Raw genomic sequence first — 72,089 nt, 5'->3', positions numbered from 1 at the left:
AAATTCTCTGATAAAAAATCATAAAAAATCTGTGTTTTTCTGTGCTTAAAATGAAACGCTGAACTTTAGTTTCCCCAGCCACAATATATATATCAGTTGAACATAATGTTTTATTGATATAGTTAAAATTTTTAAGCAAGTTCTAAGCCTACCAGTTCCATCAATCATTATAATAATATAAAATTAATAGAATTGCAATTTGTACTTCTTACATCTACCAAACCCTTCCATGTCTGTATTCTGTATTTTTAGAAAATTGGTTTTTTTAAATAGACAAAACCACACAGTAAACACAGATCCTATAGGCTGGAATATGTTTGCATATAATATTTAAGCATTAAAAATTAACAAATTAATAATCAAAGAGTGTGTGTAACTAACAGACAGAAAAAGCCAGCTTTACATCAGTGGGAAGGGAAAAAGCCTTCATACGGTTTCGCAATAGAAGAACAGTCTGTGAGACACCAATAATGATATTCTAAGGACAGTATGCCACATGAATAAAAGATTCTCATAGTAGGCTTAAGCAGATTTAGGATAAACCTTACAAAAGTGCCTGAGTGACTTGGGAGCCTGGAAACATATTTCAGCCTACCAGTTAGAATATATAAATGTGTGCACTGTGTGCATTTGCTACTAGTTATTACCACTGTATAGTCTGATTGCTGACCAGCAGGGATCTTAGTTTTCCATGATAAAAAACCCAAAATTATCCTATAAAAACATAAAAATCCACATTTTTCAGCTATTAAAATGAAACACTGAACTTTGGTTCCCCTAGCCACAAAATATGTAGGTATCAGTAGAACACAATGCTTTATCGATATATTTACGTTGTAAAATGCTGGAATGATCTAGTCACAATGCATTGTTTCTTTGCTGTTATCGATGGCCCTGCTGTTTCAGACTCTTGTTTTCGTTTCTTGTCATTCAGCTTATGTTTAGCACTTTCCATGTGTTCTACAATTATCTGCCTTCGAACATAACCTACAGCCTTGCTGCATACAGTATAGAACAGCACATTACCATCAATGTGAAGTTTGTCCTTGCCAAACTCAGTGACACGGTCTTTAGGGGTGATTTTTAGTTTTCAGCATCTTTTCATAACTTTAATTACTCATGTCTGGAGGCTGAAGTGAAATTTGAGATGCATTAAAACACGAACCCCTATACGCCATTGAGTAACCTCTATACGTTGGAAGCAGTTTATTGGAGAATGTTTAACTACGCACATTTACAGCGCATTCAAAAACCAACCACAAGAAGGGGAGGTTGCGCGCATTGAATAAATAACACTGGTACTTTCAGTAAAATGTAGTTCATAGTTAACGTGTGTTTTTATTTTTTCATAAAATGTAAAAACTAAAGATTCTCAGTAAAAATGCAAATTCTAAATTTTTCTGTGTTTTTCCGTGGCAAATGGATTTCTAGGATCCGTGGTGATCTGTGTGCCCCCTATTTCCCCACCACTACATGCTCTATGGGGTCTTCCAATTTCCCCCCATGTCTCCATTCCAGGGTCCCCCCTTCCTCGCACCCAGTATTCTATGTGCCCCCCATCTCAGGGGCTCTGTGTGCCCCCCATTTCCCCTCTTCTCCTCCAATCTTCCTCCCCTCCAGTATGGGAGAGAAATTATTCAGAGTGTCAACATTTTTAAACAGTATTGGGAGGATGGGCAGGACTGGGATGGCGTATTATTAGGCTGGAAGATGCTGTTGACTGATTCTTCGATCTATAGTGAATTTCAGAGCTGGATAAAACCGATGTGTGCGCTAACAAGATGCCAGGGACTCTGAGGGTCCCCCATTTCCCTCTTCTAATTTTCTGAATTTTATCAAAATCAATAGGGTTCTGACAGGAGCGCCGCCAGCTTTTTTGCCACCCTAGGCGGCGGAAGGTCCCGCCCCAAAATGCCGCCCCCCACAGAGGCGGCGGAAGGTCCCGCCACCAAAATACCGCCGCGGTTGCCGCCCCCCAAATTGTAGTGCCCTAGGCGACCGCCTAGGTCGCCTAATGGGTTGCGCCGGCCCTGGGTTCTGACCAGTCATGCCTAAAATATTTCTTGACTTTTTGGAATTGGTTGGATGCGGCGTTCAAAGTTATCACATTACAACAATAAATGCTGTCAAGTTGAGTGTAAGGCCTTGCAAGCTCAGCCAATGATGTTAAAATGAGCCTCTATGCAAGACCTTACAGACTTTGTCCATCTGATTGTTTCTGCCATTCTCCTAGTCTGAGTCACTCTTACATATGCTAGGTATGTGCAAGTGAAACCTTCCTGCCCCAGTAGGCGCTGCTGTGCCCTGGAGGACACCCACAAGGAAAGAGAATAAACACAATGGTTGGTACCACTGCCCCCCAGCTGGGAGAGGGCAGGTATAGACCATGGTTGAGGTTTCACAGCAGCCAGCTGGCAGAAACTCCCAAAAGAATGAACTGAATCAGCACATTCCCCACCTCCCTTACTCATGCTTCCTCCACAGCCAGTGCCACCAACTGCTTTGACAGGCTGTGTGCTCCTCTAGCGAAGGGAAAGGAGATGTGTTGTGTTGTCACTATCTCCCCACCTCCCAGTGCCTAGGCAGGTTTTCTTCTACTGGGGATTCTTCACCCTTGGTAACAAGAGCCGGCAGCTGAGTATCTCAAGGGATAATGTAGCCCCTTCTTTGTATCTGAATAAGTAGTCAGATACGAGCGTAGCTTTGTTTGTTTTGTGGTGTTCTGGGTGAAGAACTGTTTGAGAAAAAAATCTTCAGCTTCAGATTCTTTTCAGTGCAGGGTTAGTAGCAGCTGTGATAATTGCCCGCTATTCTGGGAACCTCCCATTTGTCATATTATCTCCATGTGACCACTTCCTACAACTGGAGCCCAATCCTGGGCTCTTTGTGTACCCAAAGCTCCCATGAAAGTCAGTGGGTGCTCAGGGGTTGCAGGAGCAGGTGTCAAGCTGTTAAATATTTCTGTACTTCACCTAGTTAATGCAGTGGGTAAAAGCCTAACAAGTTGAAGTCAATGGGAGTTTTATCTGAGTAAGAACTAAGAGCTACAAGATCTGAACTCTAAAAAGAAAAATATTTGCCAAATAGGTTCACACTGACCGCTATTATGTGATCTTATAATAAAGAGACCCTAGCTTAGGGCCTATGCTTTTGTTCAATCAATGGGAGTTTTACCCTAACTAGGATCAAGATTAAACCTATATCATATACACACAGAGGAGAGGAGTGGGGTGTCAAGTTAAGGGCTACATGAACCATGACTCTGAAAGTCATGACTTCTGGAGGCTTAAGATATTAATATTAGTGCATCATAGTTTTATTGCACTTAATATATAAAAATAAATATTTCTTTTTGTGTCAGTCCACAGATGTATAGCTGCAAAAAGCTAGGTTTAAATAGTGCCCAAATGGTGACATGTCAGGAAATGTAAATGTTTAACTTGATACTTAAACATTAACTCATGAATCTGACCGTGTTTGTTATTCTTCACAAAAGTCAGGAAATAAGACGAGTGTTAGACTTAATTCTGAATATCCTGGCCCTGGCCGTGTGGTGTCTCAGAGATAACATTCTCTAAACATTGTGTCTTTAAAAATTTAATTTCCTTCTTATTTCCATGTTCCTGTTGCTTTGACTGTCAAGCTTCTCTTATGTGTATTCTCTTGCATCTCAGGCTGCTTGCTATTCAGTCTCTCTCTCACCTACGTTCTCTGATTATTTACACTATGAATTTACAATTCTTCCTTTTTAACTTTTTTTTCCAGTGAAAGGTCTCAATTCCCACACATATGGCTAGCTTGAACCACTTGTTTGAAAGCAGAGACGTGAGGATATACTAGGTACCCTTGAAAAATCTGTATTTTTCCTTATGCCCTTCCTTATCCCCAGCCTACTGAAGCTTTCCACTTCCCAACAGGACACATCAGCATACCTCCGGTAGGAGCATCTCTGATTCCTCTGCCCAATACACCCTGAAACAGAGAAGAGAAGCCCTCTGCACAGAAGCAACAATTAAGACCTCTTTGCACAGTGTCATTACCCTCTCAGACCAACATGGCCCAACACAAGCCCTTTGCTGCGGCCTTGACAAGATTACCTCTGAGGTTTCCAGCTTCTACTTTATCAAAGACTCCAGTTTTGCTGTTCTTCCTTCCTATGCATAAGAGTTAGGCCCCAATCTTATGATGAGTTGTGTGACTGGAGAACTGTGCCCACAAGCAGTCCCACTAACTTCAATGGGGCTCCGCACCGGAGCATGGTTTGCCCACACAGAGTTCATTGCAGGATCAAGAACTTAGTCCTTAAATAGTTAACATGTGGTGTCATGGATGACAATGCTTTTGTTGTCTTTGGGAGTTTGGGTCACACATCATGACAGAAACATATTCACACCATAGTTGTTTATTAGGTTGCTTCCTTGAACACATCTTCAATGTAATCTGTGCATTATTCTTCATTATTGGAGTTTTTTATGTACAAGCCCTTTTTAGTTACGCAAATATGACATCACTTGCTCTCCTCACATGGTCTACATAGTCATATTCCTTATAGAATCAAATAAAATTGCATTTTACAACAAAAGTGTTTCGATTAATTTTCAACCATGTTTACCCCCTTCCACTGAAATCAAAAACAAAATAAGGTAAGTGACTCAGTATGTGTTGAAATTATTTTCTAATAATGGGTAGATATTCTTGTTTATTATTTATGTGCATATAATTCAGAGAGAGCAATTAACATCTTAATGAAATCTTTACATAGAATAATAGCGGTTTTTATGAAAATGGGATTGTGAGCATGATTTGTTGCTTCTAGCAAACAAAACATAATCAGATTCTGTTTAACAATGTACAAACCTATTAACATATGAAGAATGCACTCAGATAACGTTAGCATTATAACACAAGATAAGAACAAGCTTAACTCAGTCCCTTTTCTCATGGTGTTGCAGCACAGATGAGACCAAACTCCCGCTGTCATTTACACCACTACAATCTCATTGGTGAGGTGCTCAGCAGTTTATTTGCTGAGGGTTAGTGATTTGTCAACCTTTATTTGGTTTTAGTCCCCATAGGTTTTCACCCCTCAATCTTACTTGCAAGTTTAGATTAAAAGAAACCTGAAACTTAACAAGGAATTAAGGCCTTGTCTACACTGGGGATTTGGCTGGATTATAGTCATTGGTGACAGCCATCAATGTAGATGCACTGGCACCAAATCCCAGTGTAGGCAAACAAAGCTGATATTTGCATTGGTGGAGATTATCCTGGTTTCAAGCAGAAGTAAATTGCAATAATGCAAATCATAGCAAGTAGTGCCAGTCTACCTATAACTAGGGGTTAGCCCAAGGCACCTATGCTGATGGCTGGAATTGGGGCAGATCCCCACTGTAGACAAGACCTAGAACTGAAACCAAAGGTTGGAGTTCACTTGGTTTCCAATCCCTTCCTAAGAACACATGGGGAGGGAACAAAAGGTTTGCTTGAAACTTGGCCAAGGTTCACTTAAATCAGACGTAGGTCAACTGGAACATGGCCCATACTCACTCTAGATGTACAGGAGCCACGGAAGTCCTTTGAGGATGTGTCCACACTGCAATTAAATATTTTGTCTTCCAGGCCATACTAAATGTTTACACATAAGACCAAATCCAGCCTACTCAGTGCAATGATGTGAAAATGATACAGTGAGGTGATGCCACTGCCAAAGGAATTCTGCTAGCCAAAGTAGCATCCCACAGGATGGGCTGGCTGTGGCACAAAAAGATCACTTCATTGCTTCTTTGAGCAGGAGTATTGTGCACACCCTTGGTCTACTGGCTAGTGTGTGCCATTGGTGGCTGTATAAGTGCCAGTTGGTTGGGGGATCTGGACTCACCCGAAGCTGCAGAACAAAACTCCCATAGGGATGCTGTCAGCAGGATGCCATATTAGTTGGACTCACCTAGTGCACTTCTGCTGCTTGTGTGAAAAGAGAAAGCTTCTTCTACTCCCTTTGTGCAGCATGGCAGGAACTGAGCCAATTTCTATATAAATGGGTCTATCATATCAGCAGTGTCTCTTTCTTTCCTCCCCCAATATCTTTTCCTCCAGCAACTTACAATTACAGTATTCTTTCCATTACCATTAAATTTAATATAATCCATCAAGTAGTCCCACAGGGGATATCTTTCACTTTGGATTTATCTGCTAATAGACACAGGGTAGCAGATGATGGCTCTATTTTCAGTAAGATTATTAATTAAAAAAGCACTTTTATCACACAAGTCTGACAGTCTCCAAACATACATTTATATTTCCCAATTCCATTTGAACATCTTCACTGTAAATTACTGCCTTATGGTCCCAGTTTCTACAGGCATTCGGTCTTCCAATAGAATCTATGAGAAAAGAAATGGCTAATTTGATACATTTCTTCTTACTGACTAGCTTCTGACTCATCACTTAATCCAATTGTCTTCTGAACATTTACATACCAAGTCTTCTCAGCTTTATAGCAGTTAAAATGGAGGCTGGATCTAGGTCTACCCTCTATTACATATTCCCAGCTCCCATTTAGTTGAATAGTTTCATAACGTTAAGGCCAGAAGGAACCATTAGATCATCTAGACTTACCTCCTAATGTCACAGGCCATTAAGTTTTATCCAGTTACCCCATGGTAAGCCTAATAATTTGTGATTAACGTGAGCATGGCATCTAGAAATACATCCAGTCTTGATGTGAAGCCATCAAGCGACAGAATCTACCACTTCCTTTGGTATTTTGTTCCAAATGGTTAACTCACACGCGCTGTTAAAAATGTGTGCCTTATTTCTAATTAGAATTTGTCTGACTTCAGAGTCCAGCCATTGGTGCTTGTTATGCTTTTCTCTGCTAGATTAAAGAGCCTTTAATACTCAGTATTTTCTCCCTGTGAACGTACACATGCTTTAATCAAGTCACCTCTCGGTCTTCCTTTTGATAAGCTAAACATATGGCACTCTTAAGGAGGCATTTTCTCCAGCTTCCAAATCATGATTGTAGTTCTTTTCTGCATCCTATCCAATGTTTTACCAATGGGGTTCACATGCATGCATCTGAAGGCAAGAGTCAATGCTTTATTGTTACATATATGGGGAAGCCTAATCTTGCAAATACCTAATTTTGATTTTTTTTAAAATACCTCCTTCCACCTTACCTGTTTATTAACTAGCCCAAATATCAGAGAAACCAGTGATGCTTTCTACCAGTATGCTTCATAATACCATGCTATGGGCACAGCTCTGCAGGATGATGAACACTGGGGCCCAATCCAGCAAAGCACTTAAGTCCCCAGTGGGCCTCATGAACTTAAAGTGAAGCCTTTTCTTGCTGGAATGGGCCACAGTGCTCAGAACCTTGCAGGATCAAGGCCCTATCTGCTGTCATTGTTCCATACATAGAGCTCCCATTGAAGTCAATGGGAGTTTTTCATAAAAATGCTAGGATATGTTCCCATGTTTGACAAAACACGGCAGAATGGAAACTACATATCTAAGTTGTGAAAAAAGTTGCAGCACACATTCTACATGGCATGATATGCTCCAGTCCTTTGATACTTTCTTTCAGAAGCTAACTTCTTAGTGACACAAAACATGACTTGATAGAAAGTCCAGCCTATGAGCTGTATAGCCTTATTGTGAGATGGTGTATGTTGATGCTCCATCCTGGATCCACCACTGAGAAACTGTTCTTTCCATAGAAAGATAACTGTACTTCAAACAACGTTATTTACAGAAACAAGGTTGGGGAGGGAGCTGATGCGATAGAAAATCCAGACTGATATTTGAAAGGAAGAATAATGCCTATTGCATGGCAAGTGCTTTCAGGGAATCATGCAGGAGCAAAATCTAAGGCACCCAGGGTACACATCCTCTAGCGACAACACAGCTGCATTGGGATGCATTGATGATTTGACCACTTGCAGAACCCAGAGGTAGAGAGAAGGTTGGAAGCATCTTGTCCTACCAGTGGGCTGTGCAATACCTTGGCCCTGCTCCAGAGTCTTCAACAGCTTCTGCTGGGGCAGAACATAAAGGGAATGAGACTCCAGGCAGGTTTGCCCTGTGCAGGCACCTACTGGCCATGCCCCTATATGTACACCCTCCCTCCACGGTGCCTTGTGGAGTTCTGTTCTGCCATGAACTCAATCGCCATTCCTTTGGCAACCAACCCAGTGAAAATGCATTGAATCTGCTGTTCGAGCTTCATGCACCCATATAAGCAGGCTCAGCACACACGACCCCCAAAAGACAGTAGATTAAATTCAAACTTTCAGTTCATCTCTCTGCAAGATTGGATGCTGCAATGTGCACTGCCAGGAAATGCATCCTGAGACACTCGGAAACTGAAGATGCTGCAAAATAAGGCAGCTCCTTTGCTAATTGGAGCACCATTTTAGCAATATGCCCTGGCTACTGGTGAATTTACAGATTGAATTCTAGGGAGTGGTTTTAACCTTTAGGCCTCTTAGCGGTTTGGGACCCAGTTACCTGCCTCTCTCCGCATGCCATCCTACTGCTGCTGAACTCAGTTGAGATGCTGGTGCAGCAACACCCTCACTACAGATGGTAGGAAGCTGCTGGAAAGAGGATCTTCATGAAAGCCCTCATCTCTGGAGGTTGATTCCCACTGGGGTTGCCAGAATCTGGATTTGTTAGCCTTCTGGTCATGCTACATGATCACTTTGCCCAGAAATGTTGAGCAGGGAGAGGCAAGGTAAGGGAAGAGCTTTATTTACTGTTGAAACATTGAGTGGGGAGAAAGGGTCAATTACTTTTGCTGGAATTAGCAGTCTGTTATTTGTTTTAGTGGTTACATTATTTGAGAGGGTTAATTTTAATTGGTCAGCTTGCCGAGGGTACAGGATGGGCTCCTGTTAGTTGGAGCAATATCTTTTCTACAGCTTGAAAAAATAACATAAATAAAGTCAGTGCACCAACTGCACTGTAGTATGCTCCCCAGTGCAAAGGGCCTGTAGAATATATACCCTTTAGGCCTTAATGGGCCCCAATTAAATCCCTTGATAAGGGCTTAGCTAGCGAATAGGGCCTTGGGTGGTCCCTCAGCTCGGGGTTGAATTTCACACTAATGGAATATAGACTGTGACATGGGTTGACTCACAATACAAAGGAGACCCTGGAACTCATAGGCAGTGCTAGTGTTTCTCATAAGAGCAGTTTGGGGAAGTCTGTTTATTTTTTTGTGCGACTACTAACCTCTTTTAGCAGCACTGCCAGACGCTCCCAGCAATATGTACAGCAAGGCCACAAACACAGTGATCTGAGAGGAAGACTATATGGTACCCAGTCAACTTTGGTCATAGAAAATGTCGGAGATCCACAAATGAGCTGGTGGTGTCTCCTGCTCCTGGGCTCTGGTTTGGTTCTGAGCATAGTTTACAGCATCTTAAGTCAACAAGGAAGTCTCCTATTGACTTTAAGGGGCTTTGGAGTAATCCCTTACCACGAAGACTATTCATCTGGGCTTCCCAATCATTGCCATCAGATGGAGAGGAATTTTAAAGAATGCCCCATCTTAAGGATTTATGGGTTAGATTTGAACAGATTTGCCAGAAGTGCATCTACAGGAAGGAACCACTGACCACAGCTTACTTCACAAAGGCATTTCCAGGAAAGCCAGCCTACTCCTCAACCGCCCCCCCAGATGTGCTATAAAATTCTGCTGCTACAAGCCAAGAACATGGCTCAACATTTGTCACTTGTTGTTATTTTTCCCTTCAGAGGAAAAAAACGGTACTTAAATAGGATTACAGGCCAAGTTAAATCTGTGCAGGAAACACGTTTGTCATTGATGCAATTAAAATGTGACTGGGTGGGCTGAGCTAGCTCACGAGTCTGCTTGTAAACGTGGTGGAGTTGTTCTAATTCACAAGCGCTTCCCTGTCAGATTTATTTACCAAGTCTGGTAACCAGGGAACATGGATTTTGATACAGGACTAGGTATGGAAGAAACATGTTTTCTTTTTTTTAACTATATGTGCCCCGAGTGCCTCCAAACATTTGTTTTAAAATCAGAGTTTTCGAAGAGTGCTCATTTTTCCAATTCTCATGTTATTGGAGATAGGGATTTTAATAGGATTTGAGAAGATAAGAATCACTGAGGGCTTTTGGTACCTAGGGCACTTTGATGGCTGCTGTTTGACCATGGTGCCCTAGGTGCAGCAGGAATTTGATATTCCTCTGGCTTTGCTGCTCTGATATCCCTATTGGCCATGCCAGTTCCTCCTCCAAAACACATCCAGTTCTGTCTGCAGTATGTGAAACCAGACCCTGTAAATCCCCAGAACCCTTGAGTCAGCTGTGGCAGTATCCAAGAAGGAACTGCTGCAGCCAGTGCAAAGGAGTCTGGAGGTATATCTAAACTGCAGTTACCTGTGACTGCCAGTGCAGGTAGAGAGACCCGCTAGCTCTGCTTGAGCTATCATACTAAATATAGCAGCGTGGATGTTGCACCATGGTGGCAGCTTGGGTGATTAGTCCAAGCCTGCTTGTAGTCCTGGGTCTGGGCTTGGGTGGCTAGACCATGAGGCTACCCGTGTCTCAATATCCACACTACTGTATAAAGTGCATTAGCTCAGGCTGCGCTAGCACCAATCTGTCTGCCCATACTAGGAATCACACCTCCCAGCTGCAGTGTAGTCATATCCTGGGTTGGATCTGTGACTCAGAGGTGCTGTCCTGACACAGCTGAGCAGAGCCAGGGATGCCCTTTAGCAGGGCAATGAGGGGAGCAGATAGGAAAGAACTCCAAACGCGGAGACAAAGCGCAGTTTGTGGTTGTTCTGTTGATGGATACCATCACCCTAGTTCAGTTCTGGTACCGAACACAGAATGTGATCATATTAACTGACCTACTGCAGCACTCATTTCAACAAAGCCCCTGGGAGTGCCCAGCTTCAGTTCTTCCTAGGGTCTTGCCATCCGTTCCCCATGATAAGTATTTTACTATTTAATCATGCTCTCATATTCTGCTTTCTGAAATAGAGATGTTTGTTTCCTTTTTGGGACAAGGTCCCAACAGTAGGGAATATACCGGGTCAGCAAAGGTATTTCCAGTGACTTGAACCTATAATTTCACAGTCAGCAGGAAGGCTAAAGTTTTAAGCAGAGGCCAGCTAATTTATAGTCTAAGATTAGATATCACAAGCAACTACATAAAAACCTCTTGTAATCAGCAAGATAGGGCAGATTGGGAATTAGGAAGAACAACATATGAGTCTGCACTGAATGTGAAAGCTGATTCTGCCCTTTCTTATTATAATCAGAGGTTTTATCATGCATGGAATAAATAAGGAGACACTGTTACTCTGGTTCATAGGGAGAAGAAACTGCAGCAGTATTTTACATGCGGTTAAGAACAAACAAAGGCCCAGTCTTGCCAAGTGCCAAGACCCTCAGTTCAAGTCATTCCCCACCATCTTGAAGGATAGAACCCAAAAGGATTTACTGTGTAATGCATGAAGCAATTTAGGCACCTAAACTCCAGAGTTTGGAGCCTAAGCAGGGGTGGAGGTAGCCTCCCGATCCAATGGGAGGACTATACTAAACTTGACAGTTATGGAAAGTATTTCCCCCCCCAATTCCAGGCTATCAAAGCTCACACCCATACGATCATAACAGGAAGTTGCACACATGCATACCTAGCAATGAAGTCTCAAAAAAAAATCAGTTTCATTATTTCTGTCAGTGCTGGATTAAAGAATTTGGGGGCCAGTGCACTATGGAAATTGGGTGCCCCGCACCTTCCTTAAACTAGACAGAGAGAGCCCAAGCCTGTGGGGTTGCTGTCCTCCTTGGGAATGGGGATGGAGGTCACAGGCTCCAGGCCTGTGGAATTGCTGCCTTCTGCTTAGGGATTAGGGGATTTGCCCTACATATGGACAGGGCCCTGCTCTCAGTCCTGCTTCTCCCTGAGCGCCAGGCCCAGCTGCCAGTGGAAGTGATATCCCTGACACCCAACCCTACGCCTACTTCTGGGCTCTTGGCCTGGTGGGTCACCTCAGGCCTGACATGCTGATGACTGCAGTGGCACTGGTATGTTCTGGGCCTAGTCAGGATGGTAAGTTGCTACCCATAATATCAATGGCAGGTATCAAACCTGAATGGCACCAGGGTGCAATGCCACTCACTCAGATGTGGGCTGTTTGCCCATTCCCCCACTCCCACCATGACTGTTCTACTGTGGATAAATACTTCAACAGTAATTGGGCCAGAGAGCGAGAGAATGATTCTGCAGCCTAATGCTTGGGAGACCCTCCAGGTCTAGTCCCCCTGCTCCAACTACTCTTTCATTATTTATCCATGGTGGAACAGGTTCAACAGGAAAGGCCCACATCAGAATAGCCCATAGCTCAGTGTTTGGAGCACTCTACTAACAGGTGGAAGATCCTTTTTCAAATCCTTTCCCCCCCATTCTGGCAGAGAGTGGGAGATTGAACCTGGGTTTCCCACCTCCCAGGCAAGTGCTCAGACTAAAAGTGATAAGGTGGATGGCAGTAGCAGCACCACCTCCTCCTCTGGCTGTTTTGGCTGGCGCAAGGCAGGCACCTAACTCATTCCCACAAGCAGCAGCTTAGGTGCCTAAGGCACTTGACTCCAGGCAGCGAAGTCCCATTTGTGGATCACAAGCAGCAATAGGCACCTCACTGCAGCCCAGACTTTGGCACCTATCTCTGTGAGAGGGGCAAGGCTCAGCACACCCCCCCTCACCTCAGCATCTCCCATTGGCTAGTTTAGGCCCACCTTGCATGCTGGATTTTGTGGACTGCAGTCTAAGGTGCGTCTCTATCCCCTTTCACTATACCAGGAGTTCTAACATAAAAGCTGTCATTCTGTCAGACCATGGTTCTGCTTGCCCAGTATCCTGTCTCTGACAGTGGCCCATACCAGAGCTTCAGGGAGAATCTACAGAACAAAGTAGTTATGGAGTGATCCACCCGTTTTCTGCTTCTGATAGAAGTTTAGGGTCACCCTGAGCATGGGTCTTTGTGAATCGCAGTGCTGTTCCTGTGATTGGATCTTTTCTAAAAGATGTGCTTTAGGAGTAGGGTGTCTAGATGTCCCGATTTTATAGGGACAGTCCCGATTTTTGCGTCTTTTTCTTATCTAGGCTCCGATTACCCCTCACCCCCTGTCCTGATTTTTCACATTTGCTGTCTGGTCACCCTATTTAGGAGTTATTTTGGGGAAGTTCTATGGCCAGTGCTAGACAGGAAGTCAGTCTAGATGATCACATTGCTCCCTTTTAGCCTTAGAATCTGTGAATCCAGGTGCTGTGATGCTCAGCTCATGGGTCCCACCCTTTGTGTTTTTGTTTGTTTGTTTTTTAAAGGAGGCACCTATAGGGGTCTGTGGCAGTAACTTACCTCTCCAGCACCAAGTGCAGTCGTTGCCTCCATTTCCCTCTTCTTACTAGGGTAATTTAGCCCTCCAGCTAAACTCAAAGATTCCTCCCCTTCCCAGGGGCCAGGAAAGTCAAACAAAACATTCCAAATCTTCCCTCCTCAGTCCTCCTTTCATAGAAATCATAGAATCATAGAACTGGAAGGGACCTCGGGAGGTCATCTAGTCCAGTCCCTTGCACTCAAAGCAGGACTAAGTATTATCTAGACCATCCCTGACAGGTGTTTGTCCAACCTGCTCTTAAAAATCCCCAATGATGGAGATTCCACCACCTCCCTAGGCAATTTATTCCAGTGCTTAACCACTCAGACAGTTAGGAAGTTTTTCCTAATGTCCAACCTAAACTGCCCTTGCTGCAATTTAAGCCCATTGCTTCTTGTCCCCTCCTCAGAGGTTAAGAACAATTTTTTCTCCCTCCTCCTTGTAAAAACCTTTTATGTACTTGAAAACTGTTATCATGTCCCCCCTCAGTCTTCTCTTCTCCAGATTAAACATACCCAATTTTTTCAATCTTCCCTCATAGGTCATGTTTTTTAATCATTTTGGTTGCTCTTCTCTGGACTTTCTCCAATTTGTCCACATCCTTCGTGAAATGTGGCACCCAGAACTGGACACAATACGCCAGTTGAGGCCTAATCTCTCCTTTAGTCCAGGACTCATAAGCCATCCTTTTGCACTGGGACTCTTCCACAGCCTTTTGGCAGAGACTCTCTTCAGGTCTCCTCTAGGCTCTGGCCCAACCACCACCCTTTCCTCAGCCTCTTGGTTATTTCTCTAGGACTCTTCCAAAACTCCCGTTGAGATACCCAACACCAGTTTCTCACTGCTCTCAGGGAAAGCTGCTTCTGCCCCCCTGGTAACTAACTTTCCCAGCATACCTTGCTGTGTCTACAGTTCTCTTAAATGGCCAGCACATGCTCCTATTATTGTAACCTCTGATTGTGGCCACTGTCATTATAGGGCTTGAACTAGAGCCCTCCATAGTTAAGAGGATGAGTTGCTACAGCATGAGCTAAAGACCTAGGCTTGCAAGGTATAAATGACCTAGATCCTCTGTAGATCAGACACAGAGGGACAGATAACACAAATCAAGGAGTGGATTACATGAGCACTACACAGTCCTGAATGTATTTAACCTCACACCATGTCCGTGACGTAGGGAAATACTATGATCCCCATATTATAGATGGGGAACTGAGGCATAGAGAGGCTAAGTGACTTGCCAAATGGTGCACAGAAAGTCTATGGCAGATCTCACCCCAGGTTTCCTGAGTCCTCGGCTAGTGCCCTAACCACAGGAGAATCCTTCCCCTCTTGAATGTGCCTTCCAAGCACAGAGTCAACCGACGGATGTCCACTCATCTCTTTCCCTTTCATCATTCAACTCCCCCTCTCTTTCACCCCAGACTTTTCATGTCTTTTTTTACCCCCCTTACCGCTCCTTCTCTCCTTGACTCCTCCTCACTAGGGTGGGGACTTTGTCTTCTGGTCAGCCTGCCTCCATCTCCTCACTACTTACAGAGATGGATTTTCTGACTAGATGTCTTCTTCCTGTAGTGGAATTCCTCCCAGAGTCAAGATGTCCCAGACCTCCTTTCCCAAAACTGGCAATGAAGGCAGACACCAATCCAACCTATGTCTTGGCTGTGCTTAGCTGAGAGGCAGCATGGTCAAACTGGAATGCAAATCAGGAGAGCCAATTTCTTTTTTTCCAGCTCTATTATTAACCTGCTGTTTAAACTTGTGCCAGTCACTTCACTTGCATTTCTTAATATGTGTTTGTGTGGGGTCTAGCACAATCAGGCTGTGGTCTTTGGTGAGGTCTCCCCAAGGCACGATAATAATAATCCTTCTTTGAAAAAAATAGTCGTCCTCTTTCCCAGAGTCCTTTCCCACTCCCTGGGTTGAATTCTGTCAGCATCTTTTGAAAGCACTAAAATAATGCAAAATAAATATGAAAACAGGAGGAGGCAGATCATTGTAATGCTCATAGGCTGACTGTGTTACTCAAGCTACATATTAAAATTCCGGTTAAAGCTTTAAAGATTTAGAGAAAATGCCTCTATTATTAGTTGTTGCCTGATCAAACTGGATTTGTAGCAGGTAGGTGTTACGTATATAATGTGACAATTATGGCATATTAGATTATGTGCTATGAGCTCTGGAGGCAATGACTGCATTGCTTCTTGGACTGATGATGAGGCATTTTATAGGATCAGATTGTCAATTTTATTGTTTGAGAAGGTTTGGTCTGGAAGAAGTATTTGCTGAGTGGATAACCCTGTATGATTCTCTATGTGCCTCTGTTATTAATAGTACACCCTAATCCTCATTCTTTAAGATAGAAAACAGGACACATCAAGGATGTTCACAGGCTCCATTTTGCTTTGCTTTTTTAATTGCTATCCTTAGCTAAAGTACTGAGGGACCACTGGGATTTTTCTGGAATTACACTGGGGTCTATTATTGTTATTAAAACAGTATTATACAGAAACTGTCTGCTATGTTTTATATCTTAACCCAAGGCTCTGTCCCTTTAATAACTTTGATTCTATATTAATTTGCTTCTTTTTAGACAGAATTCAGTATTAATTTAGTAAAATCCCAGTGTTTACTTAATCCTTTCAGTTTTTCTAGTAAGTGCTTCCTGGACTTTCCTGTGGAAGAAGGAGGGCAACAAGGTTGTACCTACTGGATATTTAGTTTATCCCCCTGTGCTTAGAGGTCCCATAAAGGTCTCCTTTAACCCCACTAATTGGAGAATATTGTGGGGTTGTTGGAGGTGGGCCATTTATTTTCTGTTGTTATTTGTATGGTTTTCTGTGCAAAATAATCCCTTTGCCCAGATTTCTGTAAATTAAAGACTGCACGAGGTTGAGATTTTTGTTGCTATTCACTTAGTAGAAAGCCTAAAAACAAAGTGGGCTAAACTAAAAATAAAAAAGGTTGCACAGAGGATGGACTGGCATTTCCTGATTTGACTACATATAATATGGTGTGTGAGTTAATGCATCCTTCTCTATATGTGTCTGATTAGACTGAATTGATACTCACTAATCCTATTCTGCTAGGCATTTTTAGATAAAATTATGATTTTAAGCCCTTGCCCTGACTAGTGCTTAATAGTTTGGAATTGTTCCATGGCATGAAAGTCATGTATAGTGTTACTCCAGTAATGCACCAGAGGCTCGGCGTGTGTAAATTGGCATAGTTCCATTGATTTCAGTGGCGGTGTCCTGATTTACACCAGCTAAGGATCTGGGTCAATATCTTTTATTGACAATCCTTTTTTTCTCCCTATAAGGGTATGCTGGAAATGTGTTTTTTTTTTTTTTAAATATTAGGGTTGGAAGGGACCTTAGGAGGTCATCTAGTCCAATCCCCTGCTCAAAGCAGGACCAATCCCCAACTATTTTTTTTGCCCTTGATCCCTAAATGGCCCCCTCAAGGATTGAACACACAACCCTGGGTTTAGCAGGCCAATGCTCAAACCACTGAGCTATCACTCCTCCTTCTTAGAGTGTTGGTCAGACAAGAAAATACACATTCCTTTGTCTAGGGCAGGCTAGGCTTTATGTGCTGTTTGCCAAATTTGATTGCAGAGGACAATGAAAAGTACAACAAAGCCATCAAGCTAGCAAGTAGAAGAGATGCCCACTTAACGATCACAATGGGGAATAAAGTCTGCATTGTCCCCCTCCCCCACGGAAGCCTTCCTGACTCCTGAAACAGCAACAATGAACTTTGAGATAATATAAGGGGGGAAAAGAGACATTGTAGTCAACCATCACCCAGGAGACAAAGGGGTACAGCACCCTTTGAGTTCATGAAAAGTGGATCCTCTTGACCTGGGAGGCAAGAGTACCTGGAAACTGACTATAGGTGCGAAAGCTGCTTAGACAAAGATTGTAACTTGCTGAAATTACATTTTAGTTGCTAGGACGCGCTTTGTTTTGTTTTACTCCGCCATACCCATCTCTTTCATTCGTACTTATTCTCACTTAAGTCTCTGTTCTTTGTTAATAAACATATTCATGTTTTATTACAAAGCCATCTCAGTGCTGCGTATTAAACTGGCAAGCGAGTCCTGAGCTAACCCAACAGGCTGTGGTGCATACTGTCTCTTTGGAGGTAGCAAACTTCATAACTTCTGTGAGTGTCCAGTGAGAGGGACTGGATACTGCAGAGCGAGGTCTTTGAGGAATTGGGGTTCACTGGTTGTTGCCTGGAAGGCAAGGTTTGGTCTGGCAGAGTCCTGTCGAATTTGCTGACAAGGCAGAGAAGTTGATGTGACAGGGAGCTGACATATAGCTTAGCGGCAGCAAAACTCGCACTTGCTGAGGCTGAGAGGGGTAACACAGTGGCTCACAGTTCTGGGTATCCCAAGAGAAGCATCACGATAAAAGATAATGAATTTATTCCAGATTAAGGTTGGTAAAATCCCATTAAAGAACAACCACCTATTGCCATACCCAGCTCTGCTGTTTTAAGTAGACCTTTTATGTCCATTTCTGAAAGAGGTTGAGGTATGCTAGCAATGTGGAGGTGGAAAGGTATTCTAACATCTGAAGGGAAAAATCCATTTTTTTTACTGGGCCAAGTCTTATTTAATTATGCTGGAAAAGATATTTTTTGTTTCTGCACTTATCGTTCTTTCATTGGGTATCAAGACTTCAGCACTTAATCTGGTCAAATTCTGTTTTCACTGGAGATGAAAAATATGTATTATTGTGAGTGGGATGATGCTGTGACTTGTTAAAAAGAACATCAGAAGAATAGGAATGATGATGGGTTTGATGTTAACTTGAATGGCCCAAATGATGATGGTATATCTGACTGCATATTTCCTGAATAAGAATAGTTTGGAAATACAGTTGCTTGGGTATTTGTCATTATTTCCTCTTGTTTTGTTAAAAACAGACATACAATTTGGTTATGTAGTATTTTCAAGAGGAAATGTTGTTGATTTGTGGCAGTATGGCTAGTATTTACCAATGAAACATTATAAGGCATGCTAACAAAATGTGAATATTTTCCTAGTTGTCTTGATAGTGACAGTTTTTGCCTGAGATGCTCAGATTTTGATCTTAATTTTTCTTTGCTTTCATGTTGTCAATTATTTCTCAATGATTAATGATCTAATATTTTCTAAAATATAAATAATTTGTCAAAGCAACAACAACAAATCAACAACAAGTCCCTGTCCCCTGCTCAGTCCAGGGGTGACCTCAATATGAAGATCTTAGTAGCCTTGGAAGCTTAAAGGTGGAAAGAGAAAGTTGCTCAACTTCCTTGGATCTAAGATATACTACCAGTTCCTATAGAGACCTAATCCTAAGGTGACTGAAGTCAATGGGATTCTTTGGATCAGACCTTTGTGGAATTATAAACAACAGAGATTAGATTAGATAAACAAGACTTGTCTTATCTGGTAATGGAAAGGATGTAAGCATAAATGGAGGTTTATTTATCACTATGGAACCCATTTATTTGGTCAAATAATATATCAGCTCCTACCATGAACTTTCCCAATGTGACTGATTTCCCCCTAACAGAAGACACTGGACCAGGAGATCAGGGTTCTACTCTTGGTTCTGCCACTGTTTTGCTGGGTGACTTTGGACAAGTCACTTTAACGCTCTGCGCCACATTTCCCCATCTGTAAAATAGGGATAATCATACTGACCACCTTTGTAAAAGTGCTTAGTACCAAGTACTATTAATGGCTTTGTATCAAACTTTAGTCAAGTTTCACTCCACTGTGGCTGCACTTCATTAAGATGCTTGGGTCCCACTGGTATTTTGGGTATTCAACTGAAAAGTGGAAAACATCTGTGAATAAATCTAGTCTAAACAAGTGGGATAGCTTTCAAGTTCTCCTTGTTGCCATTTTACAAGGTTACAATTTTACTTAAATGCCATTGAGAATATTTCATCATGTAGGTTCCTAACCTGCACATTCTTAAATAGTCCCATTGGAGTTAATGAGTTTACACACGGGAGTGAGGGTGTGGGAGACTAGGCCCTACTTCAGTGTGAATACCACAGTTAGTGGGTTAGGTCACCCTGAATGGTGCAGAGAGACACAAATTGCGTTTTTCTTATGCCAGCCAGCAATATTTCTCTTGTGCCCTAAGAGGAATTTCATCCTCATCAGGTGTTAGGGCAGGAGTTTTAGTTTTTGCTGGAAGCACCATAAAAAAGCCCCACTTCTAGTGTGTGCTTCAGGATATTTTTTATCAGCATGTCTTCTAAACGTCCTGTCTATACTTCTTCACTGATAAGCACTAGCCACTTTTTGGGTTGCACTAGCTCCTGTGAGTCCTGAGCAGCAAATAGGTTGCCACAGCCTTGTGCCATTACACCCTCTCCTTTTATAGAGTTTCCTCCTCTAATGGCCCTTTGTACTAGTTAATAGTGGCCAAACCTGGGGACAGTCTAACCCATCATGTTTAACTCACTGCTCTTATTATTTTTATACTTACCAGTAACTAATTCAGGGCTTTGTTTTTTGATGCACTTGGCAGATGAGACATATTTATTCCCCTCTTCTGACCTTTTATTTTTTGTTTATCTTTATTGTATGGTACAGTTTCTTTCTTAATATGATTACATCTTCATGCATACATAAGCTTCTGACAGAAGCAAAAAATTAAAACTAATAATAGTATTTCATAACTTCCTTGTGCTGGAGCTTGGCTGGCAACTAAATACTTAGGGGGGAAAATCCTTAAAACAAAATTATTCTTTTCTGAAAAGAACAAACATTAGTAAGGCTGGAAATTCTAAGTCAAAGTTACACTCAAAAGAAAACATAGGAAAATTAATTAGAAAGTACAAAGCCTTCATCTGATTTGCAACACACTTTTCAGAAAAAGTCTGCCTCAGGCGTAAGATAATGCTAGTGAAATTTCAAAGGTTGTGTGTTGGTATCAAAGTTGATTTTCATCCTTAACCTCATCTTAATCAATTTTCTTGTATAAGAATTTCCTTGGATTTTAAATAACTCTTGGAAATGCTGTGTCTGATTTCCCTCAAACTTTCCAGAAAAACTCCACTTTGAGAGAGTCTTCTGAATATTGGCATTCCAGGTTCCTTAGTTATGCTTTTGCAGTTCGAGGAAGGGAAACATTTGGCTATATAATGACATAAGGGATTCAGTCTTATCCATGTCATCACACCTTTGTCTCCATCACAGTATATATATATATATATATATATCTACCCTCGACCCTCAAAGAAATGCAAATACAGTGAAGACCCATGAAACTTGATAACTGTTGATATAACCAGTTGTTTACACATTTGACAAGGGAAAAAAAACCCTTATAGATAAAATCTACAGCCCCAGATTGTGGGATGAAGTGGCATCTTCTGGAATACACTCAGTAACTTTGACTTTTGGAAAACAAACATAATGGAATACTTTCTCTTTGAATAAATAACAGTTTAATTACATTATAGAAATAAAATATGGCATGGTAGTAATACATTGGAAATATTACAGAAATACTATTCTGCTATAGGTAGTTAAATGGTCGAAGCTACTGTTAATGACAATCTTACCAGTACTTGTGTACAAAGTATCATACAGGTTGCTAACAGAAAGATATTGCAGCAGTTGCAAGGATGTTACCAGCTCAAACAAACATCTAACAATACAATATTCTTCTAAGAGGAAGTAATAATGTTAGATTTACAGACAATAAAGAGTTATGTGCTCCACTTTGAAACATTGGAAATAAAAGCTCTGGTAATCCAATTTCTCTAAGTCATATTGTCACAAAGAAAGACTTTCCTTTCTCTATGACACTGCATCCCAAGAGGCCATGTAAATAATTTATTCATAGGTAGCTTTTCAGATGTCACAGCAACTTCAATAATTGTCCTATCCTAAAATTACAGACTTTTTAGGCCACTGCTTGTACAGATGACTTTATTTACATACATTCAGCCCAATAACAGCAGGTAAAATGTTCTGCTTATCTTACAATAGGCATCTTAACATTTTCATCAGAAGGCCAGTGCAAAAAAATGTTGACAGTGATTGCACAGCATCGAGGAGATACAATATTATACAAATATACAATTAGATTGTTGAGAATCTAACTTTGCACATGATACAGATGGTCTCTTTTATAGATATACAACACTTAAAGTTGATAAATACACTGAACTGTAACTACAGAGTTATTCATTTTATGAGAGTGGGGGTGGTTGTGGAATGCTATTTAGGTTAGTTGTGCCATCACCAAAGGAAGGTGGGCAATTGCAAAATAGGATTACCTCAAGCAGAAGTTTAAATTCAGCTAATCTAGGAACAGGAATTGATTTTCTAATTAAATAATAATTATTTAGTTTACATTTTGTAGGGACTTTTTTGCCACCTCAGTTGAGAAATGATGTTAAGATGAAATATAATCCACAAACCTTTTTAAAAACTCATATGTAAATGAAGATCTTGATATATGAATATTTCACAGGATGTGATTTCTTATATCAATAAGCACCAAGTTTAGTGCCAAGACAGCCCCATTGTCCCATGATTTATCACATAAAATTTAGAACTTGAATCCACAACAACAACAAATCTATAAAATTTGCATTGAATTCACAAGAAGACAGTTTCAAAAAATGGCTCTTAAAATATCTTTTCATTTGACACTGTGTTCTTTCCTCCCAGACTGCTGCATGAAAAACAATGTATATTTGAAAGGAAAGAAAGCTCTTTCATTGTTAGATTTCACCAGCAGTAGAGCAATACTCTGAGAAACCTCATCCTTTACTCATCCCATGGGCCTACTCTTACAAGGTACAGTGTACCTCCTCGCAGGGTTCTAGGCACCCTGCCCTCCCACCCAGGTAAGCATGAGTGGCAGGAACTCAGTATCTGTCAGGAATTACTCAGAACCTTGCAGGACTGGGCTCTTACAAAGCACCGTGCTATGACCAGTCTTTAGGCAATGGACCTGAATCTTCACTGCTTTGTATCTTGTGAAATCATTTACACCAGTGCACAGTAGCAGTAAAATGCAGCTGCTCTGATTTGGACTCAGATAGCACAGATGTAAATGACTAAACATGGAGCTAGATCCTCAGCTCCAGTCAAGTTCTGCTCAGCACAGTACCCTAGATAGGGTGGGGAGCAAAGATGACTATATGACACTCCTTTGCTCCCTCCCCCCAATCCTGGGGCTGTCTGGTGTTTGGTGCTACTGGCTGCTCTGACTTGTGAGCAGCTACCACAGTGCCCAAGAGGTCATTCTGGTAGCCATGGATCATCAGTGATCCAGCCATGCTTCCTTTCCCTAAGCCACTCCCCATAGAGCATGAAGAGGTGGTGTCGAGTTGGCTACACAAGCCCTATGCCACTGAGGGATTCCCCTGTCTTGGGGGAATCCTTGGATAGCTAGTTGGCTAGCTTGGCTTTGAAGCTGCTTTAGCATAAAGCAGCCAGAGCAGGAGACAGAATATAACCTAATGTACCAGGCAGTGGAGAATAAGGCTCAATGGCTCTTATTCAGAATGAGATTTAGAGAATATCCATGTCAGGAAGGCGATTTAATTACATTCTTTACTAAAAAAAAACCCAAGGTTTTAAAAATTTCCATTATAAAATGGAATGGCACCTTTGGATCTAAAAACTCTTTCTTTGCCTTAATTATGATGGTTTCTGGTTTCTATCATCATTGATACCCTGTTTTTACAGTGAGACACATCTGATTTCAAGCAAATAGATTTAATACTCAAGGACTTTTTTTGGGGGAAAAAAAGTCTTATCTCCAACATTCTCAATTTTTTTAACACTGTAAATACTGATTTTCTGTTGTCTATTTTTGTTCACAGCATATTTTGCCTCCTGCCCTTTCCTCCTGATTGTTTTTTTGCCTTGTTCTCAAGTAAAACTAAAAGGTTAGTTTCTCTAATACATGGATAAGTCTCTCAGTGTGGATCTACAAGTATGTTCTGAATCTTACAATTAGTATGTTCATCACGTCAGCTGGAAGAACTCAATTTTAGGAACAGAATTCATGTGCAAAGAGTGCAACAGGAAATAGTTTGCATTTGGTCACAGTTTCCTATCTTAGTAATACTACTGTGACCCATGTTTACTTAGTATACGTACACACACGCGTGAGCACACACACACACAGATATTTATTTATATACACGCTCAAACATAAAAAATATCTAATTTTAACAATACTTGCTCCTTGTTTAGTGAAGACTGGAGTTTGGCATCTCAGGCTTTAAATCTGTTTAATCCTGGGATATAGGAATGCAGCACAGTTCAAGTATATATCAACGCACAGTGATAACATTATACACTGAATCTGACACATGCTGTTTTCAGAGGTCCAGTGCTAGCAGTTGCCAATTAAAGAAGCCAGTATCCAGTACCTTTTCTTTTTACTGTTCATATTTACATAATGCCCACCAGAAAGGCATAGTCCGTAAGGCAATAAATGTCCTTATGTATAAACGCAGTGGTATTTAAAAGTCTGAACCAATGCATTCCTTTCTCTGCAGTGCTAGTCTATATTCCCTTGTTGCTGTTATTCTTGTACACAGATGAAAGTTAAAATTAATGGGGATTTCAAATGTCAAATAATTTTAGTTGAAGAAATACAATGCCTTTCCTCTAAATCCACAGAAGCCTACTAAACGTGTAAAATTTCCAAAATAGCTCATAGGAGTTCTTCAAATACAGAAGGTATTTTCAGTGGGGTTTACATAACACATATTTCACATTATTTCCACACAAGTTTACGTTATCACTTGGTTTAGTTAGACAAATATCAGTAACAAGTAATAAAACAGTATACATTTCACAGGACACAACACATTTTACAGAACCTCTAAAACTTAGTACTGCCGCTTTTTGGAAAGAAATGAAAACTTCTATGACTTATAGACATTTAATACATTTCACAATGGAATGAACATTATGATTACAAGGCTTTCTTATTTGATGACATGGCTTTATGATGTTTTAGTTTTCAATTAGGTTTCACAAGTTTTCAGATTCCCCTCCACTCCATCCCCAGTAACTTCTGAAGGAATTGTTGCTAGTTTGACATTTTCTGTACATTCTGCCAGAGTTTTATACTTTATTATTCAATGAGCACTTTCTTTAATTGAAAACTTTTCTTTTTTAAAATAGTTTGAATCCCTAATTATTAAACTTGGAGGATTGGCTGATGGCAATGATTCTTAAAACAATCATTGTATAGCTTATTATGACAAACTTAAAAATGTTACAGGTGAGGGAACAAAAGCTTTAGGTCATGTATTTTTTGTTTGTTTTAAACTAACTTCTATTCTCACAATGTTGAGAGGGCTTTGATTTACAATGCCTCTGCAGTTGTGTCTGTGGAGACAGACATGGTCACTTTGGCGATCTTAACTGTGCTCTTAATACAGCTTTCAGCTGCCCTGTGAACATTACCTGCATTGTTAGCATGTTTGTGCTGGCAGTCAGACTCCATACTGTTATCAAGAGGCTGCGTAGTCCCTTCACAGGTTGGAAACATGCTCCGAAAAGCATGTCTCAAGTCCTTGCTTCTTAGAGCATAGATGATGGGATTCACTGTTGAATTCATCAAACAGAGCATGCTACAGAATGCAAAGACAGTCTTGATGAGCTTGTTCATTTTCCCAAAGACATCATACACCATAATTGCAAGTAGAGGGCCCCAGCATATGATTAAAACCACCAGAATAAGGACCAAGGTTTTGGCTAACCTGATGTCCATACGAGTTTGATCAGGTCTAGTAATATGTACTTTACCATCCTCTGTGGTATGAATTATTATGCTTTTTTGAGTGCCACGCTGAATCATTCTAACAGCATGACTATGAGCTTTCCACAATATGTACATATAGGCATATACAATAAACAGCAGGAGTACAGTGGTGACCCCAATCCAGAACATTAGATAGGTCTCATCAATGAGAGGGAAGATGTCTGAACAAACAGAATTGAGTTTTTTGCAGTTCCAGCCGAGCAGAGGAAGAACAGCTATTACGATAGCTATGGTCCACATCACACAGAATGCTACGACAGCCTTTGGCCTGGTAACAATTCTTTTGTAAGCTAGTGGCCTGTGTATAGATATGTACCTGTCTATTGCAGTAAGGAAAAGGCTGCCTACTGAGGCAGTGAATGAGGCTGTAACTCCACCCAACTTGAACAGAAACACATTAGGACTGTCTTTCCGATGGAAAACATGGAAATCAACAAAACTGTAGACGAAAATTACACTGCCCAGGAGGTCAGCCACTGCCAAGCTGCCAATGAAATGGTAGGAAGGCCTGCACCGGAGGCTTCGAGAGTGCAGGATAACACACAGCACTAGAAGGTTCTCCAGAACGGTGAAGGTGCCCAGGGTAAGGGACAGCACTGCAATGGCCAGCTGCTGGGTGGGGTTTAGAATCATAAAGCACTCCATATCCATGAAGTTCTCCCCACATTGTAGATTCTCCTCATTATCCTTGAAAGTGGATAGGGACTTGTTGTAAAAATCTGTAATATTGATCTGATCCGATGGAATGATACTTAATAGGGGATCATCTCCTGCAGTCATTTTTTCTTGGAAAGGATCACCCCTGAAGGAAGATAATGGGAATTTCTGTGGGTAATATCCTAGTTTGGAGGCCATGTCACTTTTAATATCTTCGTACTGGATATCGTTGGAACCCATGTAAAGAAGATCTGTTGTAATTGTTCGGAAAGTTGTGTCTGCGAGGCCATCTAGGATTGACTTCATAACCCCAGTCTTGTATTATGTAGGATTCAAAGAGACTTGGGAAAAAATACATGTGAGGAAATCCTGGGAAGGGGGAAAAAGATCAAATAATTAAGATAAATGGGGAGATAAAGTTTACAAACAACTTAGCTCAGTCATGTCAAATAACATTCCATCTTTCCTTGTACTGAACCATAGGTCTAGCCTTTGTCACCTGCTATAGTCAGAAGAGTTGATCAATTATTTAGAAGCAAAACATCTGAAATCCATTAAATGGCTACCCACAAGAAAGAAGCTGGAAAATGGGGAAAGATATTGCATAGAAAATTGTTTTCATTTTTCATCAAAATTTTCTGAGCAGCTCCACCAGAAAGATATTACAATTACTCTAGAATTGAACTGAGATGTCTGATTTCAAAGAACCTTGTGGAACAACATTTTCTGACTTTTTCCATTTAGAAACAATTGCCAGTGCAGAGATCACTTTAAAGTGAACAATCATTGTTTGTATTTTGAAAGGTATTGAGGGTGTTGTAAATCTAACTGCAAGGAAAGAACACTGAAGGAGCCTATCAACAGAGACTGATATACAAACATAGATTTCTCTCTTCACCCTGTCCGTATTCCTGTATGTGTGTCTAGCTCTGTCTTGCAGTAATCTGAGCTACATATCAAAGGCCTAGTACGAGGATACTGGATATATAATAATTATTGAAAATTAATTATTAAATTGTTTTATATTCATTTGGAGAATAATGAGCATCCTTATTCTGTTAATTACTTCTGCTAAGTGCACCAAGGAAATTGGTATAGCAGAATGCAAGGGAAAAGTGGTGGTATTCTACTCAAGCTGTGCCCACAATCCCAGAATGTTTCTGATAAAATAAACAGTAGTGAAATAGTCAATATTGACATTTTAATTTGGATCAATAAACTTCAGAGTTAACACCCATAGAGATGAATAGGGGCAGTTCATTTTTGCTCTAAACCTATCAGGTCTGATTCTCATCTGCACTAAGGCCTCTTTACACTATTCTGGCAGTATAAAAGGACCTTAAATATCTACCTTAAAGCCACTTTATATTGCCAGAGTGGTGTAAAAGGGTCATAGTGCAAGTGAGAAGCAGACCCATTGTTTCTGTTTATATTAAGCCTTAATCAGACATTCAGAAGTTTATATCAGCAACTATAAGTGCTAGAAAATTATTTTTTTTGTTTTGTTTGTGTTAAAATGGAAGCTTAAACTCTGGAGAAACTGATGGGGTCACCAGCAAATTACCGTATATACTTGTTCATAAGCCAAATTTTTTTAGTAAAAAAGGGAAGCACCAGAGAAGGGGGTCGGCTTATGAACGGGTATAGAGAGGGAGAGGTGGGACACAACCCCTCCCCCCAACAGAGGGCGCAAGGAGAGGCAGCACAGGCAGAAGGGAAGAGGCGGGGCCAGAGTCTCTCCGCTTCTGGCCACGCTGCTCTTCCCCCAGCCTCCGAAGCCGTGCCGCTTGGCCCCACCTCCCAGAGCAGGCTGTGGCTGTGCCGCCCAGATGCTGAAGCACGTGGCCCAGCCTGCTGGAACATGCTGCGGCTGCGCCGCCTGGTCTGGCCTGCCGGAGCAGGCTGCGGTCGCACTGCCCAGCCTGCCGGAGCAGCTCCAGCCAGGCCAGAGACATGCTTCCCAGATAAGGTGGGAAGGGATGGGAAGGGGAGAGTGTGGGGGTCCCGGGCTAGGGGTGGGGTCATGTGGGGGATGGTTACAGGGGTTACTCCCCTGACCCCCAACTTCTCCTCCCCAAAAAATTTCCCCACCAGTTGCTGTCCCGGCCCATCAGGGTAAGCAGCTGGCACACTTTGTTTACTTAGGTTTACCTCCGTGCCTGCAGACGCTCGAGGTAAACAAACCATCTTGGCCCACCAGCGGCTTATCCTCATGGCCCGGGAACCAAAGTTTGCTGACCCCTGAATTATAGGGTCGATTTATGAATGTGTCATAACATTTTTCCATTTTTACTTATACATCTTGGGGGGGGGGGAGGGGTCAGCTTATAAACGAACTGGCTTATGACTGAGTATATACGGTACTAGTATTGCATAAAACCACATACTGACTTCACCTGATCAGTTGGTATAGCTGGCTATAAATGTTAGAGAACACACAAGAGATTAGCTGGCAAAATCCAGAGAACCTGACTGCCCCAATCCTTGGAGTAAAGAGGGGAGTTCCACATTTATAAGAAAATACATCTGCTCAGTATTACTGAATATAAAAAAATATATAGTAAAAAGTATTAGTTTCCTCTCTCATGACAACAGAAACATTTCAAAATGGAGGCTATCATCGGTATTTCCAGAAAGAAGCAGAGATTATCTGTCTAGCTAGATATTTATACTGTACTTATGCTTTGGTATCTGAGCACCTATGCTCTTGTCCAAAATCCATTGATATCAATCAGAGGCTTTCCCTCTGACTTCAGTGCATTTTGGATAAAGCTCCTAGACAGCTAGCGTTAAAGGTAGGATATAAAGCTATACCTCAAGAGGACACTGCAACATCAATGTTGTAAAAATGGTGAAAAAGTATATGTAATAACCGGAGAGTCTAATATGTAACAGAATGGCTGTGTGAGTTTTGTCATCATGTATAGGGTTCATAACGGGCAAAGCAACAAAATCTTCATTATAAAACAGACAGACAGTCTTAAAATGGATTAGGTAATTTAATTCTTACAGTCTGAATGGTGATGAAAGACAACTTTCCTGAAGAACATATTGAAAATGGATTATAATAATCTTACATTTAATGCACTTTTCATCCAGAAGGTACTTTATAAATGTTTATAGTGGATTTTATAGATTGTATACATTATAACAATGATTTTGCTGTCAACTGACTTGTAACCAACTCTAAGGTGAATTGGGCAACTTTCTAACAGAACACAGCTTATAGCAGTATGTGAAAAACACTTCATTAATTTCAAACTACAAAAAAATCAATTAACTCTATACACATATAAAGATGATGGTAGTATTTAAATATTCAAGTGTCTTAGAACTTACTTCTGCCATAGGAAAGACAGCTGTTTTAATCATTAAAGCTATAACTCAATGTCAAGAAGATTGTATTTGAGTCAAGACTGCAAATTGTTATGCAACTGAGTACATCTACTAGAAAGACAAATTACTGGGAAGGAGATACTTAATGTGACACTAGCAGAAACTATGTATTTTCTCTTAATGAAGTACGAGCCCTGGTTCAAATCCTACCTTTGTTTAAAATACAAATGAAAAATATGAATTTGTGTGGGCGCATTCAAGGTTTTAGAAGGAGTATGTTACAATACCACTATGTATGCAGACACTAAGCTAACAAGATGGTTAATGGAAGCATGAGAGGCAAATCCTACTCTGCATTTCGATGATGTTTTTCTGTATTTCTACATTTAGATTACTATAGTGATTTGCACCTTATTGTCTTTGCATAGAGTTTTCTTTGAAAGTTCATTAGTAATATAGTTTAGGCTTTTGGGGATACAGCTGACATTAATTTTGTTTTTATTTGCTGCTGGGAATATCATAATTGGAAATCTCTGGCAGTATGTTTGGATGCACCTATTAAAGTAGCATTGATTTTTATTAAAGTTGCAGTAAAACAGCCATTCAAGTGACACTGAACTGTATTTTACTGGGGTTTAGCTTGTTTTAATATAGGTAATATGTTATCTCTGTATAAACTATAGCATGGATATATATTTAACCAATTAGCAAACTTCCTCACTTCCAGCTAGTGAAAACAGAAGTCAAAGTTTATGGCTGCAGAGTTAGCAGATAACTGTGGGCCAGATCCTCAGCTGGTATAAACCAGCATAGCTCCTCTAAAGTCAAAGGAGCTACATTGATTTATATCAGCCGAGAATCTGGTCCTATATTTCAGAAAGGCAGGCCTTCATTCATGGACTCACTTACTTGGTAAGATGTGCATGTCAGTATTTTGAGATTTCAGCTCTCAAATGTTCCATCTAGAAACAGTTCAGCACTATTACTGTACAAATGGAGAGATTGGTGGCATGTGTGGAAGTGCCAATGGCAGCTGGATATTTTAGGGGACTGGAAATGAACTATGTATCCATCTTCTTCTAAGCAATTGGTTTAAATCCAGCCCAGATCAATAGTGACCATCTGATAACAGAAATAAATGGGTGGGCTCCACTGCCATTTCCTAGTGGATAAGAGTCCACATCATGAAAATCACCAGCACACTTCTCCCCTTGTTGGCAGCTTCAATAGTGTCCAAAATCTTTCATCCCAGGAGTGGGCCCTCCAGTACAGTGTGGAGACATATTAATGCAGCCGTGTAGGACCTTGCATTGCTACTGCCTGTGCTGTCTGTACATGTTCTGAGGCTAGAGGACTTCAGTCTCCAAAGCTCTTAGTCTGGCACCCGAAGTGAGCTCTCTAGGCTTGCTTTTAAAAATGGCTTAAAAAGAATGAAAAAATTGATTAAAGGTGAATTAGAGGCACTGCTGGTGCCAACCCTCAAAGTTTTAGTGCAATTACATAACTACATGAATTAGTTCACAGTAAATAGTGAATTCTAACTACAGACAAAAGTTAATAGATTAATATCTCCAGCTAAAGAACAAGCTCAATAATCTTCCCTTTTACCTTAACCTCCTCGCACCAAAAACAAATAAACAAAACAAACGCACACTACTTTAGGCCATATCACTTCTTCCACTTAAGAAGTTTTCCACAAGCCTGTGGCTTTTTGATTCCCACTACCACAGAAAATGTACAAAGTGTCATCCATTAGCTAGAGTAGCTTTTAAAGACATGTTGGCCAGCTTGTCTGTCAATGACATTACTTGGTTTGACTTTGGTTTATCAATTCTCCTTCCAGTTTGCATTATTAGGGCCCTGCAAGGTACTGATCACCCACACCTTTCACTGAGAGTTGTGGGCACTTGGCACTTTGTAGGAGTGAACCCTTAAACAGCTGAATTAATTAAAGCCGACAGGGCAAATTCTGCCTCTGCTCCCCATTGCACAGTCATGTAAAGCCTCTTAAGGGTTACATAGATGTTACTAGAATCCAGAAGCTGTATGCAGTAGTGATCATGGAAAGGCTGTGTAAATTCATGGTTGGATTACAGGAGGATCAACTCTCTCCTAAACCTTGTGTAGGTTCCCCATGCAAAGCTCATTTACTCAGGGCACAAGAATACTACAAGAATATGAATAACAATTCTCTATTCTTTTTGCAATAGGCAGGTTATTACAATTATTGCCATTATCTACAAAAGCTGAATTTTTCTTCAAGGCAAAATGATTGACAGAGCAATTTTAATAACCTAATAAAAATAAATAGTAACATTCTTCCTAAAAAAAGTAATATGACAGTGCTGCTAAAAACTGCAGATATGCTGAGAACAAGAAGTCAAAACAAACAATACTAAAATAATACAATGATAATAATCATGATTCACTAATTTCCATTTTGTAAAATATTTGGATTTCCATTTTACACAGTTCTTCCATGAGATTTACAGAAAATTAAGAATTGGTCAAAGGGCAGCTTGTATGGTTTAAATATATTTTTTTTAAATGCATTGAAATATGTATATAAAATCATATATTTGGATCGTAATCCTCTCCCCGAGTCTTTTTATGTTGCTCACCATTTTAGGTTGTAAGCTCTTTGGGTTAGGAATTGTATCCTATGTGTTTGTACAATGCCAAGCAGAACGGGACTACAACCTTGACTGGTCCCATGGACCCAACCCAGTAGAAATAATAGTAATAACAACAATAAAAATAATTTACCATCACGAATAGGTAGTCAAAAAAATGTTAGATAAATAAGCTCTACTATAGTATATGATAGCCTAAATGAATTAGAACAGGCTTATACAATTAACATTTAGTTTAATAATTACCTTATTATAAATCGTGGTGAACAGTACAGCTGCCTAGACCAGAACTAGGTTTCCAAGCCTTAAAAAAGGAAACACAGAATACGAGAAGTGAGACTGAGTCTCACTGAAGTGATACAAAAAGCTTGTTGCAAAAGAATGTGAAAATGTTTTTTACATCTTGAATACTGTTTATTTAACTTTTTTGGATTTAAATAACATTTTAAGTGTACAGACACTAGCTACTCAGGAAAACTCCCACTGAATTCAGTGGAAATTTTGCCTGTGTGAGGACTTCAGAGGGAAGATCATTAAAGATAATAGTAAGTGCTCTCAACAAATAAGATAGTTTCTAGCTATGGTGGGCCAAAAATCAGGCCTGACATAAGCAAGTGTGATGTTTATGGAAGTGACTGGACTAAATTCAGTTTTGATATAATTTAGTGATGCAAGTTTTATGTTGGGTGTAAACTGGTCAGAAACCAGTGGTAAGTGATTATTATTTGTTTGTTTTACTACTGTAGTGCTCAGAGGCCCCATCAGGATCAGGGTCTTATTGTTTTGGGTGCTGTACCCTGGCCCAAAGAGTTTACAATCTAAATTAAGAGAAGACACAACATGTTGGCATCACAAACAAACAGAGAGAGTGGGTGAGGGAGGATGAGGATAACAGTGATGGGAAGGTATGGTTACAGAGACTGGCTAGGTGCATAACTTTTTTGAAAAAAAAAAAAAAAAAAAACCCCTTTCAGGCCTCCTTTATCTATATAATAAGATTCTAGGAATGTCACTCTGAAGCCTAGAATGTGTGTAGAGTGTGAAGCAATGGAAACAGCTCCAACCATGGCTGAGATATTTTTGTTCAGAATATCACTAGGTTCAACCATCACAGGGATTCATGGTCTGCTTCCATCCAATTTTTAAGTTCTCAGCCATTTTGACTTTACAAATTACACCCAGGCGACAGCAAGGCAGGTATCTATGCCACACCAAGAAACCTAGACCATTGTGATATCAGAGATAACTCAACCCATCAATACCATTACTTTACTGCCAATTTGCATGCAACACTTTCATTGGTTGTATGAGGCAGATGGTGGATTACTTGGCCCAACAATCAATCACCCACACAACACCACAAACAGCACACACAGACACAGACACACACACACACACACACAATAACCACAGGCACACATAGCCCCTCATTTGCAACCTGCACAAATCAACACATATATTCCAGAACTGACACCAGACTATGTCACTCTGAAGCCTAGAATGTCTGTTGCATCAGTGTCAGGTGATGGAAACAGGTGGCTAAGAGCTCTTTTTGTTTAGAAATATCACCAGGTTCAGTTGTCACTGGCCCTGTGAGAACCAGATGGAATGTTGGAGTCCAAAGGTTCTGTGGTGATTGGAATGTGACAGTTGATCAGAGAAGGTGGGAATAAGGCTACCTGAGGTAACAAAGAGGTGGTTATGCCTCCAGCACAGCTCTGTGCACAGACAGGAGAACAAGTACAAACAGCAACATGGTTCACTACAACACAGTGCATGCAAACAAGAACCTCCAGTTTTGACTCTTTTAGCCATGGCTTTATGAATTACACCCATGTGACAGGACAGGCCTTCAGCTGCTAGAATATCAAAAAAACAAAATATGGCACATGCTCAAAATTTTAAAATCTTTCACGTGTCATTGTTAAGCAGTTTTTTGAAAAAACAAAAAACCGTTTTGGGAGACAATAAAGCAACTGGCAGGACAGGGGAGGGTTCAGATTAAGAGCAGCAGTTGGAGAAGATTGATCTGGATTCAGGATAAACTCAGTTAAGGTGATACCAACTCAGAATAGATTTGGCAATGAATAACATAAGAAAACTGGTTTGACATAGTTTTTCATAATTAAATTCTGCAAACTAATTTCAACTAATGTGCACTTAATGATAGTAGCTGTGCCCATTCAAAGCCCAACTGAAGTCAACAGGGTGAATATATAGATACAAAGATCCACCTACACAGAGCCCATTGCAGGATCTGACTATAAATATGCACCAACAAACATAACGAAACATCTATTGCCCGGGCTCACAGCAAAATTTTCAAATGCTCATAACTTTTAAAAATCAACCTCCAGGGATTTTTTTCCAACCCAGGAAAAGCCTCAGTGCCTATGCCTATGCCAGCTTCCAACTTCAGCCATTTTAGCTTTAGCCCTGGATAAAAAAAAGTGTGGTTAGATTTTAACTGGTAGCATATTCCTTCTCCACTCTCACTAAACTCCAGAACAACTGAAGGGAGATTGCTTAAATATTCTAGGGAGAAAAAACCTTGTTTGGGCAGTGATTATACATGGACATTTTCAGCCAAAAAGGTGGATGTTTTGGTTATGACCAGGTAAATACATGAGTTTATACTGGAAACTGTTCTGCAATCAGTGCAAGGGGTACGTGCTCTAATCTCACTGTTTTGAATACTCTTTCGTACAGACTCTAGCGCAAAAAGCTTTGCAGAGTTAATAGATTGACCAAGCGGGAATAAAAAGTGAAACCAGAGGAAGAGGGAAATAGCAGGGAAGAAAAACATAGGTTCTCTTCTGAGATTTGAAAATTGGTGGATGGTTAATGGAGGGTCGGAGGGGAAGAGTTGGTGGGGCAGAGATATCGGATGGCTCTACCTGACAACCTGAGCTGCCCAGGAAAAGGCTCACATACCAATAGCTTTAAGAGTCAGACAGTCATAGAAATGTAGGGCTGGAAGGGACCTCGAGCAGTCATCTAGTTAAGCCCCTGTGCTCTGAGGCAGGACCAAGTATACCTAGACCATCCCTAACCTACTCTTAAAACCTCCAGTGACAGAGATTCCAAAACCTCCCTTGGAAGCCTATTCCAGAACTTAACTATCATTATAGTTAGAAAGTTTTTCCTAATATCTAACCTAAATCTTCCTTGCTGCAGATTAAGCCAATTACTTCTTGTACTACCTTCAGTGGACAGGGAGAACAATTGATCTTGGTCCTCTTTATAACAGCCCTTAACATATTTGAAGACTTGTTATCAGGTCCTCTCTCAGCCATCTTTTCTCAAGACTAAACATACTCAGTTTTTTAACCATTCTCACAGGTCAGGTTTTCTAAGTCTTTTATCATTTTCATTGCTCTCCTTTAGATTCTCCCCAATTTGTCCACATCTTTTGTAAAGTGTAGTGCTCAGAACTGGACATGGTACTACAGTTGAAGCCTCACCAATGTCGAGCAGACCAGGACAATTACCTCCCGTGTCTTACATACGATTCTTCTATTAACATAATATTAGTCTTTTTCACAACTACATCACATATTCAAATTTGTGATCCACTATAACCTCCAGATCCTTTTTATCAGTACTTCTGCCTATCAGTTATTCTCCATTTTGTAATTGATTTTTCATTCCTAAGTGTAGTTCTTTGCACTTGTCTTTATTGAATTTCATCTTGTTAATTTCAGAAAAGTTCTCATATATATCAAGGTCATTTTGAATTTGAATCCTGTCCTCCAAAGTGCTTGCAAACCCTCCCAGCTTGGTGTTATCCATAAATTTTAATAAGTACACCATCCTCTCCATTATCCAAGTCATTAAATGAAAATATTGAATGGTACCAGACTCAGGACAGACCCCTGCGGCACTTCACTAGATACATCATCACAGTTTGACATTGAACCATTGATAACTACTCTTTGAATTCAGTCTTTCAACCAGTTATGCACCAACCTTACAGTAATTTAATATAGACCACATTTCCCTAGTTTGCTTATGAGAATGCAATTTGGGACTGTGTCAAAAGTCATATTAACTTTTTTAGAGAATACTGACCTCAGCATTCTTGATGTCATCCATTATTAGTTCTCTTTTCCTACTAAGTAATCCTGTGTCTATCTCTGGCTCCTCTATAGACCCTCTTCTGATTGCCTTGTGTGTCCCTTGCTAGCTGTAATTAGTTTTGTGCCTTAGCCTTTCTGATTTTGTTCCTACATGCTTGAGCTATTCTTTTGTACTCATCCTTAGCCATTTGTTCATGTTTCCACTTTTTGTAGGATTCCCTTCTGATTTTCAGGTCAGTAAAATGCTCCTGATGGAGCCATAGTGGTCTCTTACTATTTTTCTTATCTCTCCTTTGCATCAGGATAGTTGTGCCTTTAATACTGTCTTTTTGAGAAACAGACAGCTCTCCTGAACTTTTTTCTCTTAGATTTTTCTTATGGGATCTTACCTGCCAGTTCTCTGAGTTTGTTAAAGTCTGCTCTTTTGAAGTCCACTGTCCTTAATCTGCTGCTTTTACTCCTTCATTTCTGTAGAATCATGAAATCTATCATTTCATGATCACTTACATCCAAATGACCTTTTACCTTTACATTTACAACCAATTCCTCCCTGTTAGTCAGAATCAAGTCTAAAATGGTTGTCCCCCTTCCTCTGCTTTCTGAAACAAGAAGCTGTCCCCAATACATTCCAAGAATTTAATGGACATTTTGTGTTTTGCTGTATTACTTCAGATGTCTGGGTAGTTAATGCCACCATTAGTACCAGGTCTAGTATTTTGGATATTTCTGGTATTTGTTCCAGAAATGCCTCATCCATCTCCTCCTCCTGATTTGGTGGTCTATAGTAGACTCCTACCATGGTGTTGCCCGTTTTTTCTCCTTTTATCTTCTCCCAGAGGCTTTCAACAGGTCTGCAACACCTCTTCCCTTTTCCCCCTGTCTTTTCTGAACAAGCTATACACTTCTATACCAATATTCCAGTCATGAGATTTATTGTACAAAGTCTTATTTAGCTTATGTACTAATACTTCTAGTTTTTCCGATTTATTCCCCATACTCCTTGCATTGTAGATTGTGTGAAGGCTGAGAAGAAGTTAGTGCTAGGTGAAAAGGGGGGCAGAGAGACCTTTTCTCTTCCTGTTTCCTATGAGTTAATTTGAAGCAAGTTCAAGGAGGGTTTTAAAGACAAGGGGGGGGGGAAGGTTTGAACTATATCCTAACAATTAATATAAAGCCATCTGAGCTGTTCCAGGATAGCCTGATGTGATGATGCTTCTTTGTGCATGTGAGAAATTGGGCAGCAGCATTCTGTATATATGCCAGAGTCCAGAGAGCTAGTACTTGGGGACGCCATCAAGAACAATATTTCAATAAAAGGTGAATATTACTATGTTCTTGTTGTATGGTGCCAACAGTGTGCTAGACATTTTGATTGAGGATTTAGCAGAGGTGGAGTTGAGACAGTAGCATGCATAGGAAATATTGCAGAGGCGGTGATAAGCAGATTTACAGACACAGGAGATGTGGGAGGAGAAGGAGAGTTCAGAAATAAGAATGATGCCAAGGTTGCGGACAGTGGAGGCAAGTGGGAGAACTGGGTCAATAGGGAAGATACAACTCTATTTAGAGATGTTCCCCTTTCCCAAAAGAAGCACTTCTGTCTTTGAGACATTTAGCTGAAGAAAGCTGAGAAGTCGGAAACTCCCTTTGCCTACTGAAGGCAGAGAAAGTAGAAAGAAAACTCATTGAAGGTGTTGAAGAGAGCTGGTCAACATTTTTTGAATTTTTGATGTTTCGACAAAAAATTTCTCAGAAGATTTTTGCTGTTTTTTGACAAACTTCAAAAAAATTCAGAAATTCAAAATTTCTGCAACCAAAAAATGATGAAAAAGTATTTTTTCTTGCATTTTTCAACCAGCTATAATACCGAAAGATGCAGCTGCTTTGTACAGTTGAGTGTCTTTTGATGTAAAAGCTACAGGTTGGGACAAGACGACCACGAGGGAGAAAGTAGACAGAAAAGAGCTGAGGCTGAGCACGGAATTATGTGGGACAGCACAGAGAACGGCTTGGCACAGAAAGGGATGATCACCAAGTACAGAGAGAAAGAGCAGGTCATTCGAAGGTGCAGAATCATGAAGAGGGAACCAGAGACTACCGGATAACATTGGAGGTGATCCATGAAAGGATGGAACGGTCCACAGTGTGAAGTTAAGGAAAACGATCAGGGAGGAAAAACCTTAATTAACAGAAAGGAAGAAATAATTAACTACTCAGAAGAGGGCTGTTTCCATGTCATAGCAAAATTTAGAATAAAAAAGGTCACGGATATTATTGTGGTAGAAAGGATTGAAGGGAGGGGGGAAATTTACTGTACTTTGCTGAGAAAGTAAAGGTTAGAAACAGAATGGTAGGAAAAAGTCAAGCTCTAAGGAGATTTTAAGAAACTGGGGCTGGGCCTGTGACTCTTTTTTTTCCCCCATCTGAAAAGAACAATACACAAATAAATAATACTGAAGTGGACAGCAGCAGATTTTAAGTAAAGTGCCAGAGGCAAAGTAAATATTGACAGTGGTGGTTATGTAGGAACAACTATAGGAGAAGGACGTGTGTAATTGGGGAATGGTGGGGAGCAAAAGAACAGGTGGTTTCTTAACAGATTATTGCTAACTGGGAAGGAAACAGAAAAGGGTAGAGAAGAGGAGAAGGCATTAGTGGAGAGGAGCAGGATGGAGGGGAGATTAGCACAAGTGCTGGTTCCTAGATTTAAAGAAGGAAAATATTCTTTGTAGCTGGCCAGAGGAAGGCTGGGTGGGTAAAGAAGAAAAGTAATGGCATGGAAGCATGAGAAGAATACCAATGCCTTTTGAATTGAAAGAGAATGTACATTACACTTAGCGATGCACTGTAAGGTGAAGGGTATGATAGGATTTCCAGATTTCATAGTGGATATGGGACTAGAGCACACACCATTGTTTTTAAGGCACTGGCTTGTGCATTTGAAGGTCTATTTCTGATCTGTATTCAGACAGTGCAGGAAGAAATAAAGGATTCTGATGGTGCCAAGTTGCTTAAGGGCAATGAACAGGACAGGACTGTAAGTATTGACACATGGCACTGGGGTGGGGGAGGGTCAGCAAAGAATGGATCGGATGAGCAGTTCAGGCTGAAGACTCTAGTGAAATCAAAGTGTTTGAGAAAATGGAAGCACTGGGTACATATCTGAGGCTGAGAAGAAAGAGAAGGGTCTCAAATGTAACTACAGAATGATCAATGCAGGGGATATAATAAACAGAATATGGAAAGGAAAGGGGTATACTGGTGATAACAAAAGGTCAGTGCAAAGAGGGTCAAAAGGGTACCCACCATGCAATATTCATCTACTTTAGTTCTCAGGAGTCCACTTCTCTTGGAAATTATTGTTAGCCCATCATATAGTGGAATGCTCAGAATTTACGATAGCAAGGTTTTTAGTTAATTTGATGTCTCACTCCAGAACTCTGTGTATGATGTACTCCAGTTAAAAAATGGAAAACATTCTTTGGATTTTAGACCTTTATAGACTTTTATAAAATTTAAATAAGATCAGATAACTCTTCATAGTTGCATTCAGATTATAATATTCTGATATACTGCCCTTATATACACAAGCAACTTGTGAAATTATTTTCCAGACTATTAAACCACTACACCAGATTGCTTGGCAATGGTGCATGTCTTTGAAATATGCAGATGCTTTTCTTAACAGAGAGAGAGAAGAATTATAGTAGATTCTGATATCCATTATATCAGAACAACAAAAAGCAGAAATACATCCAACCAGTATAATATTTCATTTGCAGAAATAAATTTTTAAAAAGACAAAATTAATTTCTCAGTTTGAAAGTTTAAAATATAGTATTAAATCTCCTTGGAGAAATGCAAAGTCTTAAAAGTGTTGCAATGGTGTTTAGCATCAATAACTCCAAATTCCTGGTGCTAAACATTAGCAGACAAGTTAAAGAATAAGAAGTATATGTATAATACACGACAGAGCTACTATATGCGAAATATCTGTTGCACATTCTTTTAATATATCCCTTACATAGCCTTTGTAGGGGGAAAAGCAAAAATCTAAAGTCAGTATATCCACTGAGATCCTGTCAATGTATTTATTTTAAAACTCCAAACCCATTTTACATAATTTTCCAAGCACAGATGCAGTCTGCACTGTTAGAGAGACAGAGTTGGCTAAAAATAAAGATTCCTGATTATAGCAAGCACATTCAGATATTCACAAAGAGAAAGAAAAAACAAAAACAAACAAACAAAAATGTTGAAAGGGTTTCCTAAAATGCAGGTGTGAAAATTACACCAGCTGGATCTGAAATAGATTTCATAGTATTCCCTAATCAACTGCTTCTGCTCATCACTTTTTAGTGGGTAAACATGATTTTCTCAGAAAGAATAAATACACGATTGCCAGAGATAAGGCTTATACTGGATCAAGCAAAAATCTAATAAAATTTAGCCCCAATCTGTACAATTAGGACAGAGCCTTAAATCTGTATGTCTAGTTATGTTAACAGCTCAACATAAACCTAAATAAACTATATTGTATTAAGTAGTATAGTTGAGAGTAAATAGGGGTCAATGGAGTAGTAATTCAATAGTGAATTAGTTATTTTATCTGCAATATGAATTTGGCTAATTTGATCAGAAAAGCCTATAATGGGAGAAGGATTGCGCCCAATCGTTGGATATTCATAAAGCCCTTGCATAATACACAAACATGATCAAATGTTGTCCAACCTCATGTTGCTAATTGAACTATTTTTATGTGCACCAAAGACAACTTCAGAAGTTCTTTCAACAAGAAACTGATTTATAAGTAATTCTAACCATTCCATAGACAGCTCCAACCTGGCTTCTGCGATCAGTTACATACACACACATTTCCAATAAGATAGAATTACTATTGTTGAGATAAGGACTTCCACCCAGAACCTATGTGCACCTTTTACATCAGTACAGTGCCGGTCAACGAATAGAACAGAAGTAGAGAACAATATTAACAAGATAGAGGGTTTGACCCTACTAAATCCTAACATGTTTTAACTTTATATTAATAACAGAATGCTATTGCTGCCTATTCTGGCACATTTGCAAGATTGCTTTTGAGTACAAGGGCCTGGCATGCATTTCTACTATCGATAGGAAAACAAGAGCAGCCCTGTTATGATTAAAAGGGTCTATTTCCCTCAGCCTTCTGTCTTCTGTGTCCATCTGCACAGCTGCTTTGAACTTGGCCAAATACCAGGTTTAGGGTCACTTCCAAGTACACATTTTAAATCAGCAGCAAACTGTACAAATTCTCTGGCATAGAAAGGAAAATATCCAAGTTTTCACTTAGATGATTGATAAATGATTTTGTATGACATTCATCATTTCAGATAGTCTGAGCTATTTGGGAAGCTGCAGCAAAACATCTTTATAGACATGTACTGCTTCATGAGGAGAATCAGATAAAGCCAATATAATCATGCACAAAGAAATGAAAAGAAATCACTGTGCACAAAAATGAATTCTGCAGATACATAGAAACCTCTGACTGAATTGCCAGAGAAAGGTCACAAAGTTTGTATTTTAAAAAAATACATTAATCTCTTTCTAAATATAGAAAACTAAACCTAACTTTTTCTATAAGAAATTTGTGAAATGAGTGGCCGTGAGTGGATGAAAAAGACCTGTAGAGTCAGGAATGAAGAGAAATTTGTAAAATTCTGAGGTAGTATTCAGTGAATATAAAGATTGGTCAGGGTTTCCACTTGCTTTTTAATATTATCACACAGCTCTATTCAATAAGAGGAGAAAGCAACCGAGTACTCAATCTCTAGAATATAAACCTTTCAGCACTGAAATTTTCAGTTCTATTATAGCTTGCAAGCATTTTTCATCAAGTCTACATTATAGTCAAAAGGATAAAAGAAGGAAATAATTTAAAAAACCAAAACTATTTCATCCTTAAAATTTCAATAGCCAAATTAGAAAATTGTGAACACTGAAACAGAAAGACAGACTTACATTGGTTGAGACATGCCATCCTTTTAGTAAAGCATGAAAGCTCTTAATGGTGTCCTTTATGCAATTGAGCCAACATAATTAACTAAAGAACAACGGCTAAGATCAAAGGCTTCAACCAGCTTACTCTCTTGCTAATAAAATCCTGATTCCATAGCATGATGTAAAGTATTTTTAATTTCATGTTTTTGAGATATTGTTACTGGTTAGTTGATAAGATAAATGCATAGGAAATAATTTTTCTTTACCTAGCCAACTCCCCTTCCCCCCAGGCAAGTAATCCCTGCTACAATCCCCAGTAATATATTTATTGTTTTTGTCAATTCCATTTTAAAATGTTTTCATTCAAATTGTTCTGCCTTTTATTCCAAAGAATAATATATAATAAAGCAATGATGTACCTGTATTTGGTGGTGGCTACAAAACTAATTTCAGACTGAAGCAAATAAAAAATTAAACATTCATCTTTTTAAACTATTTAAAGGTGTTTCATGCATTTCTTTTACAGTTAATTTAATAAACTCTTTCTGCTTAATAAATACCTCCAACACAATGAGTGAGCCTTTTTCTTTCTTGAGACGAAACGGGAAAACCTATGGCAAGCAGTTATTAAGTGTAATCTGCTCTCAACTAATTGTTATCATTTTAACAGTTTGAGTACTCTAACATTATTAAATACCAAAAACAACACTCTGGTCCTGCACCTAAGTTTGCTAGATGGGAATATTAGTATCACCACTACACAGAGAATAACATGTTCCTTTAGGAAATGGTGAACAATAAAACTGAAAACAAGGGATACAAATAAAAAGGATAAAAATCCACCACCCTACATATAAGACTTTTTTAAAAAAAAACTAAACAAATAATTATATCTTAAAGCATAAAAATACCTAAAAAGAAGAATTTTTCAGCTCTAGTTCACTGTCATATATTTCCCTCACTCTTCTGAAATATACTACCTGTCATCAAAGCTGTGTAACATGTTCATGTAATCTCCTTTCATACAGGAAGTAACACTCATCGTAATTTTAGGAAAATGGGAAAAGCTATAGATTTCATCTTCTAACACCATTTTACTGATCTTAAACCAAAGTATCATAGTGAAACCTTTTCTCCTATCAAAGACTTAATACATACCTCATCCAGGGGTGTCCTCAGTGTAGATTAGCTGATATCTTTGAAATAAAGTAATGTCCATTTACAACAAACCCAGTTGGCTACTTGTAATTGTAAATCTGAAAGTTTATTATGATACACGCAAGAAGTTTAAAAACACCTGACTGGGTTTACTTTTAGTTCTTAGGTTTAAAAAACCCCAACAATACTGAATATTCAAATGATATTCAATGCTCAAGGTTTAGTGATATCCTCGCTGAACATCTTTGCATACACAATTACAAGCTGACTTTTATTTCAGTTAAAATCTCAATAGCAGAGGGTTATCTTTTAGGGTGGGGCGGGATGTGGAGGGAGAAGTATAGAAAAAAAATCAATAAGAATGTTATCCACTGTAAATTAGAGTTAGGATTAGAGAAGAAATCCTCAATGTCAGATAAAGTCCTGTGGGAACCTAAGAGGTTGGTTTCTCTGAGAGCTTCAGAATCACAGAAGAATAGATGTATATTAACCATAAGACCACAAGTCCTTAGCACCTACAGGGCTCCTTATTGTCAGGAACTGGATTTGTCCTTTCTATTCAATACACATCTATTAAGGGAAGTAATGAAACTGAGACGAAAATTTTCCATCCAGTAAATGTTGTTCTATAACAAACTGTCCTTACCAATCTTAGGTTAGACTGCTCAGATAGTGTGAAAAACAGAAAAATAAGACAGCCATGAGGAAATTACTGAGCATCATTCAAGACAGACAAAAGATCATAATTAATATACATGTGTAAAGAAAATAAACTACAATACTCAAAAGACTTTTGGTAGCCTTTTAACAAGCATGTAGCTTTCAGTAACATACTCATTTCACCAACATGCTATTCATGTATGTACACACAGTAAAACAAGCATTACATACATACAGAACACACAGATTCACAGTGTTACCATTTAAACCTCAAATTCATGAAAATACACTAAAAATAATTAAAGGTCATTGTTTTGGTGCACAGGGAGGACTGTCTCTAATAATTATTTAATTAAATGGCAATTTATTGGGACAATATTAAACTGCATTTTAATATTCCTGTTTTGTTCAAGGCACATAATTTGTTCTGCTAACAAGGGGCATTACTACTGTCATTTACAAGCTACTGCAAAGAAAGTTTATTGGTTTAACAGGTATTGTTTTAAGAGGGTTCTAATGCATTCCTCTACATTTGATGAGGAGAAAAATTTTTCAACAGGATATGTGTGTGTGTGTATCCCTTTGTAATATGATTGTAAGCTCCTTGGGACACGGACTGCATCTTCCCCTCTATTCTGTACAGCACCAAGAATGTCCTTAACAAATAATCCATAGTATATTATTATACAGATGATTACATGTATTACTTAAGTGTGTTCGTAGGGGGTACACAGAGAGAGAGGGTCAGTAAGCTATTTGTGATAGATACACACCTATACAGAGGGGTTTGTAATAGAGGGACAGAGAGGGTCAGCAAGCTATTTGTAATAGACACACACAGAGAAAGGGTCAGTAAGCTATTTGTCAAGTATCAGAGGGGTAGCCGTGTTAGTCTGGATCTGTAAAAAGCGACAAAGAGTCCTGTGGCTAAGGTGCCACAGGACTCTTTGTCGCTTTAAGCTATTTGTGATACACACATACATATAGAGGGTCAGCAAGCTATTTGTGATAGACACACACACAAACACACAGACACACACCAGGAGGGTCAGTAAGGTATTTGTGATAGATGCACACACACACACACAGACAGCCACACACAGAGGGTCAGCAAGCAATTTGTAATAGACAGACAGATACCTGAGCCCTAAAATACTAGAGGAACTGACCAGCGACACTGGGAGGAAAACAGCCCCTTGACCAGCACAGCAAAGAAGTTGATCTCGCATTGACACTAGGGTAGTAGCCGGTATCTCTCACCCCCCTAGTGAGATGCGCTTCCAGGGCTGCCCTCCCAGACACACACTCGGGAGGGGACGGCTAGTTCAGTGCTGAGCTCCCCTTCCGCTCTTCCTTACCCTTCACATCGCCCCAGCTCGGCTCCTGCTCCGGGGCGCTGCTCCTTCTCGCCTGCCTCGTGCTCTTGCCAAGTGGCGCGGCGGCTCCTCCGCGGGACTGAGACGCGTTCCCACGCTTACTACAGCCACCCCCCAGCGGGGAGCACGCGGGCCGCCCCGCCCCGCCCGGGCCAGGGGCGCCGGGGAGAGGAGAGGAGAGGAGGCGGTGCTGGGAGCTGGGGAAGGACGGCAGGCAGGCTCAGGCAGCTTGCCGGGCGCTGCTCTCCATGCGCTGCTCCTGCCCCTGGCTGGGAGGAAGCCGCCCCCACTCCTCCTCTGCTGCTGCTGCAGCTGCTGCGCGCCCGGCCCCGGCTGAGTGTGTGTGTCCGCGCCTCTCCTCCCAGCCTGGCTCCTCGCACCCCCCTCTTTCTCTCGGGTCCCATTTATGAAGCTCCGTCCCCATCACGTGTTAATGTGCCTTTGTCCTGGCCCTGGCAGCGGCAGAGACACGGCAACAGTAACTAGCGGGGAAGGGGGCAAAGCGCAGCAGCAAACTTCATTCACACGCCTGGGGAGGGACGGAGGGATGCTCGCCGCCCTGGGGAAGCGGAGCTGGAGGGGGGAGGCTGCTCCGTGCATTGGGGTGCTGGAGGGAAGAGGGTGACCGGGGAGTGCACTGTGCAGTGAGGTGCTGGAGGAAAGATGAGGCTGTTCTGTGCATAAGGGTGCAGGGAGAGGAGGGGGAACGGGGGCTGCTCTGTGCATTGGGGTGCTGGGGAAGGGGGGACTGTTATGTGCATCGGGGTGTTGGAGGAGAAGGTGGGGCTGTTCTGTGCATGGAGGTTCTGGGGGAGGAGAGGGAACGGGGTCTGTTCTGTGCATTGGGGTGCTGGGTGGAGAGGAGCTGTTCTGTGCATTGGGGTGCTGGGGAGGCGGGGCTGCTCTGTGCACTGAGATGCTGGGAGGGCAAGGGGGAAGTTGCGCTGCTCTGGGTATGGAAGCGTTAGATGGGGAAGATGATTAAGATCTCCGTTTCCAAGGACAACCTTGTCCCCACTTCCCCTCTCCTGAAGGAACCGTGTCCTGAGCAAGACTCCCTCCGTGCCTTCTGCTCCTTTCCAGCAACCTAGCAACATCTCCCCTCGCTTAGCCAGCCCCTGCCTTTGCACACAGCCTTCCCCTTCAGCCCGTTATGGGCTTTAAATTATTAATTATTATTATCATCATCGTCTTTCTGTTGTCTTCTGCGGAGTGACAGCAGCTGGGGAGGGACAGAAGGGCATGGTCGGGACCCACTGCCAGCTGGGGGTGGTGATAACGCCTTTCCCAACCCCCAGGGGGCAGCAGATCCCTCCTTCCCCACAGAGGAAGGGGGGGGGGGGGAAGTGTTGCCCTGCAATGTTGCTGCTGCCTTTTCTGCCCCCGATCCTGCGGGGCACTGCCCGGCACCCAGTGTAATTCACACACGCACAAGCTCACCGGCGGGCCACATCTCCGCAAGCTGTTCTCGCTTGGTCCGGGACGGCGTCCGGCAAAGCCAGGTCACACAGCCCTCCTCCGCCTCCTGTTAGGTGACTGCAAACCCCACCGAGGAAGCATCCCGCCGGGCGCAGGCTGCTGTACCAGCGGGGGGAATTTAGGGGACATGCTAATTAGCTGCTTACAATAACGGCAGCCCTCTGCTTGCTTCCCATATGCACAGATCAAACCTTGATTGGGCTTTACATTTATCATGGTTATGGCTTAAAACGCATTCACACACAAGGCTGATGAGCAAGAGCTGAATGATTTTTTTTTAACTGTGGCTCTTGAGCTGCACTTGTTCAACAACCATGGCCACAAAGCTATCTGCACATCAAGGCTGCAACCTCTCCCTGTCCATTGTGAAGGCACTTGTCACTGTAGTATCTAGGCTCCCAAACTCTGGCCTATTACATGTGACACCCTCCCCCCATCATTTCTGTAGGTCAGGGATTGTACCTTCTACGTTTGCGCAGAAACCAGCACAATAAATAATAAATTACAGTAATAAAATAATAATAATGTCAGATATAATTAAGGGAATCCCTGATCTCTGAAATGTCAGCCAGGACTCAAAGACAGGAGACAAGCCCGAAAAGTTGGAATTTATTTTAAATACAATTAACTGAAAAACAAATCTATATCCCACCCCCAGTCCCTATCTCTATAGTAGTAGAAAGACGTGATTGTCCCCACCTGTATTAATACAAATAATATAATTTACATAGTATTTTAAAATATCAACCGGTCAATCCAAAGAACACACCTGTGAAGAAGGTATTATTCTCCCCATTTTTCAGATAGAGAAACCGAGGTAGAGAGGATAACACATGAATCTTCAAAAGTGACTAGCGATTTGCAGGAATCTAAGTTTTTGGCTGCTAAACTTGAGACATTTCAAAGTGGCCTGATTTTCAGAAAGTGCTGAGTATCTGCCTTCCGAAAACCAGCCCTTTTTAACATGCCTCAAGTTGGGCACTCTGAGGTTCTCCAAATCACTAGTCACTTTTGAAAATGTGGGTCTGTCCAAGACCACAGAGCAAGCCAGTGTCAGAATCAGAACCAGGATTAGCATTCAAGACTTTCTGGCTCCCAGTCCCATGCAAAGCTTACTAAACCATGACTTTTACTGCGTCTATTTCTTGTCCACAGGGCTATTTCTGATTATAACTAATAATTAAATTCACAAGAAAGAGGCATAGTATTTTAAAAGTAGCATCATTACTGTAAAGGAAAAAAGAGGAGGGAGGGTGAACTCATTTGTGCCCAGCAAGCGTTTCTGAGGACAGACAGTCTATTTGCTTATTCTGAAATGCTGGTGTGTGGAAAGGAATCTTGCTTAACACCACAGTAAATCAGAGCAGGTTTCTCTGTGGCTTTACATTTCAGAAAGTACTAACTTGTCTTTCTAAGGGAATTTAACATTTTTATTTGATTCCTTTTCTAAGAGATATTTGTGGTTTAGGGTTTTAATTTAAATTGGTTGGGTTATACTTACTTTCCAAAAGCACTAAGGGCCATATCTCATCTCCTAAGGTAAATCACATTCAGTGGATGTCAATAGACAAGAATCAGCCCACAGAGAGAGTTTAAGGGCATGTGTTATTTCAACTGCTTATTCCTCCTTCTTGTTCACAACATATTAAAGACCCTCAACCTGAACTGGGACTTCTTCTTTCTGTCATTTTTAAACTCTACTAACAAGAGGGGATGTTTCAGTTTAGAAATATGTTCTCATTGGCCATGTCTACACTAGGAATTATTTTCTTAAAATCTCTCAATATGGCTACCACCAGCCTAGTTCATTAGTGGTAGCAATGGCAACAACCTTATAGTAGAGCAGACATTGTAGCCAATGTTAAGCACCATGCTGCATAAACCAGTGGTTCTCAACCTTTTCCATACTGAGACCTCCCATCATCCTTTCCCAGGACCCTCTTCTCATTAGTAACATGGTGAGAACTGGGTGGTTACGACCCCGTGACACCTGGTCCCAGAAGAACACTTCTAGGTCCCAATTGGAGAACCCACAGTGTAGACCTTTTCTGAGTAAGGTTAGATGACAAAGTGCTTAAAATGGTGGATACCTAGAGCCTTGTCTTAACTAGCACTTTCCTCATTGCCATCACTGGTGTTAAAACCAATAGCATCAATGGTGGGACATTTTAGAGAAAAAAACCTAGTGTAGACACAGACGTGGAAGGGAGTGGCAATTACTTCGTCCCTCCAGATGTTTACGATGCACTCCTGGGGATAGCCTCTGTCTCACACACTTGCTCCTAGTCCTAATACTGGGTCTCCAACTGGAATTTTATACATTTCTTCATGAATCATGCCAGTCTGTCCCCCGCACAGCACTTCTTACCTCTGGTGGGAACAAGCGAGCTGAGACTAAATTTTTTCTACATCATAAAACTCCACCAATAGTTTCTCTCACAGTCATAATTTTTTCACTGAAATTTGGTATCTGTGGCTCCAGTTGAAAACTAAATTCCGACCATTTCTTTATGAATTTTGCTATCCCAAAGGTCAAGTGTTTATTTATCTATTTAGATGGATTAGATGCATCTACCTAGTACTCTAGATGCCTTATTTAATAAAAACATATACAAGAATTAGGTTAGGTAAATCAGTAGTCACAAAGGGAATCTCCATCACAAATAAAATTCTGTCCCTGCATACTCTGAAGGTCAGCAGATATGAGATCCATAAGACTAAGAGGGGGAAGGAGTTCCAAAAATTAGACCCCCTACTCTCAAAATTCCTTGGGCTATCCCTCTCCTCCTAAACCAGACAGCTGTTAGCTTGAGCACCTTGGGTGTTCAACTGCCATAGCAAAACACAGGAAGAGAGGCACTTTTAAGGTAATTAGAATCTTTGGATAGTCTATATTTTCTCTGCAATTGATCAAACAGACAAGGATGGTCTTGTGGTCTATACATAAGACTGGGACTGACGCTATCTGAATTCAGTTCTGGGCTTTGTCCCCGACTTTGTGTCTGACCTTGGGGAAGAAGTTATAGACTTATTTTCAGAGGTGTTGAGAACCCAGAATTCTCGCTGACTTCAAAGGGAGCTCCAGATACTAAGCACCGCTAACGATCAGGCCATTAACCAATCTGTGCCTCAGTTCCCCATCTGTAAAATGAGGATAATAATGCTTCCTTGACATCCTTTGTTTGTGTTGTCTACTTAAATTGTAAGCTCCTCAGCAATGGAACTGTCTCTTACTAATAGTTTGTATAGCACATAGCACAATGGGACAATCTTGCATAGGGCCTCGAGGCACTAAAACATAATAACAATAAAAACCCAATCAAAATTGTTATTGTCCAGAAGTAGCTTTACTGCCATCAAGTGAATAACCCCCCCCCCCCCCGAAAGGACAGAATACCTGCATGTGGATTGGTTATCCAGAAACTCCCCTGATTATCTATCTGCACATTTATCCAAATGTTTTTGAAATATTTATGGTAAAATTTTGTAGTGGCCACAAAAAAAATGGTAAATAAAGGATCATTAAATTGTACATGTAATGCTATTTTCTCCTTTCCTTTAACCGCTACATTAATTTAATCCTTGCGAATGATGCTGGATTGACAGCTCTGACAACTGATAGTTACTAGCCACATAATTGGTATAGGCACTGAAAGTTCTCCCACATCACCCCAACCCACCAATATGCCTCAGTCCTGATCTGTGGGTGAGATAGCAGTTTAGTCTGCATATCCAGTCCATTCTTGGCCTCTCAACTCAGATGGCCAATAAGGATGCTAAATATGCTGGTGATTTTTATAATGTGAATATATGTCTATTAGGGCAAGACTGAGACCGCCAACTCATTTCACATAGGAGAACAAACAGCTATCATATGTTAATGACTTCTGTAACTATTGACCTGAACCAAATTAAAACCAGTGATGCCAGCATTAAAGCCTCTATCCCATCATTAACTAACCCCTGAAGCTATCCAGTTCCCCCAAATGTCATTCTCTCCAGTTTCTTCCTGCTTTGTCCTTTTAGATTGGAGTTGAGTGATGATGAACCAATTTAGCCACTGTTCTATGCAATTTAGGTTATGCACTCTGTGAAATTAAGAAGATGAGAGCGCCATGGAGCACAGTTACCACAGAATATTTTAAGAAAAATCTCAATGTATTCCTGACAGGAGTGTTAATAACCATACTGGATAGAATGTATTTGAGATTAATCTTCTGCTTTATTGATATTTTCAGATGTTTTGACTATTCTGATGTGGGTGGTACTGCAGGATGCTAACAAGGTTCTTCTTCGGCACTGAGGGAGGTGATATTGTGCCTTGTCACCTTCCTTTCCCTCATCTCCCACCAAAGGCTGCAGAAAGGAGAAGAGCTGGCAGAGTGGTGAGAGGTTGGGATAGGGGAACCCCACTTTTAAATTCAAAAGTTTGCCAAGGTTCTGGGACTAGGAATAGCTTCATTGAAGTCTTTCTCTGTCACAGGCTTGCTGATGCTTAGGGAAGTCCTCTTAGACATGTTCTTGTGGGGTTCAGTCCACACTCCCCTCCCTCTTCCTTTTTGATTCTCTCTCTGATGCTCAAGTCTCAGCTCAAACACACTGGAAAAAAATACTGTGTTCAGTATGAAATGGTGACACAGTGATCCCATTCTGAGCATTACCTTCTGGTTTCAGCAGCTCTAATTGGCTCTGGGCTTTGAACCTTTTTGCATTGTCTGCTTGCTGAATGTGGCTTGGTATAGACTTATCACAAGTCTAAGGGCAGTAGTCTCATGAGCTAAAGCTCACAATTTTGGAGTAGCTTGTTCTCCAGGGTTTGAATCTTTCAGCAGACTACTTCAGTTCTAGCTATGAGTTCATGAGCTGCTCCATTAATGATGCATGCAGCTTAGAGCACTTCACGCAGTATTTTTGTATGTTCTTCGGGAGCTAAAGGTTGGTTAAAGCAAACAAGGTTTCTTTTCACTCAACCATCAGAAAATTAAAGCCCCTGAAAAGCTGCTCCAGGTGGAAAATGCTGGTTACCATAGAGGGGAGTGAGTGTGCTTTGTTATAGAGGAGGGGCCTCTTTGACCTTGAGGATGCTGCTTTTGAACCTTATTTTTACATTTTTCTAACACAAAGGAAATCACTGCCGCTCGTAAGTGATCTTTCAATACAGAGGAACACCCTCATTAGTTTTTTTCACCTTCTCACCTTCTCTCATTAAGCCATACTCTTTACAGTCCTAGCTGAGCAGCAGGGAACATTATGAGCTGACTGAAAAGCATCTTCCTTTGTTAACATATTTTTTCATCATTGAGCACCAGAACAGTAATGAGGCTGTAGATCACCTTTTCATCATAAATATGCACAGCAAAGTATAAAAAAAAAGAGCTTCTAAAAATAAACAAACAAAAACAACTGTGTAGTGAAGGGAAGGGATGGAAAAACAGGATGAGAAAGCTTTTTCCTGATTCTATAAACCATGCGTAGTGTACAGAAGCATCAAAGTCAGGAATATCTCCAAATGACTGTGGGTGCTGTGAATATTTCATTTGCTGGAAATAGGCACATGATCGTATCTCAAACTTCAGCGCAACATACATAGAGATCAATCGTCGGTATGGGGAAAAAAGGCCAACACTGCTAAGGCAACCCTAAAGTAGATTGGTTCTGTTATAGAAATATACAGATTTGTTTTCTCTCTTGATTTTTGTTCACACGTTCTTTGTTCCTATTATACACAAAAACAACTCTCCGTGTCAATTTTTAAACAGGAACAATATACATCTGTCTCTGCCGCGTACATATGCAGTGCCAACCAAGGAAAACAGTTATGGTTTTGAAAGAGAATGACATATTCTCAGCTCAAACCACCTAATATAGCTATTTAGAAAAGGGACCTTCTCTTCAGATGTGTTTGTACAGCACCTAGCACAATGAGCCCTTAGTTGTGATTGTGGCCTCTGGGGGCTACTGTAATATCAATAGTAAACAAGAACAATAATTATTATAAAATAAAAAACATATTCTTAAGTGCTAAGCCAGTTTGCCCAGAGTAAGGAACAGTGCTTTGTTGTGCTGCCCTTGGAGCAGCGTGTGAGGGAGACTGTGACTCCTCAAGTGGAAATCTGCCTCCCAGTCTCCCTGCTGCTCTGGGGAGGGAGTAAACTGTGACAGGTCTATACCCACTGCAACATGCCCTTCTTGGTGCACTGGCATAGCTATGCCGCTCTGTGTATGGGGCGGGTGGCATCAAGGCTCTGCCGAGTTCCCACCTCCATCCATCCCTTCCCACTAGAGGGGCAGTGGGGGTGGGGGCATAGCGGCTTTGCAGAGACTGCTTCCTCCTGCGTGCAATAGGTGGTGCTGTGCACTGGCAAAAAGGTGTAAAGAGCACCTGCTGGCCCCCTCTATTGCCTTGTACCAGCGCACAGACTGGACCACAATCTGGCCCTAAAGCTTCACAGTTGGGGTATTTCTCTTACTTCAGCTGATGCTTCTCTGCCATAGCTGCCTTTATTACAATTTCAAGAGTTCACTTCACATGTATGGTCAAAGCAGGCTAATGATTCCAGACATACATAACCATTTCTCTTACCACATCCTCCGAACCTCACACAATTATTTAGTTAATTACAGTTCCACTAGCTTCTACATGAAGGGCAGCTCCCTTTAAAATTGTGTGTAAGTTTTCATTTAATAAAATGCTTTGGTTATGAAGTCACTTTCTTTGCTTGGGTATTTATTATTGCACCTGCTTTGAAATGGAAATTGAATTGCACCTGCAGGCTTGAAAATTCATCTAGCTTTATAGCAGCTGAAAGCATCGTAGATTCTTTTCAAAAGTATGTTAAAAAATCTGGGTCCCTGCCACAAAGAGCTTACAGTTTAAGGTTCCAGTCCGAAATGAGATCCAGCGGGACAGACCCCTCTACCTTTGCAGAGCTCCATTAATTTCCGTGGGGTTCTGCAGAGGCACTGGAATCTGCCCAAACAGGCCAGATGACAGGATTGGGACCTAACATCGGACTTACTGTAACGAGAGAATGACAGACAATAAATGGGGAAGGAGTTACTATAATAAGATCACACAGTGACTGTTTTGGCATGTGATCTTGAGATCATATATTTAGATGCCATTGCAAAATATTAAGTTTTGCTAAGTTGGTTTGTTTGACAAATTCACTTCATTTAGGGGACACTGCAAAATATGTATTTGAAAATGGATGTTATTTTACATTAAGAAAAAACAACAAGAAACAACAACATTAAAGTCCCCATGGGAGAGCACAATGTTCTCAAGGCTCCTCTATAAGAGGCTAAAAACAACTCTGAGAAGAAAATGTCAGATAAACTGCACCTGCATGCAGGGAGAGTTCTTAGAAATCGAAGGCACAGTACACAGGAAAACAAACAAACATCATAATCTCATGTTGCCTATACCACAGTATTTAGATTTAGCAGTTATGTTATATTAAAAGTCAATTGAGTTACACCATGGATGAAGATGGGCCAAAATGTTTTAGTAAACACTTTAAAATGTCTTTCCCCCCTAAATCTGCTGCACCTTAAGGTACTTTCTACTCCTATATCCTGGCTCTAGCTCACAGGGTCACATAACCTTCTCACTCAATAGCAGTTTCAGCAGTGACAGCAGAAGCCATCTTAGATAAATGGAATGTTGGTTTAAATTTGCCTCAGTTTTTATTCTTTCTCCCCCCCAGTCACTTTTAAAAGCCATTTATGCCAAATCTCCTGCTGCAGCTGGAATCTGTGCAATGAGCATGTTCTATTGAACAATAAAATAAGGAAGCAGAAGGTTTTTATTTACTTCAGTTTTTGCTTCAATTTCCTTCCACAATTCTTGTTTTCTACAGTATAGCTGAGAAGCCTAAAAAGCTCCAGAAAAGCCCCTAAATGTGCTGCAGCATCAGAATTACTCTGTATTAGACTTCTCTGTTTTGTAAGACCCTGTCTCAGGAAGTTGCTAGTTGGTCAATCCTTGTTAGGACTCAAAAGGATTGACCATTAGGGTATTTCATAGTATTAAGGTATTTCATGACCCAGTCTCAGCTAATTTGACCATATATGGCAACAGATGGGTAAAATAAAAGACTATATGAGGAGGTGTGGTGGAACCAAACTTCTATTGCCACAAATTTGGGGTGACTTTTCCAGTTACAAGTGGTGGAGACATGCATGAATGAGACAGGTCCTCCTGAACAAGTGAGAAAATAAACACTTAATAGAACTCCCACACTATTATAATTTCTTTATGCACTTTGGAGGCCTAGCCTGCTTTCCAGGCTCAGGTGAGTCTTCCACTGAACTCAACAAAGGGGCAATGAGCTTAACAGGAGTATTGCCCTAGTAATGAGTGCAGAACAGACCCTCTCAGATTTGAGTCTTGTCCTTTGTGAACCTCTGCATTACCACCCCCTTTTAAAATATTTATTACGGTGGAAACAATTATGACATTGGTATGGGCAAACTGAGTAACATCCACAAGTTCCATATAAAGGTAGAAAATTGCAATGGTAAAGAGTCTGATTATCCACTCTCAGGCTCTCTCTCTCATGTAAGATCAGGTCCTTTCTGTAAAGGGTGATATATGACAGAGCTGAGTCCTGGTAGAAATTTATGGTCCATGCAGCTAAAGCATAGAACTAGGGTTAAAAATATAGAGTCAATCCTTATCTCTTGTATAAGCTCGGTATATCTTAGTTTCCTCATCTGTAAAATATGAATGATCCTTCTCTCCTTCACCGAGGTGCTGCAAAGATAAATGAATTTATGTTTATAAAGTACTTTGAGGTCCGTGGGTGGAAAATGCCACAGAAGCACAAGATATTGTTATTTATTGCTATTGTGGTTTCCTTTCTGTAAGCCTCTTTTGCACTGTGAGGAATCCTAGTCAAGGCCAAATTCATTAAGAGCATGTTCTTTTAATACACACTTTTTGTAAGTAAAAGTAACTGGAAAATAAAGGCTTTAATTTAAAATTTTCTACATTCATTATACTAGAATAAAGACCTTCTATATTCATCTTCAATATTTGTCAACAATATTCACTTCCCGCGCTGTTCATTTTAGCTGCAATGTAGAGACAGTATGAGGTTTAGGATTAAATAGGAAACTCCACCTGTAGTAGCTGTGGCAAAATCAACTGCAATAATCTGAGTTGTGCCATACAGATAGGTAGATCATTTGGAGTCAGTGCCTTATGCAGAGATATTTTCAGAAAATCACTACTCTCCTGTATTATTGTGGGTTGTAAACTCTGGAAAAGCTGGCTCAGGCTGGAGGCAAGGAGGCATTATTTTTCTGAAATGTGACATTTTAAAATAAGATTCCTCTCCCTAACAGCTCCAACTTCAAACAATCTGCCTATTGAGTTGGCACAGTATAGGCTGAAGCAGATGAAAGTCTCTACCAATTTGAGGCTTGTAAATTACCCAAAGCCCTATTCTGAATATATGGGCACTTAACATAAAAAAATACATGGAAAAACATCATAAAGATTTTTTGACTAATACATTTTCCCCTTTCATGTGCATATTGCAATGGGAGGTGGTGAAATGGTACATTAGTACCAGCTCATGGGGTCATAATAGGATATGTCCACCAATGGCATTAGCCTTGATTCCTCGTCCATCTCTTATTCCCACAAATTGCTCGGATGCCCAGTATGCTTCAAATGATCTTGCAAAAGCTATCCACCCTTGCTTCATTCAAATAAATCCCCCAAGCTCTTGCAGAATGGCTTACAGAAATATTAGTTTGATTATTACATAGTATTTGTATTGCACCTGAAGGTCCCAGCCCTATTGCGCTAGGCACTGAATAAATTTCTAACAAAAGATGGGCCCCAGGCTGAAGAGTTTATAGTGTAAAATGAGAAGCAACAAGTGGACTAAATAGATGGGGGGGAGGGGAGCACAAAGTAACAATGAGATGATTATTGCAAGCATGATAAGCAGCTGTCACAGCACACCAGCTGCCTAACATTTAGTTTTACACTTAGAAAAAAAAGTTGAGCCACGTACACAAGCGTATGTCTGACTGGAGTAACTGCGTCATATTTCTGTAACTTGTGTCCTTCTTCCACCCTTCTCACTTCCTGGTGGACGTCGTGCCTTCAGGGCTGCCTGTCATCTCCATCATTTAGAGCTAGATCATGCATTTAAGGGACTGGTCTGTGCAGGGCATATTGCAAAGCTGCATTGACATGAGGAGAGGGATCAATCTCTGGGACACGAGCTCTTCCCAAGTTCCATGGTACACATCAGGAACTGCCCAGGTTGCACCATTCTTGGGGATGATGCAGCCTGTTTCCCACATGACAGCAGGCCAGCTCCCCGGGCCAGCGTCAAGCTGGGACAGGGCCACAGTTCTGTTGCCTGTGGAGTGCTGTATGCCCTCTGTACTCCCCAAACTGCAATTGTGGCTGTGCTTTACAGGGGCTGCACTGCATAAAGATGGAGAGGAAGAGTCATTGCTGCCTTCCTCCCCACTTACCCAAAGGCCTGTCACAATCTGCCTCTTAGACTGTAATCTCCCCAAGGCAAGTACTTTCCTCTATGGGCATGTCTACACAGCAAAGAGAAGTCCCCAGCTGGCCCGTGCCAGCCTAATTGGGCTCGTGGGCTCGGGCTGCGGGGCTGTTTCATTGCTATGTAGACTTCCGGGCTTGGGCTGGAGCCCAAACTATGGGACTCTCCAACCTCGCAGGATCCTAGAGCCAGGGCTCCAGCCTGAGCCTAGAAGTTTACACAGCAATGAAACAGTCCTGTGGCCTGAGCCCCACCAGCCTAAGTTGTCTGGCACAGGCCAGCTGCAGGTTTTTATTTGCTGTGTAGACATACCCTATGTGTTTTCTGTTAAGTGCTTAGTACTCTTGGTGGGGGGTGAGACTGTAAAGTCCTTTGGGACTTGCTGAGAGGACAGAAACTAATTAAAAACAGTTAACAAAATCATACAAAGCACTGGATTTGGTGCTGATGGGGGAATTCAACTACTCAGACTTCTGTACGGACAATAATACAGCAGGGCACAAATTATCCAAAGAGTTCTTGGAATGCATTGGGGACAACTTTTTATTACATAAGGTAGGGAAAGCAGCTGGCGGGGAGGCTGTTCTAGATTTGATTCTGACAAACAGGGAGGAGTTGGTTGAGAATTGGAAGCTGGAAGCAGCTTTCATGGAAGTGATTATTAAATGGTAGGGTTCATGATTCTAAGGAATGGTAGGAGGGATAATAGCAAAATAAAGACAACAGACTTCAAGAAGGCAGACTTTAGCAAACTCAGAGAATTAGTAGGTGAGATCCCATAGAAAGCAAGTCAAGTTAAAAGAGTTCAGGAGAGTCGGCAGTTTTTAAAGAAAGATTATTAAGGCCACAAAAGCAAACTATCCCAATGCATAAGAAAGATAGGAAGTATGATAAGAGAGCACACTGGCTTTACTAGGAGATCTTCAATTACCTGAAACTCAAAAACAGTGTCATACAAAAAGTAGAAACTAGGTCAAATGACTAAGGCTAAATATACATATATAAAAAAAACAACATACGCATGTAGGGACAAAATTAGAAAGGCCCAGGCACAAAATGAGATTAAACTAGTTAGGGGCGTAAAAAGGTAACAAGAAAACAGTTTATAAATGCATTAAAAGCAAGAAGACGACCAAGGACAGGGTATGCCCATTACTGAATGAGGAAGAAAAGACAATAACAATAACAGAAAACACAGTAATGGACAAAGTGTTGAATGCCTTTTTTGTTTCAGTTTTCACCGAAAAGGTTAGCAGTAATCGGACAACTAACATAGTGAACATCAGTGTAAATGCAGTAGGAGCTGAAATAGGAAAAAACAAGTTAAGAATTACTTAGACAAGTGAGGTGTCTTCAAATTGGCAGGGCCTGATGAAATATATTCTGGAATACTTAAGGAAGTGGGCCATTAGTGGTTATCTTTGAGAACTTGTAGACGATGGGAGAAATTCCAGAGGGCTGGTAAAGGGCAAATACAGTGTCTATCTATAAAATGGGGAATAAGGACAACCCAGGAAATTATAAACCAGTCAGCATAACTTCAGTACCCAGAAAGATAATGGAGCAAACAATCAAACAATCAATTTGTAAGCACCTAGAAGATAATAAGGTGATAATAACAGTCAAAACAGATTTGTCAAGAACAAATCATGCCAAACCTATCTAATATCCTTCTTTGACAGGGTAACAACCCTTATGGATTGGGGGAAGCAGTAGATGTGATATATCTCAACTTTAGTAAGGCTTTTAATATTGTCTCACATCTTCTTAGCATATGCACAATGTGCCTTATGTGGCACGTGACCAGGATTCATCACCGAATTTGGTCTGCTGGTTGAATCATTAGCTTCCCCAGCTTGGGTCAGGTACTGATGGGGAGTGTGACATGAATGCTAATCAGTACCCCCCCCAATGAATCGCATGGCCTTCTCATAAGCAAACTAGGGAAATACAGCCTAGACAAAATTACTATGAAGCGGGTGCACAATGGGTTGCAAAACTTGTGTGCAGAGAGTAGTTTTCAATTGTTCACAGTCAAGTTGGAAGGGCATATTGAATGGGGTCCCACAGGGATCTGTCATGGGTCTGGTTCTATTCGATATCTTCATAAATGGCTTAGATTAGGGCTGTCGATTAATCACAGTTAAGTCACGCGATTAACTAAAAAATTTAATTGCGATTAAAAAAATTAATTGCGATTAATCGCAGGTTTAATTGCACTGTTAAACAATAGAATACCACCTCAAATTTATTAAATATTTCGGATGTTTTTCTACATTTTCATATATATTGTAGTCTGTGTTGTAATTGAAATCAAAGTGTATATTATTTTAGATTACAAATATTTGCACTGTAAAAATGATAAAAGAAATAGTATTTTTCAATTCACCTCATACAAGTACTGTAGTGCAATCTCTTTGTTGTGAAAGTGCAACTTACAAATGTAGATTTTTTTTGTTGCATAACTGCACTCAAACACAAAACAATGTAAAACTTCAGAGCCTACAAGTCCACTCAGTCCTACTTTTTGTTCAGCCAATCGCTAAGACAACAAGTTTGTTTACATTGACAGGGGATAATGCTGCCCTCTTCTTATTTACAAAGTCACCAGAAAATGAGAACAGGCATTTGCATGGCACTTTTGTAGCCGGCATTGCAAGGTATTTATGTGTCAGATATGCTAAACATTCATATGCCCCTTCATGCTTCGGCCACCATTCCAGAGGACATGCTTCCATGCTGATTATGCTCATTAAAAAAAAGCGTGAATTAAAATTGTGACTGAACTCCTTGGGGGAGAACTGTATGTCCCCTGCTCTGTTTTACCCTCATTCTACCACACATTTCATGTTATAGCAGTCTCGGATGATAACCCAGCACATGTTGTTCATTTTAAGAACACTTTCACTGCAAACTTGACAAAACACAAAGAAGGCATCAATGTGAGATTTCTAAAGATAGCTACAGCACTCAACCCCAGGTTTAACAATCTGAAGTGCCTTCCAAAATCTGAGAGGGACGAGTTATGGAGCATGCTTTCAGAAGTCTTAAAAGAGCAACACTCCGATGCAGAAATTACAGGACCCGAACCACCAAAAAAGAAAATCAACCTTCTGCTGGTGGCATCTGACTCAGATAATGAAAATGAACATGCATCAGCCCGCACTGCTTTGGATTGTTATGGAGCAGAACCCATTATCAGCATGGACGCAAGTCCCCTGGAATGGTGGTTGAAGCATGAAGGGACATATTAATCTTTGGCACGTAAATATCTTGTGACGCCGGCTACAACAGTGCCATGAGAACACCTGTTCTCACTTTCAGGTGACATTGTAAACAAGAAGTGGGCAGCATTATTTCCTGCAAATACAAACAAGTTTGTTTACCTGAGCGATTGGCTGAACAAGAAGTAGGACTGAGTGGACTTGCAGGCGCTAAAATTTTACATTGTTTTATTTTTTAATGCAGTTTTTTGTACATAATTCTACATCTGTGAGTTTAACTTCCATGATAAAGAAATTGCACTACAGTACTTGTATTAGGTGAATTGAAAAATACTATTTCTTTTGTTTTTTTACAGTGCAAATACTTGCAATAAAAATAAATATAAAATGAGCATTGTACGCTTTGTATTCTATGTTGTAATCAAAACCAATATATTTGAAAATGTAGAAAACATCCAAAAATATTTAAATAAATGGTATTCTATTATTGTTTAACAGTGCGATTAATCGCAATTAATTTTTTTAATCGCTTGACAGCCCTAGTTTAGATAATGGCACAGAGAGTACACTTATAAAGTTTGTGGATGATACCAAGCCTGGAGGGGTTGCAAGTGCTTTGGAGGACAGGATTAGAATTCAAAATGGTCTTGTTAAACTGGATAAATGGTCCAAAATAAATGGAATGAAATTAAATAAGGACAAATGTTAGGTACTTAGGAAGAAATAATTAATTGCACAAATACAAAATGGGAAATGAGTGCCTAGGGAGCAGTACAACAGAAAAGGGTCTGGGGGTTATAGCCGATGACAAACTAAATATGAGTCAACAATATAATATTGTTGCAAAAAGAGCAAACACCATTCTGGGATGTATTAGCAGGAGTGTTGTAAGGAAGACATGAGAAGTAATTCTGCCACTCTACTCTGCGCTGATTAGGCTTCAATTGGAGTATTGTGTCCAGTGCTGGGCACCACAGTTTTGGAAAGATGTGGACAATTTGGAGAAAGTCCAAAGGAGAGCAATAAAAATGAGTAAAGGTCTAGAAAACATGACCTGTTAGGAAAGATCGGAAAAAAATAGTTTTGTTTAGTCTGAAGAAAAGAAGACTGAGGGGAAATATGGTGCCAGTTTTCAAGTCTGTAAACATTCGTTATAAAGAGAGCGGTGATAAATTGTTCTCCTTATCCACTGAGGACAGGACAAGAAGCAATGGGCTCAAATTGCAGCAAGAGAGTTTTAGGTTGGACATTAGGAAACCCTTCCTAACTGTCAGGGTGGTTAAGCACTGGTACAAATTATCTAGGAAGGTTGTGGAATCTCCATCACTGAAGATTTTTAAGAACAGGTTAGCCAAACCCCTGTCAGGGATGGTCCAGATAATACTTGGTCCTGCCTCAGTGCAGGGGAATGGACTAGATGACCTATGAAGATCCCTTCCTGTCCTACATTTCTATGATACTTTGGGGAGCAACAAGGAGAGCTGTGTGCATTAAGATGGAAAATTCGGGTGTGTTAAATTATTGAAATAATATATGATCCCACAGGATCGTCACACACAGTGACTAGAATACCTTACTCTTAACAATATATATTGGGTGGACAGACTCCAGCCTTCTTTATAGTCATATGTAGTGCATAGAAAAAATATGGCACTGTGAAGAAACAGCATAGTGATGGCAATCTTTTGACAGAGATTCCACGCGCTGCCAGCTATGAAACTAACATTAGACACAGTGCAGTCAAAACCTCCTGGGCCATGATCAGGAAGTTATTGCACTCTGTGGAAAGTGCAAAGGTTACTGTTATGCTGAAACATCATACTTACTATTGGAAATGTGTATGTATGAAATCACTTCTAAAACAAAAAATGCTCTGTGGTTTCCATACAGTGCCTTCTCCAAATGTGAGACTTGTAGCTTACAGCCGTGGATTTCTGAAAAAAGAAGAGAAATAGAAAATGAGAAGTTAGTAATGGTAGCATCACTCTATCAGTACTATTAGTGGCCAGCCATGAGGAGGTGTCTTCTTAAGGCTGTTAGAAAAAACTCTTGCTCCAAACATAACCCAACTTCAAAAATTTGTACCAAAGGAACACAGCAGGAAAGATGAGAGATTGATGCTGCTCCAGGACAGAGTTTAGATTATTTAGGTGAATTTCACTGTGCAGTTGTGTGGGTTTTTTTGGAAAGTGGCAATTTAACATTGATTTTCCAGTCTCCTGAATGTTTATGGGTTTTGATGAGACTACAGTATTCTCTTTTTCTTTTGGTACAAAGTGACTGATGGATTTCTTCAGTGCTGATTACAGGTTAATAAGGTTTTTGCCTAGGAATAATACACGTACAGCACATTCCATATTGAACAACAGCAATACATTATGTTCATTTGATGTATCACAAAGTGTGCACATAACACATGATCAATCACACAGGGACATGGGTAAATATGTTTCTCAATACCCATCACAACAGGAAATAATGAATATTGCAGACTGCAAGAACATTAATGATTAGCAAATGTCAGCCACAATTTATTTGTATTAACTACTTTCAAATCAAAAATAAATGGATTTTTGATTTGCTAAATTAAACAAGACATAGGAATAACAAGGAATAAAAGGAGAGGGAAGGATTTGAAAATTTGAATTGCATATTACAAAATCCAGGCACTTTATATAAGGGTTTACAACTTATCCTGAACTTTCTGGCAAGTGGAGACAAAAGGTCTTGAATTGTTTTTGAAGCATTTCTAGAGTTTGAAAATAATTTAAGAGGGATAAAGTTTCTCTCAAAAATTGTGTTATAAGTGCACCCTCATATTTCAATATCAGAGGAGCCTTTAAAATTACTTTCCCAAACCATCTTCATCATTATTATTATTTGGAGGTTAGGAGACCCCCCCCCCCAAAAAAAAGCCACCCAGACTTCAAGCCAGACTTCAGCCAAGGGAAATAGAAGCTGACCTTTTTCGTTTGAAGACTAAGCACTCAAAACTTCCACGTTTTAGTAACTGGGCATTTGTTAAGGATGCTTGCTACCAAATGAAAGCAATTTATCTAACAAAGTATAGGGACTTTTTATTTTGTATTTAAAAGCTCAGCTTTGCCCTCTGGTTATTTGGAATGGATGCATTCTTGAAAACTATATTCTTTTATAAAGTGTAGGCCTTTTACTCTGAAGCTCAGTCCCTTTGTATTCAGTTCAACGGCTTTTTCTTGGCTACTCTTTTCCACTCCTTTTGTGCATATTTAAAATCTTCCTTCCCATGGCTGGAAAAGATCCCAACACTGGTTTGTACTCACAGTGATCACTAATGGTGAGTACTCTTCCTGGACCAGACCCATCATTTGAGGCATTTATAACAAGGCTGGACAAAGCACTAGAGAATGTGCTGTAGGGAACAATTCTGTACCAGCAGAGGGATGAACTGGATGATCTAACAAATCTTTTCTATCTTTCTATGTTTATCATAGAATAATGCAAAAATAATGAATCAGATATCCAAAAACTTGCCAGCAAATCATTTTGGCCAGCTAGAATGTGTACTGATGTTGCAACTTTGTGCATCTGAAAAAAATAAAAAGACAATTTTTTTCCAAAGGATATAACAAGCATGAAATGGTGTTTGACAATCTGTGTATCCGTCCATGAAAATTTGTGCTATCAGTTATACAAGAAACCAGGTATTTTCTGCATTGCTAGTTTTCCAGGGTATCATCAAAGACTGTGAAGTGAACAAATTTAGTCACACATCCCTTCAGATCTTCATTTCATTCTCTTTATATAGAAGTCATTAGCATATCTCTAAACTCCCATTCTTTTTTCTTTTCACTCGCCTTCTCTCCAAATTATATTAAAGTGTGTGTTCAGTGTATTGCAGTATTCAAGCTTAATACTCCCCCAAACAGAAAAACAATCAACATGTATATATAGGTATTTAGGAAATACCTGTTTGGCAGGCTTAAATAGCCTCTTTTAGCTTGACTGTCTTCAAACAGCATTTAAATTACAAATAATAAAAATACTGCCCACTCTGGTGGGACAGTTAATGGTGCTGTCTGTGCATACATGATCTAGACAGATACTTAGACCTATTGTACAGGCACAGTAGAAGGGTGACAGAAAGGCTCTGTCCAGAGCAAAGTTTGGGTCCTGATTCAGCAAAGTGCTTAAGTAGAGCAGGCCTCAAATTCCATGAGGAAAAGTCTTTCCATTGGAAAATGCTAGTTCATCAGTTTTGAAATGTTCTATATGAACAGTTGATTTCAATGAAATTTTGTTTAAAACAACAATTAAATCAAAACAAAGCATTTCAGTAAGGTTTTTATAGGAACGGAGAGTTTTGATTTTTTGTTTCAAAATGAGTTTTCATTTCAAAACATATTTTATATTAATATTTTATGCCAATTACAATACCAATTATTAAACCAATTACAAAAAACAGCTAGAATACCAATTACCAATGAAAAAACCAAGTCCCAATTAGCTTACCAATTTAAATAGTAATTACCAACTACCATTTAGAATCACTCCAATGACCATTTAGAATACCAATTACCAATTACAATACCAATGACCCAAGTAATTACGAATTAGGTTACCAATCAACAATTATTTTATATTATAATTCAAAAATCATTATTAAACCCTAATTTTAAACTTTAAAATAAAATAAAATTTAAAAACATAACATAACATTTAACAGTATATAAGAAAGCCAGAATAGAAGTGAAACATTTCAATTGACTCAGAAATTTAATTTCTTGACATTTTGAAATTTCCCATCCCTTTGTAACATTTCAGAATGAAAAAAAAAAAAATCACAATTTGGAATTTCCCCCAGCTCTACACATAAGCAGTATGGCCCAGATACACAAAGGCATTTAGGCTCCCAGCTTCCACTGATTTCTATCTGGGCCTAAGTGCTGAGTAGGGATGGGTTTAAGCTCGTGTTTTGTGCTTGGTTAATTGGGGCCTTCAGACTCCAAAATGACATTTTTCATTCAGATTTAAGGTCAGAATCTGGCACGCTAACTCACATTAAGTAGTATCTTACTGTATGAGGCATCATCGTCATGAGGTTGAGCTAGTTGCCATATTTATATGGGCACACTCTAGAGCTTCTTAAATTGATAGATTATCATGTGTCACAAAACTCATGCATAACTTACTCCCATAGTTATATTATACCATAAGGAAAGCAATTATGGAAAATATTTCTCATTATATATAATCTATGAGTTGTTACAGTCAAACCATTAGGCATAATACATTATTTATCATTACAGCTACATTAGAATTACATGTGTTGGACTTGTCAAATCATATTAGATACTATTAGTTTGTGTGTCATATGCTTATTTCAAAGGTCCAAAGTGTTACAGCTAATGTTTTCTTATGTGTCCGACTGTTCCCTTAGGATATTCAGGACAGCACCTGAGCTTTGTAAGGAACCTACTCTTAATTCAAATCCCAAGAGGTCCCTTAGCAGATGTTACCATGAATGGTTAGAGATATGCATGGCATAATTTATGAAATTACAGAAAATCTGGCTTTTCGGAGTCCTGGATTTTAGTTTTCTAAACATGCCTCTGAGGAATATAACTCGCTAAGAGGCTCAGCACAGAACTCACAAGCCAGCCAGAGTTGGAGCGAAAGTGGCTTTAAATTACAATGATACCTTCCTGATTCTGGGCTGTTTGGGAGGCTGGAGAGGCCTCCAGAGTTATTCAGATATGCCTGGTGGGGAGAGGGGTTGGCTAAGTTATAGCTGCCTCTCCAGGCTGTCCTATTGACCATAGCACTGCCCAGAACCCCACAGCCTTGCATGCTGCAGTCCCCCTGTGACACACCGCTCCTGTCCCCAACCTCACCCCCTTTGTCAGGACTTGTAATGGGGTCCTCAGGAGGCATATGAGATTTTTAAGGCCCCTTTGTGCTACCTGGTAAAAGGATCTCACCTTAAGCGTCTCAGCATTCAATAGCTTATCAGAGACATGTATTTGACAGGAGAAATATTTACTTACAATAGTAATCAATGTGTGACACAATGAAAAGAACAATCACTGTCTGCGGCAGCTCCGCGTTCCCAACTAACCCTAATATTTCCCAGACAGGATTTAAATGGTCTTTGCCCGCTTCCAGAAACTTGTATTCTTTTCTGGAATTTCTCCTCCAAATCATGTGGTTTAGTTCTAACTCTTGGGTTTGCTGAAGTGAAGCAGAACATTGATGATTCTGATGCTAGTGACATGCATAGTCAAGAAGAAAGGAAGCAATATTGCAGCTAAACAACTGACTAGGAATAAGAACACCATTAGTCACAGATATTGTACCTGTAGCACCCTCTCTCCACCCGGTTACCTTCTTTAATGCCAATCTGCTTACAGGTTTTGATGGACAGGTCTGGGTTCTTCTGGATCCCGCCACCCACTCAGCAGGGTGTATCTTCTTTATTTTTCCCTATGAATTTATTTGGCGGTGCCTCCACCCCACTCACTCCTTCCTGGCAGGGTCACCAGGGCAGCTTGGGAGGAAAATTCTAACCACAGGGTAATCCCCACTTACTTGCCAGATAGTTGGAGACTCCCAAGAAACAACACAGTAATTATATTAAACAGGAGACAAAAATAACATAACAGAGTAAAGCACTATTCTTAGGGTCACTAGTGCCCACACTGATAATACCCGTGACTTTCCCCAGTCACGTGACCCCATGTAGCCAATGTAAGATCAGTGTCCCGTTGGTACACGTACTTTGTTGGGGCCCTTGATGACCTATGACCACGAGATCTTCTCTGCAGTGGTTTAGCAGTGGTGGCTGACTGGGTTCAGTACAGCCCAAAGGACTCACAAGTGGGAGAAGGTGGTAAGTCCCTCCACCAATTTAATACATAGCAGGTTATAAAATCCCCAAAACCTTACTCCCTGGCTTGAGGACACAGTTCAGGGAGTAGGGGGTCCCCAAAATAATTTCCCTGACTGACTAACTAAAAGATGGTGCACTCACAAACTCCATGAATGATCCTCAGGTTCAGAGATGACTCTGGACTCCTTGGTCACTGCAGAGGGGCTGATCTCTGCTGGCAGGGATCCTCTTCAAGTAGGAATTAGGCTGCTTCAGTCCCAGGATTTCCCCTCATCACAAAGGGGTGCAGGTTACACAACTATACTAAAATCCAAACTGTAGTCTCCTACCCAGTGTCCAGACACACTCACAGCAGGCAGCAGTCCTGGACTAGCAGCCAGAGCAGGGCTGACCATGTGGTGACTGGTCTCACCTATGCAGCTGGAGGGCTAACTCAGCCTGGCTGGGGAAGTTTCCCAGCAAAAACTCTACAAACTGGGAGTCATCAGTGCAGAAGGAAAAGCCCAGCTGAGGGATCTTGCTTTAAAGTCCCTAGAGGCCAGTTCTCAGAGGGAACCCTGCATGCAGGCCTGGGACTCACCAGCTCCCAACACAGCCAGTCCTGCCCTTACCCTGGCTGGCTCCAGACTGTCTCAGAAAAAATGGTTTCTCCCCTTTCCTGGGAAGGGCATCTCACTCCCTATTGGTTGCCGGGCAGACTCTGAATCTGCCTTGGCTCCCCATCCCTACCAGGGACAGCGTGCCTCTCTCCCTGAGCTACCAGCAGACAGAGCCCCAGGAATCTAGGTAATCTCCTTTGGGGTTACACACCTTTTAAGACTCTCAAACCACTTCACAAACATTAATAAATTTAGCCTCACAACACCACCCTGAAGTAGATGTAACCCCGAGTTGGAGTTTGCCAGCCGCTGAAACTCTGGACTAAGTCTCTGGGGCTCTTACCCTATGGATTACAACAATGACTACCAGAACCCTCTGACACCATTTCCCAGCATGCTTGGAGTCAAGTGTGGAGACAGAATGGACTAGAAACTCCTGCAGACGCCAATGGGGAGGCTTCTGCATGGGGTGATCTGGACAAGCAGTTTGCTCAGGCCAGAGGTGAAAGTAAGCTGGTACGCCCCGGTACGGCGTACTGACAAGAGCCGATGCGTCGTACCGGGGCGGATCGGCTTCCCCTGGTGGCAATTTAAAGGGCCTGGGGCTCCCAGCAGTGGCTGGAGCGCCGGGCCCTTTAAATTGCCACCCGAGCCCTGCTGCTGGAGCCCTGGGGAAGCAGCGGCGGGGCTCGGGTGGTGATTTAAAGGGCCCGGGGTGCCTGCCGCAGCTACCGCCCCAGGCCCTTTAAATCGTCCCCGGGGCCCTGGGGTAGCGGTGGCGGGGCTCTGGCGGCTATTTAAAGGATCCGGGGCTGCGGCAGCCGCTACTGCCCCAGCCCTTAAAATAGCCACTGGAGCCCCGCTGCCGCCTCCCCAGGGCTCCGGCAGCAGGGCTCCGGGGATGATTTAAAGGGTCCAGGGCTCCAGCAGCCGCTACCGCCCGGGCCCTTTAAATCGTCCCTGGAGTCTGCCGGAGCCCTGGGGTAGTGGCGGCGGGGCTCCGGTGGCGATTTAAAGGGCCATGGGCTCGGCCGCCGCTACCGCCCCGGGCCCTTTATCTTGCCGCTGGAGCACCGCCGCTGCTACCCCAGGGCTCTGGCAGCAGGGCTCTGGGGAGGATTTAAAGGGCCCAGGGTGGTAGCAGCAGTCAGAGCCCCGGGCCCTTTAAATCACCACCCGAGCCCCCGGTTGCCACTGCTACCCCGGGGCCCGGGCAGTGCAGCTTGGGTGGTGATTTAAAGGGCTCAGGGCTCCCACTGCCGCTACCCTCCGGGGCCCTTTAAATCGCCACCCAAGCCCCGCTGCTGGAGCCCTGGGGTAGCGGCTGCGGGGCTCTGGCAGTGATTTAAAGGGCCAGGGGCTCCCGGCTGCCGCTACTGCAGCGGATCCCTGGGCCTTTTAAAGCTCCGCCAGAGGCTGGGGCCCCGGGGTAGCGACGGTAGCCGGAAGCCTCCTCCGATGGTGATTTAAAGGGCCCAGGGCTCCGCTGCGATAGCAGCAGTTGGAGCCCCGGGCCCTTTAAATCACCCCTGGGGCTCCCAGCCGCCTCTGCAGCTGATAGCTCCAGGGGTGATTTAAAGGGCCCGGGGCTCCCAGCTGCTGCTACCACAGCCGCAGCCCCCGGCCCTTTAAATCCTGATTTAAAGCACCCAGGGATTTAAAGGCCCCGCCTCTTCAGGTTGAGGCCCTGCCCCCTCCTAAGGACTCTGGAGTACCGGTAAATCCTTTAAGTTACTTTTACCTCTGGCTCAGCCCCTCAATGGAAATGGACAGCAGAGACAGGGATTAGTTTTAGTTTCAGTTTTGAGCTTTGAGTTTAGAGGAGTTGAAAGAGAGAGAAGCAGACCAGCTCAGGGATTCTCTGATTAACTCCCCTTCCCTCCCCACTAAGGGAGCCTTTGAACAGCTGTGGGATTTAGTACATGGGCCAGGCAGCTCCAGCCTTGCAGAGGGCAGTTTCCAGAATGGCAGAACTCCAAGTTGACACAGATTACTGAGAGCCAGAGGGGCTCTGGAACAGGGAGCCAGGAGAGGATCCTGCCACACCAGGGGTAAAGACACTAAGAGGATCCTTTTGTTTGTTTGTGGAAACTGGCCAATGTTCACAATGCTGCAGCACTTGTCTCCAGACTCATCCTCAGTGTAGCATCCAACTGGGAAGGTGTCAGAGTTTTATAGTCCTGCCAGCAATGGTAGCATTATTCATTTTCCCAAGGGACAGCACCCTTTGTGTCTCAGGCAGGGTGCTGGGAGTCAAGCTGGGTGGAGGTACCAGGCATCACAAAAACAAACAGGACCCAACCCATTCGAGGAGAGGGGAGAAACCACTCCAATAGCAAGCCACAGGGAGGAAGTTTGAGCCATGCCTCAGGGAAGGGGGCTATGTAGGTATTTTTCTTTTACAGACAAGGAAACAACGGAATAAAGAAGAAATGTCTTGACCAGTGTCACACAACAAGTCTGTGGCAGACTCAGGAATAGAACTTAAGCCTTCCTGAGCCCTGTTCTCTTACCTAAAAAGGCATCTTTCTTCTCCTGAAGGAAGAATCCTACTCAGAGTCTGATCATGCTTTCCTTGTGCAACACAAATTTCCATTTAAGGTACAGGGGGTGTTGGGAATGCAAGGAAAGCAGGTAAGTCTGTCTGCATTTGATATTCAGAAAAAATGCAGATCATGGGAATGAAAAATCATGAGTCAAAAGCCGTATCAAAGCAAAAGTGTGGGTGAAAATATGACCATATTTGCTATGACTAGCAAAATACATGGAGAGAAAAAGTCCACCCACCCTCTGATTCCTCACTGTGGAGCATTGTTCAAAAAGTAATGATTAGAACTGGTATTTTTGGTTAAAACCCAAATTTCAAAATTCACTTTTTTCGTATGTTTTTGATTTTAAAAAAATCAGCAATTAAAAAAACCTTCACTTTTTCTTGGGAAAATACCATTTTCCAAACAGCTCTTGTACAATAGATTGGGCCAAATTTTTGCTGTGTCAAGTATGCTTTCAGCACAGACATAGTTGAAGCAGCAACAAAATCAGTTGCAGCTTCCTTTCTCGCTGGTTGATTCTATACTGGCCCTGATATTGATCAGAGTAACTTCAGTGCTGCTGTGATCTAAGACTGCTATCTGTGGCCCCAAAGGGGCAGCTCTTCACATGGGCATAGCCAGACTGCACTGTTCTCTGGCCATATGCTCACCTACCCATCAAAGTTCCCCCAGCCCTACTGAGGACTACATGGATAGTGATGTAGGAGCAGGCTATGGCTCTGAGCTGGGGATTCCCCCGCATCAGGGGAGAAATGAGGGAGATCCTGCAGCTCTCCAGTTCCTTTAGCACAGGGACCGGCTTGAAGAGGTGGCACAAGGAAAAGAATCTGGCCCACTGTGTTAAATAAGTTATGGTGTCTGCCATATCAGTGAAAAATTGCCCTCTTAAATGAGAAGCTCATCAGGACAGATTTGGTGCCTAAGAACAGTACTATTTATCCATTCTTCATAGAAACACAAGTCTCCCACCTTATTTTTAAACATCAAGTGTCAAATTAATCCATAGTGCAACATCTCTGACTTCAGCGGAGTTACAGTAGGGATGGACTTGGCCCTGACTCTTTACATTGCAAAGCAGATTGTTATATTGTACAATGTTTGGAATTAACAGGGCAGTTTTCTCCAGCTGTTGGAGCTGGTCCTGATGCTTCATTCGCTAATGCCTATAGCTTATGACAGGTTAGTAACTGCAGAGCAGAGTGAGCTAGCTCTAGAAAGCATGATTCTGCAGAGAGTTTTGGCCTTCCATTTGTTTGGTTCCTCCATCAGCTCTTCTAGATATATTGAGGGAATTATGGACTCTTATTATCATCAGACTCTTAATGGTTGGATCCATTCTGGTCTGTTTTCTTATTACCTCATCTATGAAAGATTGAAGTTCTGTTTAAGCTCCTTCTGATCTCCACGCCCAAGAGTCTTTCCTTGTGCCTGTGCTTAATGTTCAGTTGCGATAATTGATTCCAGAGCAACAGACATTGTTGGAGAACAACAGAGTCAAGTTTATTCATTCTCAGAAAGAGCTGTGGGGTTATTTTTTTTATGGCCAGACAGCATCTTTCTTTGTATCTCTATACTGACAATAAATTCCCAGATTAATTATCTGATTTGTAAACTCTTTAAACAAGTGAATGTGTTCCTGTTTGTAGAGGTCATACAGTGTAGGAAGTGCGTGACCTAAGTGTGGTTTACTAATGTCAA

General features: G+C 41.1%; 1 protein-coding gene across 2 annotated transcripts; it reads right to left on the bottom strand.

The window, feature by feature from the left end:
• Positions 1-23,382: 23,382 nt before the first annotated feature.
• CNR1 (cannabinoid receptor 1) lies at positions 23,383-45,153 on the bottom strand. Of its 2 annotated transcripts, XM_024201834.2 has the most exons (3): positions 45,114-45,153; positions 26,128-26,276; positions 23,383-26,052 (listed from the first exon to the last, which is right to left on the bottom strand). In XM_024201834.2, the coding sequence occupies exons 2-3, from the start codon at positions 26,211-26,213 to the stop codon at positions 24,792-24,794; spliced, it is 1,347 nt and encodes a 448-aa protein (XP_024057602.1). In that variant the 5' UTR covers positions 26,214-26,276; positions 45,114-45,153; the 3' UTR covers positions 23,383-24,791. The 2 variants fall into 2 exon arrangements, with proteins under 2 accessions (XP_024057602.1, XP_024057601.1); XM_024201833.2 differs by having other exon boundaries at positions 23,383-26,276.
• Between the last annotated feature and the right edge of the window lie 26,936 nt (positions 45,154-72,089).

This window comes from Terrapene carolina, unplaced genomic scaffold (genome assembly GCF_002925995.2).
Source record: "Terrapene carolina triunguis isolate 2854851 unplaced genomic scaffold, T_m_triunguis-2.0 Scaffold42, whole genome shotgun sequence".
Taxonomy (NCBI): domain Eukaryota; kingdom Metazoa; phylum Chordata; order Testudines; family Emydidae; genus Terrapene; species Terrapene triunguis.
Note: the sequence above shows the minus strand (reverse complement) of the source record. Positions and strands in the feature narration are given on the sequence as shown.

Bases quoted from the DNA above. Each gene is read 5' to 3' on its own strand.
- CNR1 (XM_024201833.2), bottom strand. From the start codon at position 26,213: ATGAAGTCAATCCTAGATGGCCTCGCAGACACAACTTTCCGAACAATT.